The following is a 72,089-nucleotide window of genomic DNA, read 5'->3' on the forward strand; positions in this document are numbered from 1 at the left end:
GGTCTTTTCTAGCCGTGAATTTGGGGATGTCACAGTTGGTATCAGAGCATTACTTTTTGCGAACTAGGAATTTGTAGGATTTCTAGACTTAAAATTAGAATGCTAAGTGAAGATTGTGGGATCAATGTTTGTTATATTCTAGACACAAGCACTAGTTTATTTTAGGAAAGATGCCTAAAATGCTTTTATGTGATAAATGCTATATGGTTGCCATATATGAAATTATTTGTTCGGATCTACGGTTTGTTGCCAACCGGATCTGGAAAACTTATGTGTTTAGGATTCTAAGCGTATGACTATGGTGTTAGAACTAGCATGTAAACGTTTCGGAGTGATAGCAATGATTTAAATATCTATCGTGAATGAGGATCTAAATTCACCTTATTCGTTGTATAGATCAGGAATGGCAAGAACAAGAAGCGAAGTTGGAAACGTGAACGAAAATAGGAATCAACCGCCTGTGATTGAACAAGTAGTTGTTGCAACAGCAGCACCTGAGCCAATGACAATGGCTGGCGTACAATTGATGATTCAAACAATGTCGGATCGTCAGATGGAAGAAACTACTAGACGTCTGCTTCGGCAGAATCGTGAAGAACTGTCAATTCAAGTTGAAGAGCCCGAAATGAATGGAGGGAAGTCAGAAGGAGGAAACTTCAGTGGGATTATTGGTCAAGCTGACCCACCGATTGTTAGGCAGAATAACCAGGATGGAGGAAATGATGGAAGAGGATGCAAGTACAAGGATTTCATGGCATCCAAACCACCATGTCTATCTGGAAGCCCGACGCCGGTAGAAGTTATAAACTGGATCTTCGAAATGGAGACAATGTTTGAAAGTTGTGAATGCAGCAACAAACAGAAGACCGCTCTCTCAGTTCCTCTGTTAAAATCTAGAGTACTTAGTTGGTGGAAACTTCATGTTGATTCAATGCCCAAGGGAGAATCAAGTAAGATGTCTTGGGAAGACTATGTTGTGTAACTGAAATTGCAATACTGCTCAGAGCAGGACCTTCTGTAAATCAGTAATGAGTTTCATAATCTGAAGAAGGGAGGGATGAGCATTACTAAATACGCTACAAGTTTTACAAAGAAGATGAAGCTTATTCAATATCTAGTTCCAACCGAACTCTCCAAGGTCAACAAGTTTTCTCGTGGATTACCAACGGACTTTGGTCCAATGGTTAAGCAAACAACAACTTTGAAAGCCGCCATCTGGGCTGCCGAAAATATTGAGAGACCTAGACCAGAGAGAAGGGTCTGGAGAGGTCAGAGGTGGGTGAGAAAAGGAAGTTCGATGGACTTAAGTTAACACATCCCTAAACCCAAAACTTGAATGCATTAGGCTTAGAACACTCAAACAGACCCTAAACAATGCTAATAGATAGAAGAAATGAGTCTGACTCTTGATTGATTGGCTAGATTTACAAGACAAAATTTTTGGGTTGTCACATCATCCCCCCGTTAGATGGAATTTCGTCCTGAAATTAGCTTTCTTAGCAATACTCCTGAGGTTGAGCTCCTCTGATTAGCAAGATACCCACTTGTAGACCTGGGCAAATTTGCCCTAATGTCCATGATAGGATTCATACTTGGTCCATCTATCATTACCTCGTGTATACTAGTCGTATATAATTAAGATTAGTAAGACGGTCGGATGTGCGACTCTGCCCCAGGTCCACAACCAAACAAGGAACATGAGATAGGGCGGAAACACACATACTAAGTTTGCATAATCATAATTATATACTCCTCTCACTTATACACTTAATAATGATAGGTGGGCTGTATTCTCCCTTAGCCTTTGTGCTTGAACTTGATCTGTTGGACGAGTGGTAGTTCGGGAAGGTCTGCTGAGTATACGGTGGCAAGGTTTTGGAGGGAAAAGTACTCCTCACATGAGTACTTTGGATTTTAGAAGACAAGAGACAATACTGAGGTCTAGGTCGGGCTGTCGTTACGTGTGACATCCCTAAAATCTCGGCCAGAAAAGACCGATATCATTTATGCTTTTTAAAACATTTTCAGAGTAAATCCATTTGATTTTTTTTAAAAGAGATGCGGAATTTGTTCCCAAAAACAAAACATGATAAGATAGATATTTATCAAAACATTTCATATAGAAATATGATTTCATTTCATAACCAAAAGTCGGGATGTCATGTTCCGATACAGATCACAAAGCATAAACGATAACATTACAAGTCGTTCAACAAATATATACATATACAGACTTGTAAACAAAAATAACTTGATGATTCGCCCATCTTAAGCTCTTGCGCCACTTCCTGTAATACAATTAAATTGAGTGGGTCAGGCTTGGGAGCCTGGTGAGCATATAGGGTTTTCAAACCCACAATAATTATATTTAATTTTCAACATTTAACAATAAACCCGATTACCCATTCCCGTTATCCTCACCTTACGTTCCTAAAAATAACGTCTATTATAAGGAACTTATTTCAGGATTTTCATCGGGACGGACATTACTGCAGAGGGGCTTCCTCAACAATAAGTGTCCTAAAGGCAACCATGTGGGGGATAGAGTACACCAGTGAACACGTCGTTCACAACACCTACAGGTAATGAGCCTGCTAGTGTTCCACAGGACAGTCTAGAATAGTCCGTGGTCGTCATCCATACTCTGCTGAATGACTAGAATAACACCAATAACACCGAGGCCTCTCATCTGTTTATTTCACACCAATTATCTACCCGTGTTCTACCCAACATATTAGTAGATAAAAATATACATTTTTATACATTGTTTAAGAACCTATATAGCATGCTCTAATCAATACATATTCCACATAACAGATGAGGCATACACACATAACACGTATTTCATAGAGAATATACATTCACACATATAACCACAAAATATATACACGTAGCACGTATTTTATATTAAATACTTCATAATATTGCGTTGGAGAGAAAATAACTACACACTCACATCCCGTATTCTTAAATACGTTTAAAAATTACTTGTATAATATCGCGTATTGAAAAGGGACTATACACTCACTTGATCAGAAGATGATCCGACAGTACTACGGCTTATAGAAGTAGCGTCTCTCCGTAGATCTGGAAGATCGTCACAAAAACAGGCTCCTCGCGGGCAGGGCTTCGGCTCGGGAATAACGCTCTTCGGGATTCTCGGGGCTTCGGATCTCGCTTCGGGGCTCGGGAATATTACCGGGGCTTCGGGGTATAATCGGCACGCAAATCGAGGCAAAAGATGAGAGAAGACGAAGAATTTGTAAAAGAAAACTCGGCTGCTTCGGACCTCCTTTTATAGGTACTGAACCCACGCACGTACGTGGGGCGTACGAGGCTACGCGGGTCGTACGCCTCGGTGGTCGTCAGCGCTTACGTCATCGGTCCATCTACGTCATTGCATACGACTCACTACTCCGTAGAACTCAAGTGCCCTACGTTGTACGCGGGGCGTACAGCAGTACGCGCTGCGTACTTCGGATAGACCGCCTCGCTTCTCTTCGGATAATATCGGGGTTAAATTAAAATAAATATTAAATATTTATTAAAACTTCAAAAATTCATATCTCCTTCATACGAACTCCGTTTCCGACGTTCTTTATATCCACGCGAAGGTGAGACTACGCTCTACAACTTTCGTTTAGACTCCGTCGGCTAATTTTGACTTTTATTTTTATTATTTATTTTTAGAAGGTCGGGACAGAAAAACTTCGTTATAAATTCATAACTTCTTTGTCTATTCATAACTTCTTTGTCTGACGTCCGTTCTCGCCTAACTTTTCATCGTTTCGCTACTAACAACGAGATCTTCGATTCTCATTTAGATTGTTTCGGCTAAAAACCGCTCGATCTCAAATCGAGTATTTGGGCTGCATACCGCTAAGTCGAAACTTAGAAAAATCATAACTTCCTCATACGAAGTCATATTTGGGCGTTCCTTTTATGCACGCTCTCGGTTTAACGAAATCTACGACTTTCGTTTAGATCGCTAAGGCTAAATATCGCTCTATCTTAAATTCATATTTTTACGTCACTCGACGTCGTGCCGGTTCTGTCGCGAAACTTCGACAGGTCATAACTTCTTAGTTATAACTCGGATTTTGGCATTCCTTATATCTCCGGAATCCTTGTTTCAACCACTACAACTTTATGCAAAGATATCGGGCTTATCTCACACTTTAATTTTGACGCTTATTTTATTCTTAATTCATTAAATTATAATAAGTAAGAAAATAAACACATAAATCACATAATTCACATAATTCACAAATAATACATTTTTATTATTTCAAATTGGGGTTACAAAGGTTAACCTAGACTATTACATTGCAAAAAATGGCAATCCCAGAAACACGGGCGTTACAATTCTCTCCACCTTAGAATGATTCCGTCCCCGGAATCACACACCAGCAAACAAATGCCGATAGCGACTCATCATGTCACTCTCCGTCTCCCAAGTGAGATTCGGCCCATTCGTGTGTTTCCATTGGACAAGCACTAACTCAACCATCTTACGTCGCAATTTCTTAGTCTTTCGGTCAACGATTGTCTCCGGTTCCTCAATCAACCTTTTGTTCTCATCGATCCTCAACTCCGAAAGTGGAATTAGGTCGGGAACTTCTCCCGTGAACTTCCTCAAGTAACACACATGAAAAATGTTATGAATTCCATTCAGTTCTTCTGGTAGTTCGAGTTTGTAAGCTTGGTTCCCAATCCTCTGAAGAACTTTAAACGGTCCAATAAACCTTGGACTTAACTTTCCCCTTTTACCAAATCTTATCAGTCCCTTCCACGGCGAGACTTTAAGTAAAACCGAATCTCCAACTTCAAAAGTCATCGGCCTTTGCTTTTTGTCAGCATAACTCTTTTGACGATCCTGAGCTGCTAACATTCTTTCCCTAATAATTTTCAACTTTTCAGCCGTTTGATGGACTATCTCCGGTCCCATAAACTGCTTTTCCCCAGCCTCAAGCCAACAAGACGGCGTACGACACTTCTGTCCATACAATGCTTGATAAGGTGCCATCTTTATGCTCGAGTGAAAACTATTATTATAGGAAAATTCTACCAAAGGTAAATGTTCATCCCAATTACCTAGGAATTCCAAGGTACACGCTCTCAACATATCTTCAAGTGTTTGTATTGTCCGTTCGCTCTGACCATGAGTCTGCGGATGGTAAGCTGTACTTAAACATAACTTGGTACCCAATTCCTCTTGTAGACTTTTCCAAAATCGCGAGGTGAAACGACTATCACGATCCGACACAATTGTTAAAGGAACACCGTGAAGCCTCACAATTTCCTTCATGTAAGAATTCGCAAGCTTTTCCATAGACCATTTCTCCTTTGCTGCTATGAAATGCGCACTCTTAGTGAATCGATCGACAACCACCCAAATCATGTCGTGACCACTTTTTGTTCTGGGCAGTTTAGTGACAAAATCCATAGCAATGTCTTCCCACTTACCCATAGGCACAGGTAATGGTTCTAAACTCCCGTATGGTTTCTGATGTTGTGCCTTGACTCTTGCACAAGTCACACACTCGGCCACATACTTTTCAATGTCGAGCTTCATCGTCGGCCACCAATAATAAGGTTTCAGGTCCCTATACATTTTTGTGCTACCGGGATGAATCGAGTACATGGTTTTGTGAGCTTCTTCCATCAGAAGATCTCTGACTCCTCCTATCTTAGGTATCCAAATCCGATCTTGGAACACCTTCAGTCCGTGACTGTTTACACCGAACACCAACGTTTTGCCCAAACGTTCCTCCTTTCGGTCATTTTTCTCAGAAGCTTCGCTTTGAGCTTTCTTGATACTTTCCAAAATAGTCGAGACAACTTCAATTCTCAACGCTCTTGGCCTTTTCTTTTCAAGATTGACCTTCCGACTGAGAGCATCAGCAACAACATTGGCTTTACCGGGGTGGTAAAGTATCTCACAGTCGTAGTCCTTAAGTAATTCCAGCCAGCGTCGTTGCCTCATATTCAATTCTTTCTGACTAAAGAGATATTGGAGACTCTTATGATCAGTGAAAAGTTTGCACTTCGTGCCATAGAGGTAATGCCTCCATATTTTCAGTGCGAAAACTACCGCTACCAACTCCAAATCATGAGTCGGGTAGTTCTTTTCATGCTCTTTCAGCTGTCGAGACGCATATGCGATCACCTTCTCCCTTTGGGTCAAAACGCAACCCAATCCAACCCCAGACGCATCGCTATAAACAGCGAAGTCTTCAACCCCATCGGGTAGAGAAAGTATCGGTGCCTCGCATAGTTTCTTCTTTAGTCTCTCGAATGCTTCTTTATGCTTATCACTCCAAGCATAAGTAGCTCCTTTGTGGGTCAAAGCTGTTAATGGACTAGCGATCGAAGAAAAGCCTTGGATAAACCTTTGGTAATATCCGACTAATCCCAAAAAGCTTCGGATCTCCGTGGGACTTTTCGGTTGTTCCCACTTCATCACAGCTTCGATCTTCGCTGGATCAACCATTATCCCTTCTTGGTTGACCACGTGACCCAAGAATTGGACTTCACGAATCCAGAAATCACATTTGGAGAACTTCGCATACAACTTCTCCTTCTTCAAGACTTCCAAAACTTCTCGCAAGTGTCTGCCATGCTCCTCTTGGCTTTTCGAATAAATCAGAATGTCATCAATGAACACTATCACAGATTTATCATGGAACGGATTACAAACTCTGTTCATTAAATCCATGAATGCTGCTGGAGCATTGGTTAGTCCAAACGACATAACCAAGAACTCATAGTGTCCATATCGCGTTCTGAATGCAGTCTTCTCTATATCCTGCTCTCTTACTTTTAACTGATGATATCCTGACCTCAGGTCGATCTTTGAAAAATAACTGGAACCTTGTAGTTGATCGAATAAGTCATCAATCCTTGGCAATGGATATCTATTATTTATTGTTGCCTTATTCAGCTCTCGGTAATCAATGCACATCCTCATGCTTCCATCTTTCTTCTTTACGAATAACACCGGAGCTCCCCAGGGTGATGAACTAGGTCTAATGAAACCTTTGTCCAATAACTCCTGAAGTTGCATCATTAGCTCCTTCATCTCCGTCGGTGCTAATCGATAGGGTGCTTTTGCAATTGGCGTTGTTCCGGGCAACAAGTCAATACGAAATTCCACTTGTCGATCGGGCGGTAATCCAGGAAGATCTTCGGGAAATACTTCCGGATAATCACACACAACAGGAATATTTTGCATCACCTTGTTTTCCTTCTTAGCGTCGATCACGAACGCTAAGTATGATGTACACCCCTTGGTCAAACATTTTCTGGCTTTCATTAGAGAAATGATTCCAGAGTTTACTCTGCGTTTATCTCCATACACCATAAACGATTCCTTCCCAGGCGGGTTCACTTTCACTATTTTCTTCTTGCATAAAATTTCGGCATCATTGGCGCTAAGCCAATCCATTCCCAAAACGATGTCGAAACCGTTAAGTTCGATAGGCAATAATTCCTCGTGGAACTTATTTCCATTCAGATCAATTAAGATGTTTTTCATACGATGGCTAACAGGTACAAACTTGCCACTAGCAACTTCGACTAATAAAGCATTATCTAGTCTATCAACAGGCAAAGCTAGTTTTCTACCAAATTCATGCGATATAAAGGAGTAGTTGGCTCCAGAATCAAATAAAATTTGGGCAGGCAATTTGTTAACGAGAAAGGTACCTGAAGCGACATCAGCTTCATCTTTAGCAGCTTCCAGTGTCATCTGGAATGCTCTCGCCTTTGGCTTTGGCGGAATGTTGGGTCTTGCTGCTTCCTTCTTTTTCGGACAATCCCTTGAGATGTGCCCCTCCTCACCACAACCATAACAAACATTCTTGGTGAAGGTGCAGTCATTGGCATAATGCCCTAGCTTTCCACATTTGAAGCATGTGGTTTCCCCGCCACACTTTCCATAATGCTTCTTCTTGCACTTGTCACACCATTTCGCTTCTACCTTTCCTCCACTTCCCCTCGAACTAGACTTCGAGAATTTACTTTTCTTGCTGGACCCTGAAAATCCATCGATTTTCCTTTTCTCGCCAACCTCTGACCTTTCCAGACCTTTTTCCCTGATCTGGGTCTCAACATTTCTAGCAGCCCAGATGGCGGCTTTCAATGTGGTTGCTTGCTTAACCATTGGACCATAGTCCGCTGGTAGTCCAAGGGCAAACTTGTTGACCTTAGAGAGTTCTGTAGGCACCAAATATGGGATAAACTTCATCTTTTCCGTGAAACTTGTAGCGTATTCAGTAACGCTCAATTTCCCTTTCTTCAAATTCTGAAACTCATTACTGATTTCCAGAAGGTCCTGCTCGGAGCAGTATTGCATTTTTAGTTGTTCCACAAAGTCTTCCCAAGACATTTTGCTTGCTTCTCCCTTGGGCATAGAGTCAGCTAACAGCTTCCACCAGCTCAACACGCCAAATTTTAGCAGAGGGATCGCAAGAGCGGTCTTCTGCCTGTTGCTGCATTCGCAACTTTCAAACATAGTCTCCATTTCGGAGACCCAGTCCATAACTTGCACCGGCGTCGGGCTTCCGGATAGGCATGGTGGTTTGGATGCCATGAAATCCTTATACTTGCACCCACGACCATCATTTCCTCCATACTGGTTATTGCGTCTAACCACTGGTTGTTCGTCTTGACCAATGATTCCACTAAAGTTTTCTCCTTCAGACTGCCCTCCATTCTCCTCGGGCTCTTCCGCTTGAATTGACGGTTCTTCACGATTCTGCCTAAGCAGGCGTCTTGTTTCTTCCATCTGACGATCCAACATCATTTGAATCATCATTTGTGCACCAGCCATTGTTATCGGCTCAGGTGCATCAGCTACGACAGGTACTTGTTGAATTACAGGCGGTTGATTCCTGTTTTCATCAGCATTTCCAACTCCGCTTCTTGTTCTCACCATTTTTGATCTACACAACGAATAATTTCACCTTATTACTCCAAACGATTACATGCTAGTTCTAATATCGTATACATACGCTTAGAATCCTAAACACATAAACCTTCAGATCCGGTTGGCAACAAACCGTAGATCCGAACAAACAATATCATATATGGCAACATATAACATTTAGCACATAAAAGCATTTTAGGCAACTTTTCTAAAATAAACTAGTGCTCGTGTCTAAAATTTATCAGACACACATCTCACAATCTCCTCTTAGCATACTAAGTTTAAGTCTAGAAATCCAACAAATTCCTAGTTCGCTTAAACTAATGCTCTGATACCAACTGTGACATCCCCAAAATCTCGGCCAGAAAAGACCGATATCATTTATGCTTTTTAAAACATTTTCAGAGTAAATCCATTTGATTTTTTTTAAAAGAGATGCGGAATTTGTTCCCAAAAACAAAACATGATAAGATAGATATTTATCAAAACATTTCATATAGAAATATGATTTCATTTCATAACCAAAAGTCGGGATGTCATGTTCCGATACAGATCACAAAGCATAAACGATAACATTACAAGTCGTTCAACAAATATATACATATACAGACTTGTAAACAAAAATAACTTGATGATTCGCCCATCTTAAGCTCTTGCGCCACTTCCTGTAATACAATTAAATTGAGTGGGTCAGGCTTGGGAGCCTGGTGAGCATATAGGGTTTTCAAACCCACAATAATTATATTTAATTTTCAACATTTAACAATAAACCCGATTACCCATTCCCGTTATCCTCACCTTACGTTCCTAAAAATAACGTCTATTATAAGGAACTTATTTCAGGATTTTCATCGGGACGGACATTACTGCAGAGGGGCTTCCTCAACAATAAGTGTCCTAAAGGCAACCATGTGGGGGATAGAGTACACCGGTGAACACGTCGTTCACAACACCTACAGGTAATGAGCCTGCTAGTGTTCCACAGGACAGTCTAGAATAGTCCGTGGTCGTCATCCATACTCTGCTGAATGACTAGAATAACACCAATAACACCGAGGCCTCTCATCTGTTTATTTCACACCAATTATCTACCCGTGTTCTACCCAACATATTAGTAGATAAAAATATACATTTTTATACATTGTTTAAGAACCTGTATAGCATGCTCTAATCAATACATATTCCACATAACAGATGAGGCATACACACATAACACGTATTTCATAGAGAATATACATTCACACATATAACCACAAAATATATACACGTAGCACGTATTTTATATTAAATACTTCATAATATTGCGTTGGAGAGAAAATAACTACACACTCACATCCCGTATTCTTAAATACGTTTAAAAATTACTTGTATAATATCGCGTATTGAAAAGGGACTATACACTCACTTGATCAGAAGATGATCCGACAGTACTACAACTTATAGAAGTAGCGTCTCTCCGTAGATCTGGAAGATCGTCACAAAAACCGGCTCCTCGCGGGCAGGGCTTCGGCTCGGGAATAACGCTCTTCGGGATTCTCGGGGCTTCGGATCTCGCTTCGGGGCTCGGGAATATTACCGGGGCTTCGGGGTATAATCGGCACGCAAATCGAGGCAAAAGATGAGAGAAGACGAAGAATTTGTAAAAGAAAACTCGGCTGCTTCGGACCTCCTTTTATAGGTACTGAACCCACGCACGTACGCGGGGCGTACACCTCGGTGGTCGTCAGCGCTTACGTCATCGGTCCATCTACGTCATTGCATACGACTCACTACTCCGTAGAACTCAAGTGCCCTACGCTGTACGCGGGGCGTACAGCAGTACGCGCTGCGTACTTCGGATAGACCGCCTCGCTTCTCTTCGGATAATATCAGGGTTAAATTAAAATAAATATTAAATATTTATTAAAACTTCAAAAATTCATATCTCCTTCATACGAACTCCGTTTTCGACGTTCTTTATATCCACGCGAAGGTGAGACTACGCTCTATAACTTTCGTTTAGACATCGTAGGCTAATTTTGACTTTTATTTTTATTATTTATTTTTAGAAGGCCGGGACAGAAAAACTTCGTTATAAATTCATAACTTCTTTGTCTATTCATAACTTCTTTGTCTGACGTCCGTTCTCGCCTAACTTTTCATCGTTTCGCTACTAACAACGAGATCTTCGATTCTCATTTAGATTGTTTCGGCTAAAAACCGCTCAATCTCAAATCGAGTATTTGGGCTGCATACCGCTAAGTCGAAACTTAGAAAAATCATAACTTCCTCATACGAAGTCAGATTTGGGCGTTCCTTTTATGCACGCTCTCGGTTTAACGAAATCTACGACTTTCGTTTAGATCGCTAAGGCTAAGTATCGCTCTATCTTAAATTCATATTTTTACGTCACTCGACGTCGTGCCGGTTCTGTCGCGAAACTTCGACAGGTCATAACTTCTTAGTTATAACTCGGATTTTGGCATTCCTTATATCTCCGGAATCCTTGTTTCAACCACTACAACTTTATGCAAAGATATCGGGCTTATCTCACACTTTAATTTTGACGCTTATTTTATTCTTAATTCATTAAATTATAATAATTAAGAAAATAAACACATAAATCACATAATTCACATAATTCACAAATAATACATTTTTATTATTTCAAATTGGGGTTACAAAGGTTAACCTAGACTATTACATTGCAAAAAATGGCAATCCCAGAAACACGGGCGTTACAATTCTCTCCACCTTAGAATGATTCCGTCCCCGGAATCACACACCAGCAAACAAATGCCGATAGCGACTCATCATGTCACTCTCCGTCTCCCAAGTGAGATTCGGCCCATTCGTGTGTTTCCATTGGACAAGCACTAACTCAACCATCTTACGTCGCAATTTCTTAGTCTTTCGGTCAACGATTGTCTCCGGTTCCTCAATCAACCTTTTGTTCTCATCGATCCTCAACTCCGAAAGTGGAATTAGGTCGGGAACTTCTCCCGTGAACTTCCTCAAGTAACACACATGAAAAATGTTATGAATTCCATTCAGTTCTTCTGGTAGTTCGAGTTTGTAAGCTTGGTTCCCAATCCTCTGAAGAACTTTAAACGGTCCAATAAACCTTGGACTTAACTTTCCCCTTTTACCAAATCTTATCAGTCCCTTCCACGGCGAGACTTTAAGTAAAACCGAATCTCCAACTTCAAAAGTCATCGGTCTTTGCTTTTTGTCAGCATAACTCTTTTGACGATCCTGAGCTGCTAACATTCTTTCCCTAATAATTTTCAACTTTTCAGCCGTTTGATGGACTATCTCCGGTCCCGTAATACATTCTGTGAAGACTTTCCAGTGCTTTCAGTTTTCTCCTTGATATTACCACTGCCACAAATCGTACCGCGATGAGCGAGTACTAACAGTGAAAGTGCTTTGATAACTGGTGTCGATACATTTTATTATGCTCCTCCTCGGTACCTCTATGATCGCTTGGAATATACAAGTTATGTATAATTAAGATGAATAAGACGATCGACTAAGTGACTCTGCCCCAAATCCACAACCAAACAAGGAACAGGAAGTAGAGCGGAATGACTCACTCTAATTCTGCAAAATCTTAGCTATGCACAACCCTGAGGTATATACTAAGCCATCATAGCTCCCATGTACGGATCTTTTAGTTCTCTTATGAATGTTGTGACTTGATCAGACGAGTAAGTTATTATAATTACTTTTAATATCCCCAGTTTTAACCTTATATTAAATATAATTTAAAATTATAAAGTAATTGTTTTATTTCGAAGACGTATTGCTGGTCTCTGGGGACTCTGGGGTAGTTTCTCCTGCGGTGATCATCAGAATTCGTCCATCTGTGCCTGAGTTCTTTGTCATCGGGAAGTCCCTCTTGTAGTGCCCTGTCTCTCCACAACCATAGCAGACCTGGTTTATTTATACTTTGGGGACTTGGGAGATCGGTGTTGTCGGTGCCTTGCAGAACCGGGCAGTGTGCCCCTTCCTGTGGCAATTCAGGCAATGCATTTCCCGACATACTCCGGTGTGGTGGTAATTACACTTTCCTTACTTTGGGAGAGTTCCAGCATATCAACTGGCAAGTGCTGGAATAGCAGATGTTGTTATGGCGTATGCAATCACCATTTGTTGCTCTTGCTAGGTTTCCTGGGTTGTTCGCTCCTTCCTCTTTTTCCCCGACTTTCGTTTATAGTCTCCTCCCGTCGATGGCTCGGGAACAAGGACCGCTACACCATGGAGGACTCCATGGTTAATGAGTCGTTAGGTCATGCGTTTGGTGCTATCGAAGGTTGTTGGTTTAGAAGACAGTACATCCCCTTGAATCGGGGTAGATAAACCCCATAGTTCTTGTTCCAGCTTTTGAACTTCGCCTCTTGGGCAGTATTCTTCCAACATCATCTCTTTCAGGTTCTCCCAACCTATCGCGTTAGCCACTGATAGGGTCAATGACTTAACATGGCTAGTCCACCATGTTAGGGCTCTGTCGGAGAAGGTGCAGGCAACAAACTTCACTTTTCTCCCTTCTGGGCACAGATAGATTTCGAAGACCAGATCTGTTTTCTCGAACCATCGCATCAGATCGATGACTCCTCCATTTCCTTTAAAGGATTTAGGCTTTCAGTTCATAAAGTCTTTGTACGAACACTCATGTAGGTGTCCGTGGGTAGCTCTGGGGTTGGTTAAGTGGGTACCGCTACCAGTTCCACTGGTACCACTTTCGTGGATGCGAGTTAGTGCAGCTGTTACTGCGGCTGTTACCGCTGCTTGGAGTGCAGCAGGGTCGAATTGTGGTGGTGGATTCTCTGTTGTGGTATCGACTACGTGCCTTATTGGTCTACTGTGAGGCATCTTTTGCTATAAAGAATACAAAGATGAAATGGAAATAAGTCTATAGCAGAGGTTTCAAGCCGAAAGCTGAAAGACTAAGTTACTCTAGTTCTGAATGCATTTGGTTCTGACTTTCATAGGGTTCTAGAAACAATTCATAAAAAGGAGTCTATATAAAATAAACTTTATGAATCATAAGTGGCTATCCTTGAATGAATTTCTGTGAATTGAATAACTGATATTGGCTGCATGAAAATAAATAATTCTAACATATAGTGTGAGTAGTGTAATCACTAGCTCACGAATTCAATTAAGGTAATTATTTATTAGTGTGACGCATAAGACGTTTTAGTTTCTTTGGCTGATTACTTCTTGGAAATCTATTTTTGAATCTCTTCTTGTTTCTCCTTGACTCCTCTACTGACTGCTATGATGGAGTGGTTACATCTATCAGGTTTTGTCATACGAGAATGGAAGTGTCTAAAGAATCTATGAGATTTAAGTGTAACATTATGGGGCAACCCTTACCGCGTCCTCCTATAATTGAACAATGCAAACAAGTCGTATATAATTTAAGATTAAATAGACCTTCGAATAAGTGATCCTACTCCAAAACCACAACCAAACAAGGAACAGGCAGTGAAGCATAGATCACAAATTCTAAGTCTATAAAATCTCAACTATATAAGACCTTGGAAGTATACACTCCGGAATCATAGACCTACCATAAGGGTCTTTTAAATTCTCACATAAGTTATTTATAGCGCCTAAAATACTCCTATAGTATTTTAATGTAATGAACTTGGTATGTTTTAAACTTGTTATCTTGTAGTATCATAAAAAACTCCCATAGTATTTTAACTTTTTGTTCTGATGTAGAAATCTCTTGAATAGTGTTAGGTAAGTTTTAAGACTGTTGCAACACCACATCACTCCCAAACACATGTCGGTCATTTCTCAAATGAATATAGTTGATCAGGCTATATTGATCTCAGATATGATTACATAACTATCCGTCTTTGAGCGCAGTGTTCAACATTTAAATACTTCTGTTTTATTCTTCTTGTGATACTTGTTCTAGTATCTATATATGTATAAGCATGTATGTATACTTTTATAAAATTTTGTTATCTTCTTAAAATATATGACTATTCAGAGCACTTAGGCCCCATTGTATTTATAGTTGTATATATTATATATGTTGATATACTTAGTTCACTATAAACAATGCTCGGATACCAATATGTCACACCCCCAAACCGGAACAGCGGAAATGTTTGGGGGCAGAGGACGTCATATTTAGTATCACAAAACATGTATCATAGTAATCATAGTAACAAACAACCATTGTATTAATATTGAAGTGTTTACAAAGTAGTGATTCGCAAAAGATTGATTCCAAAGTAGTTTCTTGAGAATACAAGTTATTTTGAAAGAGTAGATCAACATTTAATCTGGTGAGTTAATAAGTATTTTACTGGTGTAACGTATGTTGTAAGTTCTTTTTAGAAAAGTTCGCATGTGATGAAAGATAAGTAAAAACGACTCTACAATTCCTTCTATGAGTACTAAATGGATACAAGTTATATACAATCCAGATCAAACAGACAATCGGTTGTGTGAATCTGCCCTAAGCCCACAACCAAACAAGGAATAGGGAATGAGGCGGAAGTCATACATCCCATTGTTTGTTAGATCTTCACTGTATATATAACCCTGGTGTATTCATTTAGTACTTATGGAGTTAAATGTAATAGTTCCTTTATTTGATGAAAACATTCTTTAAGAAAAACTAGGGGTGTAAGTGAGCTGAGCTACTCGTGAGCTACCCGGGATCAACTCGTTAAAAGCTCGACTCGAGATCGAATTAATTGAGCCTGAGCCGAGCTCGAGCCTAAATATGAGGCTCGTTTAATAAACGAGCTCGATCCGAGCTTCAATTAATGGGCTTGCGAGCCTAAACTGTCACACCCCAAAACCAAGAACGGCGGAAACGTTCTGGGGCGGAGGACGTCATGTAAAGTATCACAACAATGCAAAGTAGTAAACAAGCAACAACATCATCCATTGCATTAATAGTACAATTTTAAGTACAAGTGTGTTCTTTCATAGAATAAAACAAAATAATGAATAATCAAAATAAAAGACAAGTCTTGACTGCTCCGTCTTCACAAAACTTGGTCATCGTACCTGTCTACTGGTGACCTGAGAATACAAGTTATTTTCAAAGCGAGAATCAGCATAAAGTTGGTGAATTCATAAGTATTTTAGTGTCATTGATTTGTAAAAACTTGTAATTAAAGACTTGTAATTGTTTTGAGGAAAAGTTTGTATAAGTATGAAAACCCTAGAAAATCCCATATTTCCTACTAGTATAAAAAGTAGTCTTCTACCAAGACTCGACTGTTTTAAAGGTTTGAACCTCTACATAAGTGAAGGTTTTTCCCTTGTACAACTATTACTATTCAAATCTAGTCTACCTCATCGATTATGTGAATATGACACAAAATAAAGGTAATAAGAAAAAGAATATAATTATTGAAATCGTATCCTTTTTGCACTAGGATATTCACGGCGTGGCAACTCGCTGAATAGTACAACCATAGACACCCGTCGATGTACATTTTTCCACTGTAGCTAACAGCCGGGTGTGGAATGGTAAGTCCCGTAACGTATGTAATAGTATCTAAGTAATAGTATCTATGAAATAGTATCTATGTAACAGTATCTCTGTAATAGTATCTATGTAATAGTATTTAATAACATCTCTTCATATTATATGTAATAGTATCTCTTCATATAGTATGTAATAGTATCTCTTCATATAGTATGTAATAGTATCTCTTCATATAATACGTAATGTATTAGTATAGACTCATGAATGAACTGACTCTTGTTTGATTTCCTTGTACTTGGAATAGTAAGTAGTATCTCCTAACTATACCTATTATAGTTACTAGTAATGTACGTGTATAACCGAAAGTATGCCTTTGCTACCCAAAGGTACTGAATTGACTGATAGAACTTTTATGACTATATATGTGTACATAATGTATAACTAATATTTAGACGACATTCAGACAATTAACCGATACCCTAAGGCCGCATCCAAACAAGGAAAAGGAATTAAAGCGAGCTAGTAGTCCTAAGTCCTTTAAACATTACTTATATAACTATACATATATAGGCATGCATTTGACAATATAAAAGTAAAAAAGAAGTTTTGTAAAATGTAACGCCCGTAAATCAGGGCTAGTCAATTGAGAGATAATAGGGGTCGAAAATGACTTTTCGACAAAAGATTATTTAGAATAAATAATATTAACCAAGATTTAGAATATGTCTCAAGGGTTCCGTACATATAAAGAACGTCAAAATCCGAGTTATAACGAAGAAGTTATGGCCTGTCGAAGTTTTACGGCAAAACCGGCACGACACGGCGCGACGTAAATAGTGAAGTTATGATAGAAGACTTTTTGGACTTGGTGATATAAAAAAAGTCGTAGAATATGTTAACTTGAGAGCGTCCATAAAAAGAATGCCCAAATCTGACTACGTATGAGGAGTTATGATTTTTCTAAGATTTGGCTTAATAGTGCACGACCCGAAACTCAAATTTTAGTTCGAGCGGTTTTTGGCCTACGCGACCTAAATGAGAGTTGAAGATCTCATTAATAGGAACTCAAAGGTAAAAATATAGACGAAAACAGAGTCCCTATGAAGGAGTTACGAATTCTTCGCGGTCATTTAACAGTCTAATCTCCTCCTACTGTTAAATTTATGATCGGTCGAGAATTGGCCGACGGAGTCAAAATGAAAGTTGTAGATATTATTTATACCTACACATGGATATAAAGAACGTCAAAAACGGAGATCGTATGCGAAATATATGGACGAAGCTTAGTCTCTACTCTTCGAGCGCGGCGAATTCGATACAGTTTTGTAAATATGAGATAGAATGAGAATTAGCCAAAAGTGTCTAAATGAAAGTTGTAGTACTCATAAATACCAACACGTGGATATAAATAACGTTGAAAACGAAGCTCGTATGCAAAAGATATGGACGAAGCTTAGTCCCTACTTTTCGAGCGCGGCGAATTCGAATACAGTTTTGTAAATCTGAGATACAATAAGAATTAGCCGACATGTTCTAAATGAAAGTTGTAGTACTTGTAAATACCAACGCGTGGATATAAATAACGTAGAAAACGGAGCTCGTACACGGAAGATACGGACGAAGCTTGGAGGCTACTTTACTATAAAATTCCTATAAATAAGAGATGAACTCTTCATAATTTCTTCACACCATATGCCTTTCTTTCTCTCTCTAACTTCTCTATAACCTCCCTAAACCCCTCCCAAGTCTAGGGAACCTCCCTAGCATGAGAAGAAAGCCCCGGAGTGCCCGGCGGCCCCGAGAAGAAAAGCTTTCGGCTCGGAAACGCTACTCCAGCGAAGCCCGGTTTTTTTAATAAAAAACCCACTGTAAGTGAGCTATGCCAATACTATAATTAATATAGCTTTTATTTAATTATAGTAACATTATTAGGACCTTAAAATAATTATTTGGGCTATTATTATGAGTTATATTGAGTGTTATTTAACGCTTATATAATAGTAATAATAGCTAGACTATTAATTAGTCGCGGTTACCGCCAGAGTTTATCGCCGTAAACTCCATCTCATGGAGTTTATGGCATTACTTTTGATGTTAGGACTTTAGTGGAGGTTTTCTAACACTTGATCCTTAAGTGTAGTCGACTCGGAATACTAATACGGACTTTAAATTGGGCTAAAAGATGGCGGAAATGAATTTGATTTTCAAATGAAGTTATAGACTGCTGAAATTATATATATGAAATATTCGGGTCCTCATAGGTTTTGTCGAGGAAAATTGTTTTGAGATAACGAAGCGTTCTCTGAGTTCGAAATCACCACCTAATCAAGTGAGTGCATAGTCCCTTTCATGAACATGATTTTAATACAAGTATTGATTGAAATATTAATTATATGTTTATGTGCGAGTTAATTGATGTTGCCTGAAATACGTGTTAAAGAACATACCTGATTATACATCATGATTTAGGATAAAGAGTAAACCTAAATTAATTATGAGGTATATTGGGTAGTATTTTCTTACGAGTACGAGTGAGTTATACTCAGGGAATAGAACTTTAGTATATGTCATTAATCCGGGAGCATGGATTAGACATAGTCATTGTCCCTAGTCCGAGAGTATGGATTGGACATAGCCAACTGTCATTAATCCGGGAGTATGGATTAAGACATAGTCAATTGTCCTTAGTTCAGGAGTATGGATTAAGACATAGCCAGTCGTCCTCAGTCTGGGAGTATAGATAGGACATAGTCATTCGTCGTTAATCCGGGAGAATGGATTTACACATATATACTTGTCCCTAATCCGATAGTATGGAATGGGCACAATTATTAATCCGAGAGTAGGGGTTAAGTAAGAGGTAAAATTTAAGGTCCGAGAGTATGGATAGTCTCGTTGTAAGGATTAACGGGGTGGGGTAAGAGTTGCGTGTATATATATATATATATATATATATATATATATATATATATATATATATATATATATATATATATATGAAATTGTATATTTTGTGAGTTCTAAATTATATATATGATATAACATTGTGGGATTGAAATCCCTATGTACTCACCAGGTTTCCCAACCTGACCCACTCCAGTTTATTTCTAAACGTTTGATTACGGTATTAGAACTGGCATATAACTTTTCGTTGTGACAAGGAGATCTATACGTCTATCGTAAATAAGATCTTTCCTATCTTAAAATTCTCGCCTCGGTACACCGAACGTCTGCTTGGGTGTACAAAAAGTCATGGTGAGGACAGACTAGGAAATATCCAAGGAAGATGACAACCTGAGCCTAAGAATGTGATGGGTCATGCATCGGTCATTGCGCCTACACCCAAACCTATCTCAATGGCAGAAGTTTAGGAAGTGATGTGAACCATGATAGACTGAGAAAATAGAGGAAATGAGATGGCTTATGATAGTGAATGATACCTATCGAAAGATATCATAAGAGGGGTATCTTGCCTTTAGGATACGTCTGATAAAATAGCAGTACGTCTAGAGAAGTACGGTACATCTGAATGTACACATTTGATTGGCGGGATGATAGAATGATAGGTGTAATTCCTAAAGTTTTCCTATCATCTGGGATTTCCATCACCAACTGAGTTGAAGCAGAATTGACGATTGAAGATTGTTAGGTGCATTTCATGCATTCATTTTGTAGTTTTAGTTCATAAAAGTGCATTGCATTTAGGTTTAAACTCATGCATTTTGCATATTTTTCGGGATTTTTCATAATGCAATTCCATTCACACACTTTTATGATATTTTAGGGACTTTTGAAGGTTGGATCTTGATGTAGGAAGTTAAAAAGAGTTGGAGACAAAGTTTCAGAAGTTTTGGAACATTGAAGAGAGAGATAATGAAGAAATAAAGAATTTGGCTTCACAGGAATTTACACGGGCCGTGTAAATGATAGCTTATAGTTTACACGGGCTGTGTAAATGCATATGCAAGAACATTCTACGTTTCTTGTTTACACGGTCGTGTAAATGGCACCCTTTAATTTACATGGGCCGTGTAAACGTCTCGACAATTTTTAAAGTAGTTTTACTCCCATTTAATTTAGAGAATCAGTTGGGTCAGAAGTTAAGTCGTATTTTGGGTAGAGAGAAAGCGATTTTCAAAGCTTTTGGAAGTAGATTAACACTTGGAAACACTTTAATTTCCTTTTTGTAAGTCAATTTGAAGTTTAAACTTGTTTGATTTGTAGTTTAACCTAGACATGTGTGGTTGATTTCATTATCATTTCCGAATCTGAATTCTTAAGTATGTGTTGTTAGGTTGTAACTTGAACTTGATTTGTGTTTAACATCTAGTAATCTTTGATTTGATCTTAATCATGTGTTTGGTTTATTCTCTTTTTTCACTTGATCATTGAATTAGGGTTTTTATCAATCTAGTTAATCAAATTGTAAAATTCGTATATGTTTTATGATTTGATGTTAGTAAGATGCACTTAATTGATTGTAATTGAATCATACTAAGTGTAATCAAAGATGAAATGTTCATAATCCCAAGCTTATGAGGAATATTGAATATTGTTGGTAATTGTTGCAAGAACTTAAAGTCATTTAATGATTTAATGAAAGAGCTTATTTGAATTAAATCAATTAAATGAAGTTTTATTTGAAGAACATGTTTTGAATAAAACAATTTTTGTCAACTTAGATATTAGAGTTTATTAGTATCTAAATCACCAACCTAGATAGAACATAATCATATTCATTTTGCATCTTTCAATATAATACATGTATAAGAATCGGAATCGGAAATGTATTTCTTTTACTAAATTCTGTTAACAATCTTGTTTATTTATGAAGTTTAAATCTAGTTCAAACACAATCCCCCATTTTAATATTATTTGTATTATGTGAAAATATGGCAAGAAAAGAAGTCCTGTACTCCTGTGGACCGACCATGTATCTTTAGTACAAGAAATAGCAGTGACTTGAATTTTATTAATATTCTTTATCCCATTATTTGTTGGTTTGACAACCAAACAAATTGGCGCCGTTGCCGGGGATACGGTAGTACTAATTGTTTATGCCAAGATCTTTTCACACAGGTACACCTTTACCAGTTGATTTGGAGATAGAGAAATATGCTAAACAAAGAAGGAAGCAAGCCATACTTTTAAAGAAACAACAACAATCCGGAGCTTCTTCATCAAATCCATCAACCCCATCTTCACCTTTACCCGAATCTGAAACCATTATCCCTACTCCTACCATGGGAGACAACCATGACCAAAATCCTCCACCACCACCACCTGAACAAACCTTTAGATAATGGGCCACTAAAGATGTCACCCAACAACCTTTGTGCATAAATTACCCTACAACAATCAACTTTGGACTCAAGTCTGGACTCATCCATTTGTTACCCTCATTCCGTGGTCTTGAGAATGAAGACCCACATAAATTCCTTAAGGAATTTCATGTTGTTTGTGTGGTTATAAAGCTTACATGAAGTCACAGAAGATCAAATCAAGTTAAGGGCATTCCCCTTTTCTTTACAAGATTCAACTAAGGAGTGGTTGTATGACTTACCACCGGAGTCAGTCACAACATGGAATGAACTTGCATAGATGTTTCTGGATAAATATTTTCCAAAAATGAGAGCTTCAGCTTTACGGAGAGAGATAATTGGTATCAAGCAACAAAAAAGAGAAGCCTTGCATACTTATTGGGAACGGTTTAAGAAATTGTGCTCAAGATGTCCACAACATGGGATTACCAAATATCAGTTGTTGCAGTATTTTTGTGAAGGAATGTCATCTTGGGATAGGAGATTACTCGATGCATCAAGTGGTGGATCTATAGCTGATAAGACTCCAACATAAATTAGAGTTCTTATCAAGAACATGGAAGAAGAGTCCAAGCATACAGACCAAGAAGAAGAATGGTACAGTGATGTACCAAGAGGAGTGAAAGAAATTTCTACCCCAAAAATTGAAAGTCAACTTTCTGAGTTGACTAAAGTAGTGATGATGCTTGCAAAGGACAAGGGTGTGCAACCACCAACAGTTAGACCTTGTGGTATTTGTACACAAGTTGGACATCCCACTGATATGTGCCCCATGTTACAAGAAGATGTAGAGCCAGTTCAAGCTATGGGATTTTCAAGTCAACAACAAGGAAACTTCCAACCAAGAAGCAATCCAAATTGGCATCAACTTAATGCCAATTTTCAGCCAAGACCACCACCTTATCAACCGAGACCCCCATTTCAAAATCAAATGCATCACCAACAAAGTTATCAACCACATTTCCAGCCAACTCAACCTCCTCATCAATCTCAATTCCAACCTCAAAACATGCATCAAGGAAGTAGTTCAAGTGGATCAGGAATGTCTTTGGAAGACATTGTTAAGAGTTTAGCCACAAGTACTCAAACATTTCAAAATGAGACCAAGGCGAGCATTAAGACTTTAGAGCAACAAATGACTCAACTTGCCACTTCTGTGAGTAAATTGGAGTCACAAGGCAAACTACCCGCACAAACTGAGAAGAATCCAAAACATAGTGCATGTGCCATCACTTTGAGGAATGGCAAAGAATATGAAGGTCCTAAAATGATTGAAGAAGAAGAAGAGATGGAGCTAGAGAAAGAAGAAGAAAAGTCAAAAACACCCTCAAAGCAAGTTCCTATTGAAGCAAAATTCACTCCTCCTCCATTTCCTTCAATATTAAGCAAGTCAAAGCGTGAAAGGGAAGACAATGAAATCATGGAGATGTCCAGGAAGGTTGAGGTAAATATTCCTCGTATTGATGCCATCAAGCAAGTCCCAAGATATGCTAAATTCCTTAAGGAATTATGCACATCTAAGAAAATACTGAAAGGGAATGAAACTGTCAAAGTGGGTGAAAATGTGTCAGCAGTGTTACAGAAAAGACTACCTCAAAAATGTAAGGATCCAAGTGTTTTCACGGTTCCTTGCAAGTTAGGTAATCTTCATGTTCCACGGGCTATGCTAGACCTTGGAGCTTCTATCAATGTTTTGCCATATTCCATTTTTAAAAATTTAAATATTGGCACATTGAAGAAGACCGGGGTAATCATTCAATTGGCTGATAGATCTTTAGTACATCCCAAAGGTGTGCTAGAAGATGTATTAGTCCAAGTGAATGAATTAGTGTTTCCAGCAGATTTTTATGTCCTTGACATGGATGATGATGACTCACTAAATTTGAGTTCAATTCTCCTAGGAAGACCCTTTTTGAAAATAGTCAGGACAAAAATTGATGTTTATGATGGTACATAATCCATGGAGTTTGATGTAGAGGTGATAAATTTCAATATCTATGATTCTATGAGATATCCAAGTGATATTTCATCTTTGAATTTTGTGTATGTCATCGAACCATTGACAGAGGAGTGTTTTGATTTGTCTAATCTTGATGTGTTAGCTCTTATTTTAGACAGGAATCTTAAAAAGGAAAGAGTGGAAAAACTTGCTAATCAATTTACAATTGATCAAGAGATTATGGAGGCGGTGTCTTGCATGGATGAGAAGAAGAAAATGAGGTTTGATGTTCCAAAGCTGAAAATACCAATGTCTAATGAGAAACTTGTTCCTTCTATTGTGAAGGCACCAGAATTGGAGCTCAAAACTTTACCCGATCATCTCAAGTACGCATATCTTGGAGACAAAGAAACTTTGCCAGTGATCATCTCCACCAAGTTGTCAATAAAAGAAGAAGAAGAGCTTGTCACCACTTTGAAGGAGTATAAGGAAGCCATTGGGTGGACTATAGCCGACATCAAAGGGCTAAGTCCTTCACTTTGCATGCACAAAATCCTTATGGAAGAAGATTACAAGCCTTCCCGAGAAGCTCAAAGGCGTTTGAATCCTCCAATGATGGAGGTTGTGAAAAAGGAGATTTTGAAGTTGTTGAATGCAGGGATGATCTACCCTATATCAGATAGCAAGTGGGTAAGTCCGGTCCAAGTTGTGCCTAAGAAGACAGGTATTACCTTTACAAAGTATGACCAAGGTGAGTTAGTCCCCACCCGTGTGCAAAACGGGTGGAGAGTTTGCATTGATTATAGAAGACTGAATTCCTCAAACCAGAAAGACCATTTCCCACTTCTCTTCATTGATCAAATGTTGGAAAGGTTAGCAGGAAAAACACATTATTGTTTCTTGGGTGGGTATTCCAGTTTCCATCAAATACCCGTTGCACCCGAGCACCAAGAAAAAACTACTTTCACATGTCCCTTCGGAACATTTGCATATAGGAGAATGCCTTTTGGACTTTGCAATGCTCCAACCACTTTTCAAAGGTGCATGGTAAGTATTTTTTCAGAATTTGTTGAGGAAATCATTGAAGTTTTTATGGATGACTTCACAGTTTATGGTAATTCTTTTCATGAGTGTTTGGGTAATTTGAAAAAGATTTTGCAAAGATGTACTGAGACCAATCTTGTTTTGAATTATGAAAAGTGTCACTTTATGGTTGACAAAGGTCTCATACTAGGTCATATTGTGTCTTCTAAGGGTCTAGAAGTGGACAAAGCAAAAATAGATGTCATAAAATCTTCACCTTATCCCACTTGTGTTCATGAGGTACGCTCATTTCTTGGTCATGCAGGATTTTATAGAAGGTTTATCAAAGATTTTTCCAAGATATCTCGTCCTATGTGTGAGCTCCTACAAAAAGATGCAGAATTCGAATTTTCCAAAGAGTGCAAGCAAGCTTTTGATCAGTTGAAAGAGTTGTTGATAACAACACCAATACTTCAATCACCGGATTGGAGTTTGCCTTTTGAAATCATGTGTGATGCCAGCAATCATGCAGTTGGTGCAGTGTTAGGGCAAAGAAAAGATCGTGTTCCCAACACTACAAGAAATATACCCTTTAATGACGCGCAAACAATGACACTCGCTGATTTACGATACGCTTTTTCTGTGTGTCCTAAAAATATTGTTAGTTTTTAGAAATATGAAGGGTAGTGGACGTGCATTTTTGCGTACCCTGAAATTGGTGTCCAATAGAAAAAATTTACAAACACGGAGGGCACCTATGTTAAACGGGTATCGTGTAAGAATGTCGTTTTATATTTTTTTTGGGTGAAATGCGCCTCCATCCTTTAATAAAAGGTGGGAAATGAAATCCCAAAAAATTCAAAACCCCACTTGTTCTCCAATCATCTCCCTTTCATCTTTTTGATGTTGATGTTATCAAAGTGATGCATCTCCTCCTTCTGATGTAAAATCCTCTATCGAAGAAACCCTATTAGCACTGTGCAGTTATGAATCTTTCTCCCTTTCAGATTTTTGGTGCTCTGCAACCATGATACCAACTACAAACAACAATGAGCCCTAGATCATATTCAATACTCATCCATCCCCTATTCACCACTTGCTACCAGCTATTAGCATTTTTACGGACTCCAAGCTCTAAATTAGGGTTTACTTTGGCGGTAATTTCAACTTTTCTTACACCAGCATCCCAACTCTTCGGTCCTAAATCCCCCGCTGCTACTCCGCCTCTTTTCTTCGGGATCTACTGCTCTTCGAAGCTCGACTCCACTTCACTCTTCATAACTCAATCACCCTTCCAAAATATCAATTCTCACATACGTCTCTCCTTTCCTTCTAAACGAACTTACACTCTTATAGTCGCCATGGACGGTACAGGGAAGGTATATAAACATGTTTTTTTTTTCATTTTAGATATTTTTTATGTACTATCAGATCTATTGGTTGATATATCACAAACTTACTTTGTCTGCTTATAACACGATTTTGTATGGTTGTTTCCTTGAACAAGAATCAGTTACTGATACACACAAGTTGCTCGACATAATGTCTCTGTTAGGTGTTCACCCCGATGAGACCACTTTTGGCTATCTTGTCTATCTATATGCAACAAAAGAACTCGAGCACAAGATGATTGAACTACAAGACTTGGTATCTAGGTTCAATTTGCCCAATAAATCCATTTTTATTAGTAATCTGCTCAGGACGTTATATGAATCTTTCTGGACAAAAACATCATTATAATATATCAACATCATTTGTAACCTCACTTTTTTCACAAGACAAACTTTTTTGACTCTAAAAGTATTGGAGATTTGACTAGTCGGTTAGGATCAGATTGTCACGGGAAACTATAACTAGATTGGATGAGAGTACTTCTTACTGTTGGTGGTGGGAACTGGGAAGTTCCATCCCTAGCATCAATGTCTGATTCTGCGATTCTTAATGCATTTGTTTGTATTGTTTATAATTATTAATCCTGCTCTTTACACTTGCTGACTCTTATGAACTACCAATTTTGACATTACGTAAATTTTAAGAACAGACCATGAATATGTGCCTTATGTATTGTATACGATTGTGATGTTTTTATTCATGATTTGTTTATGAATGTAGGGTGTGATCGAATGTTCTTCAGCGAGATAATGAAAGAAGATTTTGATATAATGGGGTGTATTAGCTCTAGAGTCAGACATCTTGGCCAACTTAATTGCAAAACTCGTATGCTAAGACAGTTACTACACTTGTTTCAATGTTTCAAAAATGATCAACAAGCACTTGTACTAGAAGGGCAGATGTTAATCAAATATGTTATCATGAATGCTATAGCTCTTAGGAAAATTCTTAAGAAATACGACAAAGTAAGCAAATATCCTATTCTTTCTTTAGATTGCTGTTTTTTCTTTTCTTTTTGGATTGACGTGTTGCGATTATGATTTATGTTTGTTTTTCAGGTGCACAACTCTGTAAGTGGCGTGAACTTTAGGTCTAAGCTTCAGGCTGAACACTTGGAGATCTTACAATCACCATGGTTGATTGAACTGGTGGCTTTTTATATGAATTTCAGTGAATCAAATGAAAATATCTGCTATGAGCTTTGTAGTTATTTCTCTTGTGATCTCAGCGTTATAATTTCAAAACTTGTATTGAAATTGGTGCTTCCAGATTATGTAGTTCTGGAATACAGTCTAACTTGTGCTCTATGCTTGGTATGACTGACTATATATCGAAATTATGAAAAGTTCATAGCTTAAGATTACATAAATTGTAAAACGCTTTTACTCTTGATCCTCAGCTACTGTTTTTCATCCATACGCGTTGAGCCGTGGACATATCTTTTGCATGATGTGTGCTTGTTCATCAGGATTTGTTTTGATGTTTAAAGGGGTGAAATCTGCAAGCCAAAGATGAAGTATTTGGTAATGCAGGACGCATAACTGAACTAGATTTACTTCTAAAACAAAGGTAAACAAGCAGCATATTTTATTGCAATAAACTCTTGACATATTTACATTTTAAATGAATCTTACTGAGCATTAATGTGGCATTTGTAGGTTTAGAAAAGAATGGGAGGAAAGACTTACTGAACATTGATGTGGCCGAGGGTAATTATGTCAATGCAATAGATGGTTTGAATAATAATAATAATAATTATACCTGAAGTAGGGTGACTGCGATTGTGTAAATTTGAGTTCCGTTTTAAGTTTTAAAATTTTAAATAACAATAATACCTGAAGTAGGGTGACTGCGATTTTATACTGAGCACTAATTGTGGCTTGTGCCTTTACATCAGCTCCACGAGAATTGTCATTTGCTAATGCAAGAAAAGCTTCATCAAAACAAGATAACACATCTGGTAGTTGATTATGTTCAAGATGCACTAGCCCAATATTGAAACAAATTGAAGCACCAGCCCCACGTGGAACCTATTATTTATCAAAACAATTTTAATAATGCATATTCTTTTTCATTTAGTTACATTTTTGGTCCTTCAATCTACCTCATTTTTGCAATTCACGTCCCCAAAAGGTTTTTATTGCATTTTTCATCCTTATTTGACTATTTTTTTAGTCCCTAAGTACAACAGATTTTTGCAACTTTGTTCCCCAAAACAACATATTTTACTTAGAAACCAAAAGGACCAAAATTGTAAGAGACAAAAGTTCGGGACCGAAACTGTAATCTACTTATTTTATATGATAAAAAATTTTAAAAAGAAAAACTTATCCACCTGTCCAAGTCGCACAGATGTTGGAAGAGGAGGCTCAGAAGGTTTCACTACATTAACAACTCCCAGACCTTCAAGGGAGCTTAAATCAAGTGGTTGGGTCAACGTCGGAGCGTTGACCACCGCCTGAAGTGGCGACATGGCAACAGGTGGAGGAGCCATGGATTGTGGCGGCACACCGCCATCCAGAAGTCCAAACGACTCTATAGAAACCGAAACATTCACAGGCACTTGAGGAATTTCACTAGCGGGACCCACCGATGGCTCCCTTGAGGATTCTGATCATATTGCGAAAGATAAGTGCCAGGTGGCGGCAATGCAGCCGCCACCTGTAACGATGGAATAGTATTTTGAAAAAAATCCTCTGGAATTGGCCGCAGTCCCACCGCCGCTCCGGTTGCCACTTCCGGACCACCCGCCGGAGACATTCACAGTCTGTTCGTGAGGTACATTTAAACTGCACAAGTGCACCACTCTATGGAGGAAGTGACGACCTACTTTCTGATGCCCCTTCATTTGACCTACCAGTTACATCAGATGTGAGTTTCTTTACAATTCTTGCCTTTTTCTCTTTTCCTTTCTGCTAGATATTAAGTGAATGTATATATTGCTAAAACACTACATCAAATCCTTTGCTTCAGTTTGATGGATTTCAGAAGAATTCTATCCAAATGGTAAAACCAGCAAAGGGAACAACAACTATGGCTTTTATTTTTAAGGAAGGTGTGATGGTTGCTGCAGATTCCCGAGCTAGCATGGGAGGCTATATATGTATGCATTTCTCCTTCTAAATTATAATATATCTTTACTTGATTAATAATTAATTATGAATCGAAAGCAACATGATTTGAAAGCATTAAATAGTCTTCAAAAACACTCGTTTAATTTTGTTTTTTGTTTTTTTTTTGCAGCATCTCAATCTGTGAAAAAAAATCATTGAAATTAATTTGTATATGTTGGGCACAATGGCTGGAGGAGCTGCAGATTGTTAAAAATGGGAGTTTTATCGTCAAGATGTCCAGTACATTGTTAAAAATGGGAAAGCTCTTATAATAAACGAGGTATTAAAAACATCGTATTTTTATTTTAGGAGAAAAAACTAGTTATATTGCTGTAAATTAATGTTCATTTGAAGTTGACGGGGAGAGTGGAAGAAAAAAGACGATGGTCAGAGGGGATTCACCTGGCTGTGGAGGCAAAAGAAGGGTTACCAATCCAGGTATATATTGCGATTGCCTGCCACATCATCATTCTTTTTGACAACTCTTGTTTAAAGCTATTACCTTGTATTCCTCTTGGGCTTTGCAGGCTGATTCAGTTGTAGTGGCACAAATCACATACCAATCAATGTTTAAGCTTTATCCAAAGCTTTCACGGATGACAGGAACTGCAAAAACTGAAGTAAGTATTCACTTTCTATATGGGCTAAAAATATAACAAGTAACAATAACTACTTGTTTTCATCTATTTGTGTGTTATAGCATCCTACTTTCATTGCTTTCTACCATACTAGCATACTCTTTAAAAAAGATATCTTTCATAAGGCACTGTACTTTGAAAACTATACCACTTATGGTTATAGCTGTATACTTTCATTTTTTTTTCTTTTTAGGATGTTGTACTTTAAAAATTCTATCAAATTATAGCCGTGAAAAGTGCTGTTCATTTTGAAAGACATTGCTATTATTGTTTAGATTTTTCAAATCCATTGTTGTAATATGAAAAGGATGATAGTAGGATTCTATTGTAAACAGATATATGAAAGTACGTTGTTATTTATTTCATTTGTCCTCGAATTACATATTGTTCTCGAGCTGAATCAACTACAGGATATCTTTCTCGACTTATGATGCATTGTCAATATTTACAGGAAAAGGAGTTCTTGAAAATGTTCCAGATGCCTGTTATTGAAGTTCCCACAAATATGGCAAATATTCGTCATGATTTACCTATCCAAGCTTTTGCAGTAAGAAATTATTATTCTGTTCAATAACCATTCTACCCTTTTATCATCTTTAACAGTGCTTCTAATTGTTTTGCAAATAGATTGCTCGTGGTAAATGGGAATATGTTCGTGTAGAAGTTGAAAGCATGTTCAGAGTTGGTCGTCCTGTTTTAGTGGGGACCACTAGGTACTACTACTTCAATGAAATTCATTCTTCACTTGTGATTTTGTAGTATTCATTCTGCATCTTTATGCATGCAACCAAGTGTGAAGATATTTTCTTATCTTTATTTATTTATTTATTGGTGCAGTGTCGAGAACTCAGAATATCTGTCTGCTTTGCTGAGGGCTAGCAAGATTCCCCACAATGTCCTCAATGCACGACCAAAGGTTTGTTGTCTACTTTTTGTAGGATTTATCAATGAAAATAGATAGGATTTTGGGTTAACCATGTATGTAACATGGCGACTTGATTATTGTTTTCAGTATAATGTCTTGATACGAAAAAAAAACTGAGAGTAGGATGCTGGTAATTAGAAATAGGTAGCTATTCTTTCATTTGGCCCTAACGTTAATGTGAATGGTATATGGTTTTGGGTAAATAACGCAGCTAAATACGTGGGCAAAAGTGAGAACAAGAGTTGGACATATGAGAAGGCAAAAGGCTTGTGGAAGAACAGTCAGAGATGTACCCTCTTGGTCCTTGCATTGCAATTGCCTATTTATCGGTTCTAAAGGACTGTGAGATTCATTGCTTTCATGAAGGATTGGAAGTCAAACGACTTGGTGGTCTCCATGTCATTAGGACATCTTTGCATGAGTCCCGAAGATAGAAGTTTTTGAGGATGTTGTTGATGAAAAAGATAGAAGTTCTTTAGGATGCTGCTAATGAAGTTTATGCAGAGAAGGAAAAAGATAGAAGTTGTTGGCACATAGTAAGCTAGATAATGCAATTGTATATAAATGAGTTCATTTTTTTATAACATTTACTCACTATTGGAATAATTATTTGTATTTGACATATTAGTGAAATGAATTATCTTTGTTATTTATGGTATTTTATTTATTATTATGAGATTTCTAATGTATTATTTAATATGAAAAATTAGTAAATCTATAAATAATATTTTTTTTAAACATTTAAAATTATGATACGCAAAAATGTGTGTCATCTTTATTTATGACATGGCCTTTCTTGACAGAGGCTTCCTTGATACGCATTGCGTGTCATAAACACGCGCGTCGTAAGGTTACGACACGCAAATGCGTGTCGTCTTCCTTTATGACAGGGCCTTCCTTGATACGCATTGCGTGTCATAACCGCGCGTCGTAAATGCGCATCATAAATGCGCGTCGTCTCTCTTTATGACAGGGCCTTCCTTGACGCGCATTTGCGCGTCGTCTGAGCGTTTTACGACGCGCAATGAGCGTCGTAAAAGGCCTTTTTTCTAGTAGTGCAATGTCATTTACTATGCCTCAAAAACACTTGATTGTGCACAAGCCAACTACTCAACAATTGAAAAAGAATTGCTATTTATTGTCTTTGCTTTAGACAAATTTCATCAATATCTGTTAGGTTCTAAAGTCATTGTTTATTCTGATCATGCAACTATTAGGTATCTACTTGCAAAGAAGGATTCGAAGCCTAGACTCATTCGATGGGTATTACTCTTGCAAGAGTTTGACATTGAAATCAAAGACAAGAGCGGAAAGTCAAACCTTGTAGCTGATCATCTTAGTAGGATTGTTTCTCCTGATGACTCAACTCCCATTCATGATGCATTTCCCAATGAGAACCTATTTTCAGCAAAAGTTGCCCCTTGGTATGCCGATATGGTGAACTACATTGTCACAAATCAATTTCCACCAGATTTGACTCGATGGCAAAAAGACAAGATCAAGAAAGAAGCCAAGAGGTATGTTTGGGATGAGCCATATTTGTGGAAATATTGTGTTGACCAAATGATTAGTGGATGTGTGGATCAATATGAGGTACCTTCGATCTTAACATTTTGTCACTCTTATGCTTGTGGAGGACATTTTGGTCCTCAAAGAACTGCAAGAAAAGTTTTAGAGAGTGAATTTTACTGGCCAAGTATTTTCCATGATTCTTATGTCTTTTGTTTAAGCTGTGATAAATGTCAACGGATGGGCTCTTTAATCTCAAAGAATCAAATGCCCCTAAATCCCATTTTAGTTTGTGAAAATTTTGATGTTTGGGGCATTAATTTTATGGGACCTTTTTCATCATCTTCGGGTTTTACTTATATACTTTTGGCTGTAGACTATGTTTCCAAGTGGGTGGAAGCAAAGGCTACCCGTACTAACGATTCAAAAGTTGTGATAGATTTCTTGAAGGCTAACATTTTTTCAAGATTTGGTGTTCCAAAGGCCTTAATCAGTGATCGTGGTACACATTTTTGCAATTGTATGCTCGGGAGTGTTTTGAAGAAATATGGTGTCACTCATAAAGTTTCCACAACATACCACCCACAAACAAATAGACAAACCGAGGTGAGCAATCGACAAATCAAGGGCATTTTGGAGAAAACTGAGAATACAACAAGGAAAGATTGGAGTACACGCCTTGATGATGCTTTGTGGGCATACCGCATTGCATATAAAACTCCAATTGGAATGTCTCCATACCGTATTGTTTTTGGAGAGCTGTGTCGATTACCTGTTGAGTTGGAACATAGGGCCTATTGGGTGATCAAGCAGTTCAACATGGATTTAAGTGAATCGGGAAAGAAGAGGAAGCTGGACATACAAGAACTTGAGGAAATCCGCAATGAAGCATATGAGAATGAGGTTCTTTATAAGGAAAAAACCAAAGCATTCCATGACAAGATGATTACACGCAAGGTATTTCACAAAGTTCAAAAGGTACTACTTTACCATTCGTGTTTTAAATTGATTCCTGGCAAATTAAGGTCCCGTTGGGTGGGACCATTTGTTTTCACTAATGTTTTTGAGCATGGTGCAATAGAAATCACAAGTGAGAAAACCGGGAAGATTTTTAAGGTAAATGGTCACCGTTTGAAGCCTTATTATGAAGGATTTCAAGTCAAGAATGAATAGATGAAGGAAGTAATGGATCCAAAGTATCAAGATTGACAAATAGTTGGGGTCCAAGTCGAGCCAACGACATTAAAAATGGGCGGCTAACCGGGAGGCAACTCGGGGGTATTTTTGTCATTTCTTATATTTTCATTGTATTTTCTTTGTTTTCAAACTTCCAAGTTGTTTTTCATGCTAAAAGAGGGTAAAAAATCATTTTCCGGGCAGTAGAGGTTTAGCGGGTTGCAAATTCACAAAGTGAAAAAATCAAAAAAAATTGGCCTTTACAGGAATTTACACGGTCGTGTAAACGTATGCCTATAATTTACACGGGCCGTGTAAACGACCAAATAAGCTGATTTTAGGATCTTCATTTACACGGCCGTGTAAACTCTGCCCTTTAGTAGAGTCTAGGGAAATTTTTATGATTATTTGGACACACTCGTATGTGTTAAATTGTTTTGTGATTTTAGGACTTGGGGACTGCGAGACAATACTTAGGACGAGTATGAGTAGGTGTGAAAGGTAGTAGATGCATATACTACCGGAAGCACAGGACTCACGCTTGGATCAGAGAAAGTCATAAGGTTACCAAGAAGCCAATAATCGATTCCGTTTTATTCAAGCATGTCGTTACCATCGTTTCGGTAATGACTAAGAAGATTGTTGTTATTCCGACCCTAGTGGTCATATCAAATTGAGTCCAACTACGATGAGTATGATATGTGGTTTAGAGAACCAAGTTCGATGTAACATATGACTTAAACAAGAAGATTGAAATGAAAGCTAATCAAGGCGATCAGTAGAAGTATCGCGATGATTGTTAAAGAAGTTGGTAGCTAGAAATGCTACATGTTGAAATATGATTGTATCACATTAGAACATGAAGGAAGGTATAGTCTGTTTCGGAATTTGACTCTAAGAGACCTGAGTCTGAGCGTTGCAACATACGATGAGAGATCATTAGAACGTGACATATCGGCCTATTGTAGTAATCAAATATACTTATCTTAAGTTTGTTAAGAAGAAGAAGGAGTCTCCATTAAGGATCGAGACCGTGACTTAAAGGTCATAATTTGGAGTCTAACGTGAGATAGGGAGCAAGTGCAAGATCAAGCATCGCCTGCAGTCAAGGAGTCCAAGAGTTAGAAACATGTTCGAAACAACATAGAAGTTACGGTTATTACTTAGGATGAAGAGATAACGTATGGAGTCATCATGTGAGCCATGTTTCATTGATGATTTCGGGATGTAATCATCCTAAGTGGGAGATAATTGTAACGCCCGTAGATCCAGGCTAGTCAATTGAGAGATAATAGGGGTCGAAAATGACTTTTCGAAAAAAGATTATTTAGATTAAATAATATTAACCAAGAAGTATAATATGTTTCAAGGGGTTCCGTACATATAAAGAACGTCAAAATCCGAGTTATAACGAAGAAGTTATGGCCCGTCGAAGTTTTACGGCAAAACCGACACGACACGACACAACGTAAATAGTAAAGTTACGATAGAAGAATTTTTGGCCTTGGTGATCTAAACAAAAGTCGTATAATATGTTAATCTGAGAGCGTCCATAAAAAGAATGCCCAAATTTGACTTCGTATGAGGAAGTTATGATTTTTCTAAGATTTGGCTTAGTAGAGCATGGCCCGAAACTCGAATTTTAGTTCGATTGGTTTTTAGCCTACGCGACCTAAATGAGAGTTGAAGATCTCATTAATAGGAACTCAAAGGTAAAAATATAGACGAAAATAGAGTCCATATGAAGGAGTTACGAATTCTTCGCGGTCATTTAAGAGTCTAATCTCCTCCTACTGTTAAATTTATGATCGGTCTAGAACTGGCTGACGGAGTCAAAATGAAAGTTGTAGATATTATTTTTACCTACGCATGGATATAAAGAATCTTGAAAACGGAGATCGTATGCGAAAGATATGGACGAAGCTTAGTCTCTACTTTTCGAGCGCGGCGAATTCGAATACAGTTTTGTAAATCTGAGATACAATAAGAATTAGCCGACAGGTTCTAAATGAAAGTTGTAGTACTGGTAAATACCAACGCGTGGATATAAATAAAGTAGAAAACCGAGCTTGTACGCGGAAGATACGGACGAAGCTTGGAGGCTACTTTACTATAAAATTCTTATAAATAAGAGATGAACTCTTCATAATTTCTTCACACCATAAGCATTTCTTTCTCTCTCTAACTTCTCTCTAACCTCCCTAAACCCCTCCCAAGTCTAGGGAACCTCCCTAGCACGACAAGAAAGCCCCGAAGTGCCCGACGGCCCCGAGAAGAAAAGCTTTCGGCTCGAAAATCCTGGTCCAGCGAAACCCGGTTTTTTTAATAAAAAACTCGCTATAAGTGAGCTACGCCTATACTATATTTAATATAGCTTTTATTTAATTATAATAACATTATTAGGACCTTAAAATAATTATTTGGGCTATTATTATAAGATATATTGAGCGTTATTTAACGCTTATATAATAGTAATAATTGATGGGTTTTTGGGCATAAGACATCCTATGTGCTCATACAAACCCTAAAGCTTAGATCTAGGTTTCTCTATTGTACATACTTTGATTCCAAGACTATAAACCCTAATTCTAGCATATGGAAATCAGAATTCACATGTAAATATGTTTAAGAACATACCTTCATTGTTATATAGCAATAACAATCCCAAATCTCCTTGTATTGACTTTGGAAGCTGAGAGTCACAAGTGTCACTCTTCTAATGGCTTACAAACACCATAAGCAAGTGGAGAAGGTATAAAGAGAGAGGAGAGAGGTAGGAATTCTTCCTTAGGACTTCTAGGGAAGGCATACCCGAATTCATGACCCTTAGGGGGTTTATATAGGTGTAAAGATTAAGGTTTTAGTCCTTATCCTTATCTAGTTGCTTGTCCACCAAGCAACCATAAGATAAGTCTTAGAAACCCTTATCCTAGTCGAATTCTAAGGCCTTTACACCTCTAATTCGTTCACCATATATATAAGATAATTCTTACCTTATTTTGTAACTATCACATAGTTACAATTCAGCCCCTCTAGTTTAATTAATTACACTTTATCACAAAATTAATTCTTAATTAATTATTGACCAATATTAATTAAACAAATATGATTTCTCCTTTAATATATATTATTCTTATAACATATTAATAAATCATAATAACCTCTCTCTCTTTATTTATTTCTCCAATCAAGTTGCTTTAGTGAAGGCAACCCAAAAGGACCATGCACCATCGGGTCAAGTACATACCAAAATAGTGTTGGGTTTTGAGCAATCTAACACTTCCTAAGTGTGCATGCAACCCTAATAAACCTTGGATTTATGTTTGTCTAAATACATGCAAAATAATAATTTTTCCAAGATTCATAACCTATCTAACATGGCATGGGGTACTCTTAAACATAAAAGTATTAGATAAGATTACATACCTTTTTGATGATGAGTTTGAATCCTAAGGAGTTTGAGGGCCAAGCACCAATAATGTGAATGCCTCAAATGGAATCACAAATCACCACAAACTCTTGGAAAACTTTGAGAGAATGTATACACACCATAAAATCGGCCACACACAAAGTCTCACACAACTAGTGCCACTAGTGGCTATTTCATGCAACATAAGCATGCTTATATAGTGTACATGATTAGGGTGAAACCCTAATAACCCATGACCTTTCCTTTTCCAAGGATCCATGGGTTAAAAGCTCCATGGATCATCCATGGACTTCCATATAAGCCTAGCCCATTAACAAATGAGTATTAGCCCACACTATATAAAACCAATAGCCCACAATCTAATTAGTCTTCCTTTTAATCTCTAAATTAATTCATAATTAATTTAAGACTAAGACTAATTAAATAACTTAACTTCATATTAATATATTAAAACTTACAATATATTAATAAACATATGTGTATAACTCTCATAAAATTATCCATAAATAGTTTGGATGAAATGCAACCCAAATGGACCATGCCGGGTCGGGTGAAGTATATACCAAATAAGTTATGGACTTAGACACCTTATCCAACAAATAGTTATGGACTTAGACACTAATCCAACAGTCTCCCACTTGGATAAGTCTAATAACTATTCAGCGTATGACTTCGGATCCTGATCTGCAATCGTAGCTTTCCAAAGCCGCTGTCAACTCTGATCCTACAAGATACGCGTGTCCTTAGATAAGGGATCATATACACCTCCATTCTAGATATCATATGAGATATGATTTCAAATCATTCTATTTGTACTATATCTCAATTCCTGATTTATGACGACAGACCAATTGAACAAATCAAATTAGCCCTAGCCCAGCCGAGCATTTACGTTTGTCATCACTAAACCATCGAGGGGCCCAAAAGATATCGCTTTTATCCTACTTTGAATAAAAGGAACGGATAAACTTTGATACAATGCTTGCTTGCACTCACTCACCGAATCACACACAACAATATGTTTTATAACACCAAGTTACTAGTGCGTTTACATATTATCAATGTGCAACCGATTCGCAAGATACAACTCACACATCTCAATTTCAAGAATATAAGATGTTATCGTCTCACTAATCACTCATGATACAATTCCATGGAGTGATCCAAGTGAGCGTGGGTTTAATCCAATGCTTAAATCATATTCGTAAGCACTCATGAACGTTGCAGCAAACATTTGCTTATGTCTAATACTCTTTTAGACAATCCACACACCAATTCACGACAGTCTTCATTCATATCTACTTCCAACATATGAATGACTGTGGCCCTGTTCGAATAATTCGATTATTCTTAATAAATTCAATTATTCTGGAAGTCAAAACATGCAAAGTGAAACACAAGAATAATACTAATCCCATATGGCCTCAAACCTTTGAGTATAAATAAAACGCCTTTTATTTATCACCATATTGATTACTCATTATTTGTCGTTTCGGTTAATCAACTTCTTACTTGAATTACTACACTTGTCCCATGCTCCTACCATGCACACAATGTTAACCTATGGTTCTTACTTTTGTGAAATAGACAAATTGAACACATTTCCAATCATTCTTATTTTACAACTCCAAATCTTTTTCCATAAGTGTAAGAATCTCAATTCTTGCTACTTATATAATATGCTAGATTCTAACATTCTATGAAACTATCCTTTCATAATATCACTGCACCAAAGTCACAAAGACTATTGTCAATGATATTACAAAGTCCTCTATCGGAGATTGTTACAAGACAATTCCTTAGATATGATGTCTCTCACTCAAAGTACATTCCTTTGAACATCCTTTCGCATAATAGTTTCTAATCTAGACATAGATTTTCAATATTTACTTCCTAGTATGGACACGCTTCCATATTTTCCATATGACAACTCATTTTTAATAGAATCTCATCTATTCATAATAATGTCGATATGGTCCATCCAATATGAAACATTTCCATATTTTCCAATACCATACTTCCAACTACTCACAAGCAACCAATCCTCGTCGAACTTTGGATTGTCCTTTGATAGTTGTTTAATTATTTTAGTCAAAACCGATTCTAGACCCTTTTCCCTTTAAATGCGCTAGACATTTGGAAAATTTTAGAATGGTCAAACATTAAAGCATTTGCAATCGATCCTATACCCGAAGCGTATGGGACACGACGCATAATGTTTTATTTGCTATGTTCTCAAAATTCGAATTGTGAAGAGGAAAGTCGTAATCATAATCGAAATTTTAAGAACACACTATGTACCCTTGACTAAGTTTATTAACATTTCTCAACCTAATCCTTTAGATTTGAAATGAAGCATAATATTCTCTCCCTTAATTATAGCAAAACAACCTTTCAACTCTTACAACTTTGCAAAGTATGACTCTTGTTTTCTATAATTAATATTGCCAACTTTGCAAAACGTGCCTTAATAATCATACAATCATAACATTTATGCTCCCACTATCATGATGATTATTATAAAAACATAACACTTATGCTCCCACTAGCTTCGACATGTATTCATAAGCATCTTAACTTTCAGAAAAACAATGCTTATTGAATTTCTTAAGTTCATGTTTCTAATACTTAGTGCTTTGATAATCTTTTATCAAGGCTTCTTGAACTTATACACCTTTGCCTTCGATAGTTCATGTGTGTGTCTAAACATTTAAGACTAATTGCCAAACCTCACAATTCAAATTATGGAAAGGGATACCGTAACCATGATCGAATTCGAGAATGCAATTCTACAATCTATCTTTTTTTAAAATCCTTCTTAGTGAAAGCATTTCCTCACAATCATTTTCATGAAGGAGGAAATCTTATGACACTTAGATTTAAAGCGGTGTATTTGTTCCTATCCATGTGAATTTGTTAAAACCAAAGTTTACGACAAATTCAAACTCATATGGATCGAACATTCTTAATCTTGATTTCTTGCCTTATGGTAGCACAGTTGCCCACCATGTCTTCCAAGTAGTTAAGCAGCTCACCCTTTCCTATCAATGTACCTTTCATTGATTAAGGTGCTTTGCCTTTTATGCGTTCAAAATGAGAACTCATAGAACTCACATGCATAATTAACTCGATTGGATTGGCACAGAATCAAAAATGATGTCATCACGATAGGTTGTAAACCTTGACTCGTGTGCTAGTGATGATCGATAAGGTTTATTTGATTTGTTCTTGAAACCTTTCAAGACCATTAAGACTCCCACTGACTCCTTGACATATGCGAGTCTCTTGTCAAAACATTTCTTGACAAACAAATATTCAAGAGTTAGTGTAGTTTTTATCAAAAACACTTCATAAATTGGTCCTAGTCGGTCTTTGTCTTATTCAAGACATCACAACTTTCCACATTTGATGAATGTTGTAAACCTTCTTAGTACTTTTCACTCATTGTCACAATCTTAACTCTAAGACTTGTTTTGGAACAAAGTATGATTGACTTTTGATTTGACCATTTCTTCAATCTTTGATTCCTCTTCTTGGACATACAATTGTACCAAGACTCACTTAGAGGGTCAATTGAGATATGGTTCTTAATCATTAAGACCTATCATAAAGCATAAAAGGTACTCTCCCTTCTTCTTAGAATGGAGAAACTTTTATCTTTCTGCCTACTTGATTCTTCTTATTCGTTCTGCTGTTGATTTAAACCTTTTCAATCAATTCAGAATTACACTTAATCTTATAAGTATAATCATATTTACTAAGCTTTTAGTAAATCATGACGAATATCTTTATTACTCTTATGGTGAACTTGATCAACACACAACTTTGTGTACTCGATCTCCTAGTCCTTCACTTGACACTTTGTCAATGAATTTGTCTAATTTCCAAATATGAAATTTCTCATTCATCGTGCAACCAAGTTGTTTGATTCCAAATTATTGAAATTTGGGCGATGAGAAACTCTCCCTATTTGGTAATTCTCGACTTTCCATAAATAACATAATAAGAACCAAATCCATTATTGCTAATAATAGAAACATTTTAACATCAATTTTTCATACACGCCATTATAAGGATAAATAAATAAAATTTAAAATCAAAATTTATTTTATTGCGGAAAAATTTGTCCTTACAATGCAACTCATTGAAAAACTTATGCTAATACATCTTTCTTAGCAATCTAATTCTAACTCTAAGTAGTAGCTCAAGAATCTAATCTTCGAGAAACGCGATCGAAATCCATTCCTTCACGGTTAGATTCTACTCACTTCTTCCCTTAAGCATCCTTTCTTTTCTTCAATCCATCAATTGTAATCTCATCACATTATGTATTAAGAATCTAGAATAGAAGCTTAAAAGAGTTAGTCAATGGATTTTACCTAAATTAGAGCCATACGTTTCGACTCTCCCATCTCTTAGATCTCTTAGGTAAATAGGGCAGCTTCGTCTCCAATGCCCCTTCTCTTGGCAATAAAAGCAAATTAACTCTTTTGGAACAGGACATGGAACTACTTCAGACATCGCCTTTCTCTTATGATCAAAATTTTCGATCATAGCATGTCTTTCATTGCCATTGTCTATATCCATATAGGTCCTGAAGGCAGATTCACCAATCAACTTTGCTTTTCTATTGCGCCAAACCATTGCTGATTCAGCAGCAATAAGCATATATGTGAGATCTATAAGGGTCACGTTGCGGTTCATCATACAGTACTCTCTTACGAACTCACTATATGAGTTGGGAAGTGACTGAAGAACCCAATCAACAGCCATTTCCTCACAGACAACGGATACGAATATTCTTAACCTATCAATGTGTGACTTCATCCCTAGGACGTGTGCACACACGGACTTTCCTTCTTTATGTTTACTTGCCAAAAGGGCTTGAGTGATCTTGAACTTTTCAAGCCTTTGAACTTGTGGGTTAGGGAGAATAATAGGAGGAGGAGGAGGAGGAAGTGAAGCATGAATTCTTGTTCCTCGATCGAATCGTGGAATACCATCTTCATGTGGAACGCTTTTTCCACGGGATTTGAGAAGACCATAGTTGTCGAACTTTGACATCTACAAAACGGGAGAAAAACGAATTCAAGTTAGTTGATAGATTGAGTCCTTAGTAAATCACCCAAATGAAATACTAAGGCTAGGACCCAACACAATATTCTACAACTCGGGAGAGGGATGCCGTAACCCTAATTGCAGAATATTTGAAGGTAAGTGAATGACGATTCACTAATTTCCACCATGAAAAACGAAAAAGAAATTTAAGTTTTAAATCTATGAAAACTCCTAGATCCTTTGAGATACATTAAACTTTAAATGGCATGTTTATATCTCGATATGCCCCTCTCGTTTGTGACTGGAATGCCGAGGATCACAAAGGGGTGTGAATATGATGGGTTTTGGTCATAAGACATCCTATGTGCTCATACAAACCCTAAAGCTTGGATCTAGGTTTCTCTATTGTACATACTTTGATTCCAAGACTATATACCTTAATTCTAGCATATGGAAATCAGAATTCACATGTAATTATGTTTAAGAACATACCTTGATTGTTATGTAGCAATAACAATCCCAAATCTCCTTGAATTGACTATGGAAGGCTGAGAGTCACAAGTGTCACTCCTCTAATGGCTTACAAACACCATAAGCAAGTGGAGAAGGTATAAAGAGAGAGGAGAGAGGTAGGAATTCGTCCTTAGATGCTCTAGGGATCAAGTACACGAATTCTTGAGCCTTGGGGTCTTTATATAGGTGTAAAGATTAGGGTTTTAGTCCTTATCCTTATCTAGTTGTTTGTCCACCAAGCAACCATAAGATAACTCTTAGAAACCCTTATCCTAGTCGAATTCTAAGGCCTTTACACCTCAAATTCGTTCACCATATAAATAAGATAATCCTTACCTTATTTTGTAACTATCCCATAATTACAATTCAGCCCCTCTAGTTTAATTAATTACATTTGATCACAAAATTAATTCTTAATTAATTATTGACCAATATTAATTAAACAAATATGATTTCTCCTTTAATATATTATTCTTATAACATATTAATAAATCATAATAACCTCTCTCTCTTTATTTATTTCTCCAATCAAGTTGCTTTGGTGAAGGCAACCCAAAAGGACTATGCACCATCGGGTCAAGTACATACCAAAATAGTTATGGACTTAGACACTAATCCAACAGAATAACCATGCAAACTTACATGGTGCCCTCACATGTTACAGTCACCTATTCGTTGTGCCGGTAAACCACACACGTTCCACCGAACTATGACAAACATTGAGTCACCCTTTGCTACCTTTGCTTAGAACCATTTAGTGTGTCGGTTAACCACACACGCTCCACTAACGTCTTAGCAAGGGCACAAAGTGTAATTTCATGGAATTGCATCAATTCACTTTTGCCTAAGTAACTAAGATTGGGAATTTTATGAAAACATTTAGTTACTTTAATAATTCATTATACTTATAATGGAAGGTTTTGTCCTATCATACCCGTTCGGCTAACGACCCTCCACTAGTCAAGAGTGCGGTGGGTAAGAGTGGATACCCATTCAATCGTCATTTTATAGGCAATTTCCTTAAACACCGCTTATAGACCAGCTTCGTGAATGAGGCCTACTAACGGTAAGACTGACTTTTACTCATACATATATATAATGTTAGACTTTTAATGTTATATATATAGTATAGGGTGTATTTTATACTTTTAAAATACTATGTGGTTAAATTTAACAATTATACTTTTAATTCAATTAAATTTTAAACCAAAAACTTTTATGGATTTATTAAACCTCTTTTAATTATACACCTTAATTAATTAATAAAACCATAAGGGTGTGATTTGAACCTTTTCAAAACTACTTAGAGGTTTTAGAATTTAACATTCCTAATTAAACTTTTAATCAACTTTTAAACTCCAAAACTTGAGGGCAAGTTTTGAAACATTTCAAACCATAAGGGTTTAGAATTTAAATATGCATCAAAATTAAACTATTTAATCAAAATTTAAATTCCAAAACTTGAGGGCAAGTTTTGAAACCTTTTTCAAAACATTAGCGTTTCAACTATTTAAATTTGAAAACAACAAAACTTTTGGGGTTCAAATTTAAACTATAAAACCTAAAGGGCCAAATATGAAACTTTTCACAACAACAAGGATCAAATAACAAATAATTCAAATTAACATTTAATCACATAATTATCCATATTTGATGATTTTTTGCAAAATAATTTATCAATTTACTTAAAATAATTAATCAATTATCTTATAAGGAAACAATTATCTTATTAATTGATAAATATCTTCAATTAGATTAAAAATATAGTCAAATATATCATATAATCGGATTAAAATTAATCTAACATGATAAGGCAATTATCCCAATGCAAAAACAACAAGAAATCCCGTGATAAGCACTATCTGACGCACCGACTCGCCGAGTCACCCTCTGGAACTCGCCGAGTAGGGCTGAATCGCCGAGTCCAAGAGTGACTCGCCGAGTCAGGTCGAACAGTGAGACCAAAACACGATTTTCAGTTACATCAAGCATCAATACAATAGAAACCAATCATGGCTCTGATACCACTGATGGGTTTTGGTCATAAGACATCCTATGTGCTCATACAAACCCTAAAGCTTGGATCTAGGTTTCTCTATTGTACATACTTTGATTCCAAGACTATATACCTTAATTCTAGCATATGGAAATCAGAATTCACATGTAATTATGTTTAAGAACATACCTTGATTGTTATGTAGCAATAACAATCCCAAATCTCCTTGAATTGACTATGGAAGGCTGAGAGTCACAAGTGTCACTCCTCTAATGGCTTACAAACACCATAAGCAAGTGGAGAAGGTATAAAGAGAGAGGAGAGAGGTAGGAATTCGTCCTTAGATGCTCTAGGGATCAAGTACACGAATTCTTGAGCCTTGGGGTCTTTATATAGGTGTAAAGATTAGGGTTTTAGTCCTTATCCTTATCTAGTTGTTTGTCCACCAAGCAACCATAAGATAACTCTTAGAAACCCTTATCCTAGTCGAATTCTAAGGCCTTTACACCTCAAATTCGTTCACCATATAAATAAGATAATCCTTACCTTATTTTGTAACTATCCCATAATTACAATTCAGCCCCTCTAGTTTAATTAATTACATTTGATCACAAAATTAATTCTTAATTAATTATTGACCAATATTAATTAAACAAATATGATTTCTCCTTTAATATATTATTCTTATAACATATTAATAAATCATAATAACCTCTCTCTTTTTATTTATTTCTCCAATCAAGTTGCGTTGGTGAAGGCAACCCAAAAGGACCATGCACCATCGGGTCAAGTACATACCAAAATAGTATTGAAAACATAGTTTATATACATCAACGTATAATCAAAAGTAAAGACGAGACTCCTATATGCTCCGTCTTCTCCAAAAGTGATCGAAGTACCTGTCTAACGTTGAGCTGAGAATACAAGCAATTTTAGAAATATCAGCATAAAGCTGGTGAGTTCATAAGCGGTTGAGTTCTGGTAAAAGAAAATGTTCCTTTGATTTCATGAAAAGTTGTTATCCAAGAAAATCCCATATTTTTTTATATAAGAAGTTTGGTTATCCAACTGTAAAACAGCCTGTTTATGAAAAGTTAAGTTATCCCAGGAAAAACTCATATTTTCCTTAAAAGTCAATGGTTGGTTATCGATCCGGAAATGAAGTGTACAAGTATCTACCCTACAAGTATCGTTAGGTGCAGTTTCCTTGAAAGTTCGGTTATTCTCGATGAGGTACATTAGTTTTAAAACACACATAAAACTAATAAGTAGGTAGTGAACTAATTCCTAAGGGTATTCCTGACACCCTCTAGTAATCAAAACAGTTATTACTTTGAGGTTAGTTCACTAGGTTCATTATTACTGAAAGTAAATCTCAATTATCTAAGTTGCGAGTTCTATAACCATACAATAAACTAGATATGGCTCGTAACGAGGCCAATATCATTTTATGACTTTGTCACCCGTAGACCTGTCGGTCCCACTATAGCTAGCAGCAAGGTATGGGGTAGTCAGCCCCATATAGATCTATACACACATGTCACGTTCTCCCTCCAGGAGATTCTGGTTACAGGGTCGGTCCTCCACTCGCGTATCTCTGTGGAGTGTTACCGAGGGCGTGTCTCCAATCTTAAGAATAACGAATTTACAAGTAATAGTATGGGAAATCCCGTTTTATGATTGGCATGAATCCTTTGTAAATTATAAAATATAACATTTTATGATGAGATTCACAAGTTTCGTTGTTTTAGTATTGAAAAACTAACTCTACAAGTTAATTTCTTAATCGGTTGGTAAATCGGTTTTATGTGTTAAAAGCATGTTGAACATGTCAGTATTTCATATGAAATAATAAGTTTTGAGTACAAGTTCTCTTGTACTTTTGCTTGTATTCCCCCTAAAAACATGAAAAACTCGGAAAAAGGTGTAGGGGTATGAACTCACCTGACGAGGGTGTGCCAGGTAGGACGCTAGGTGTCAATTTAGGACTTGAACACACGCGAGGACCCTATGTAACATGAAGTGATACATAATTGTATATAATTAGTTATTTAATAACTAATTATACAAGTAAAGGCATACTAATGCACAAAACACTTTACCACACGTGCTAGAAGTACCAAGGGTTTCATATAAAGAGAGCATTACCTCACATTGGAGTTTACTCTTCAAATGGATGACCTTAGGGGTGTTTACGGCCCAAAGACCACTTCCCCATGAGTTTACGGTCGTAAACTCATGGTAGTGGTGTTCTTGGTTGCTTAAAGATCTTATATCACTCAGGGAAATAAGTTAGACTTCATTCTAAGGTATAGGAAGTGACTAGGGATCCAAATGGACCTTTGGGGGAGTTCACGGCTGTAAACATAGAGTTTACGGCCGTTAACTATTATAATGCATTATAAGTATACTTCTTCATTTATACAAGCCATAGGGGAAAGTTAGGGCACCATATGACCCCTTTAAGGAGTTTACGGCCAAAGGACCAATTCCTTGGGGGTTTACGGCCGTAAACTCTATGAGGACTCGTTTTCTTTGATGTTTAAGGTCCCTACTTCGATGGTGGTTGATTCTATGTTGATTTCTAGGCATAAGGAAGGAAGAAAGGGCAACTTTGCACCCTTAAAGGGAGTTTACGGCCCAAGTACATTCATTGGCCGTAGACTGTCACACCCCAAAACCGGAATGGCCAAAACCTTCGGGGGCGGAGAACGTCATGTCAAGTATCACGAGATATGTATATGGTAAGCAAGTAATGAACAACCATTTCATTTAGAAAGAAAGTGATTACAATGCGTGTGTTCACAAAACATAGAAGTCATAAACAAATAACAAAACAAGACTTGAAGCTATAATGCTCCATCTTCTAAATCCCCAGCACGAGCACCTGTCTAATAGTCTCCTGAGAATACAAGTTATTTGAAAGAGTTGATCAACAATTAAGATGGTGAGCTCATAAGTTTTTAGTGATATGAGTAAGCTGTAAAATGTGGAAATTGTATATGTAAAAGTGATGTAAGCCGTAAGTTCTATTTTGAAAAGTTCGCCTGTTCCTCTAGAAAATCCTATATTTCCTACTTGAATGAAAGTTAAGTAAAATGACACTACAATCCTTTCTATGCGTACTAAGAGGGTACAAGTTATATATACTCAGAGTAAACAAACAATCGATTATGCGCATCTGCCCTAAGCTCACAACCCAACGGGGAACAGAAAGTAAGGTGGATAGCACACATTCAATTGGTTGTTAGATCGTTGTCATATATAACCCTGGTGTATTCACTTGTTACTCATGGAGTTATTTGTAATGGTTCCTTTATATCTAACGAAAAGTTCTTTAAGAAAACCTATATTTCTTATAGTAAATCCCATATTTTCTTATATAAGAAGTTTGGTTATCTAACTGTAAAACAGCCTGTTTATGAAAAGTTAAGTTATCCCAGGAAAAACCCATATTTTCCTTAAAAGTCAATGGTTGGTTATCGATCCGGAAATGAAGTGTACAAGTATCTACCCTACTTGTATCGTTAGGTGCAGTTTCCTTGAAAGTTTGGTTATTCTCGATGAGGTACATTAGTTTTAAGACACACATAAAACTAATAAGTAGGTAGTGAACTAATTCCTAAGGGTATTCCTGACACCCTCTAGTAATCAAAACAGTTATTACTTTGAGGTTAGTTCACTAGGTTCATTATTACTGAAAGTAAATCTCCATTATCTAAGTTGCGAGTTCTATAACCATACAATAAACTAGATATGGCTCGTAACGGGGCCAATATCATTTTATGACTTTGTCACCCGTAGACCTGTCGGTCCCACTGTAGCTAGCAGCAAGGTATGGGGTAGTCAGTCCCGTATAGATCTATACACACAAGTCACGTTCTCCCTCCAGGAGATTCTGGTTACAGGGTCGGTCCTCCACTCGCGTATCTCTGTGGAGTGTTACCGAGGGCGTGTCTCCAATCTTAAGAATAACGAATTTACAAGTAATAGTATGGGAAATCCCGTTTTATGATTGGCATGAATCCTTTGTAAATTATAAAATATAACATTTTATGATGAGATTCACAAGTTTCGTTGTTTTAGTTTTGAAAAACTAATTCTACAAGTTAATTTCTTAATCGGTTGGTAAATGGGTTTTATGTGTTAAAAGCATGTTGAACATGTCAGTATTTCATATGAAATAATAAGTTTTGGGTACAATTTCCCTTGTACTTTTGCTTGTATTCCCCCCTGAAAACATGAAAAACTCGGAAAAAGGTGTAGGGGTATGAACTCACATGAGGGTGTGCCAGGTAGGACGCTAGGTGTCAATTTAGGACTTGAACACACGCGAGGACCCCATGTAACATGAAGTGATACATAATTGTATCTAATTAGTTATTTAATAACTAATTATACAAGTAAAGGCATACTAATGCACAAAACACTTTACCACACGTGCTAGAAGTACCAAGGGTTTCATATAAAGAGAGCATGACCTCACATTGGAGTTTACTCTTCAAATGGATGACCTTAGGGGTGTTTACAGACCAAAGACCACTTCCCCATGAGTTTACGGCCGTAAACTTATGGTAGTGGTGTTCTTGGTTGCTTAAAGATCTTATATCACTCATGGAAATAAGTTAGACTCCATTCTAAGGTATAGGAAGTGACTAGGGCTCCAAATAGACCTTTGGGGGAGTTCACGGTTGTAAACATAGAGTTTACGGCCGTAAATTCATATTTGACCCTTCATTTCATGTTTTGGTGGTTCTAGGTTAAGCATACATGTTTCTAGTCATTTATACAAGCCATATGGGAAAGTTAGGGCACCATATGACCCCTTTAGGGAGTTTACGGCAAAAGGAACAATTCCTTGGGGGTTTACGGGCGTAAACTCTATGAGGACTCGTTTTGTTTGATTTTTAAGGTCCCTACTTCAATGGTAGTTGATTCTATGTAGAGTTCTAGGCATAAGGAAGGAAGAAAGGGCAACTTTGCACCCTTAAAGGGACTTTACGGCCCAAGAACATTCATTGGCCATAAACTCTCATTCATCCTTGATTCAAGGTGTTTTCCAAGTCCAAAACATGTTAATCCTAGTGTACAATGAGTTAGGATAGGAATACTTACAATCTAGGAGCTTGAAATGGATGATTCTTGATCAAACTCGAGTTTGAAGAGAGAGGATAGAGAAAGAGAGAGAGAGAGAGAGAGACTTCTAAGAGTGGAAAAGAATGAAATGGAGGACCACTCACTCCTTATATAGGGTGAGTTTACTGCCCAAGTGAGTTTACCACCCGAGTTTACCACCGTAAACTCCATGTTTACGGCCGTAAATTCCATCTCATGGAGTTTATGGCATTATTTTTGATGTTAGGACTTTAGTGGCGGTTTTCTAACACTTGATCCTTAAGTGTAGTTGGCTCGGAATACTAATACGGACTTTAAATTGGGCTAAAAGATGGCGAAAATGAATTTGATTTTCAAACGAAGTTATAGACTGCTGAAATTATATATATGAAATATTCGGGTTGTCACAGGTTTTGTCGAGGAAAATTGTTTTGAGATAACGAAGCGCTGTCTGAGTTCGAAATCACCACCTAATCAAGTGAGTGCATAGTCCCTTTCATGAACATGATTTTAATACAAGTATTGATTGAAGTATTAATTATATGTTTATGTGCGAGTTAATTGATGTTGCCTGAAATACGTGTTGAAGAATATACCTGATTATACATGATGATTTAGGATAAAGAGTAAACCTAAATTAATTATGAGGAATATTGGGTTGTATTTTCTTACGAGTACGAGTGAGTTATACTTAGAGAATAGAACTTTAGTATATGTCATTAATCCGGGAGCATGGATTAGACATAGTCAATGTCCTAGTCCGAGAGTATGGATTGGACATAGCCAACTGTCATTAATCCGGGAGTATGGATTACGACATAGTCAATTGTCCTTAGTTCGGGAGTATGGATTAAGACATAGCCAGTCGTCCTCAGTCCGGGAGTATGGATAGGACATAGTCATTCGTCGTTAATCCGGGAGAATGGATTTACACATAGATACTTGTCCCTAATCCGAGAGTATGGAATGGGCACAATTATTAATCCGAGAGCATGAATTAGATCCGAGAGTATGGATAGTCTCGTTGTAAGGATTAACAAGGTAGGGGTAAGATTTGCGTGTATATATATATATATATATATGGTGAAATTGTATATTTTGTGAGTTCTAAATTATATATATATATATATATATATATATATATATATATATATATATATATATATATATATATGATATAACATTGTGGGATTGAAATCCCTATGTACTCACCAGGTTTCCCAACCTGACCCATTCCAGCTGATTTGTATCACAGGTGTCTATATGAAGTTACATTACACTGAGAAATTAAGGAGATGTAAATCACTAGTGATAATGAATGTAAGTTTTGTTTATGCTTATGTTTATGTATTGACGATGACATCTCAATGTTTTAAAATAAATAAAAAATACATTTCTTCGAAAATGCTTTGATAATGTATTTATCATGTTTTTCTTGGAACAAATTCCGAAATGTTTTTATTAAAAAAGGGTACTCTGATTTTTATAAAGCATCAACAAAATCGGTCTTTTTTGGCCGTGAAAATGGGGATGTCACATAAAACCTTTGAAAAGTTTAATAAATAAGAATTGATGACTTGATGTCAGGTTATAAAATGATTTGAAAACAGTTTGTTTGATAAGAACAGTTTAAAGTATAAGAAATCATTTGTTTGAAATACAATTATAACAATGTTTAAAAGGAAAGGTACAGTATGTAAGACAGTTTGATAAAGACTTTAATATGTAAAACGTTTTGAGAAATCATTTTGAAGTAGTATTGATATTTGCATATTTAACCTTATATTAAGTATAGATTTTTATCATTTATTAGCTAATCTATTGCATATCATGGACAAAAGATACTTAAAAGTGTTTGAATTATGTTTTCAATCCAAAAGCAAAGCTCGAGAGTAAAAGGAAGCAGGAGAAGCGGTTGGGAGCTCGGGAGTTGAACAAAGAAGAAAAATGCCAAAAACACAAGGTACTCAGCGAGTCGGGTCGAATCTATAAAAACAACTTTTCAGATCGACAAACGAATTCTGGAACCCTTGGGGAGAAGCAAGCTGCGAATTAGAGTCAGAAGAGATCTGGAGAATGAAGATACAACCCTAAACCTAATCCCGAAGCAGATTTGAGGAAAATTTTCATCATTCTTACTTCAATCTATTGTTTTTCATCATGTTTGGACTTTTAGATTTCGTTTTTGTGCTGTCAATCACCTCAATCATGAGCTAAAACCTTTAAACTTCTGTTTGGGGAGACAATATTGAGACTATGGTTTGATTTATGGTAGGATTGATTTAATATTGGTGATTTTGTTGATTCTAGCTTGTTAAAGAACCTTATGTGTGAATGATAACTATTTTTCTGTTCATAGGAAGATAATTAAGTTGCATGAACATCTCTTAATTGTTACCTCATATAATTTACGTGACCACTTTATTATATGACTAGGATTAGCGAATGTGAAACTAGAATTAATAAGAAAAATATGTAAATTCATGTGTAAGCTTGTGTGATGACCATCAACAAGAGGTTAACTAAAGGACCACATTAGTTAACCATTACAAGTCTAAATTAACCCGAATAAATAACCTAGTGAATTGAATTAAATTAGACAACTGGCCACTATTTGAGTTAGTTTGTTCTCTAAGGATTAGTGCAGCGAACGTGAATCTAATCACTTGAATCGGTAGCCAATAGAAGAATTAATTCATTGCACTATTACCATAATATCAACCATAGGATCAATTGAGTTGAACTAAACAGAAGTTCCCTTCGTTATTGAATTTAGTTGAATCTTTGCTTATCTAGTTTTTAGTTAATTAGTCTAAGTATTAGTTGGTAAGTTTCTAGCCTTGTAAAACTAGAGAAAACCCCTTTTTATTACTTAATTTCCGATAAAATTAGTTTTTAGTTTTAATTCTCCATTCCCTGTGTTCGATACCCTACTTATTTAGCTTTACCACAATTGATAGGTCCACTGCCTTTGTGTGTTTATTTTATAATTAAAAGTAGGATTAAAACTAGTTGAGTCACACACACATGAAGTTTTTGACGTTGTTGCCGGGGAACAGTTCTAAATTAACACTACTTTCTATTTTTATCGATCCTTTGTGTGAGATTTGTCTTACACAAAGTTAATTATTAGGTAATTTAGTAATTAGGATCGGTTTTGATAAATTTCTATTTTAATTAGGAATTTTTCTGTTTTTGCCTTGTACTCGCCGAGTGCATACGAGTCAACTCGGCGAGTCCATCGCTGTTCACAGTTTTAGTTTTTATTTTATTTTTGTTCTTTTTACGCGTTTTTTTTTCTTGTTTGTTGTTGTTTCATGACCCGAGGATCTGATACACCTTTGGTCCCTCCACTCGAAGACCCGGAGTCCGCCCTAAGGAAGAACAAAGGAAAATCCGTTGGAGAATCCATTTCTTCAAAGAACACGTCGTTGAAGAATCTAAAGTCCGTTTTCAGCAAGAAGAAGAGCAGCAAATCAGGAGCATCCAACACCTCTTTAGCCATCGACGACTCGATCAAAGAGGACACCGAGTACAAAACTGAAGGAGAAGAAGATCTCACTTTCGGGCACGAATCCGACTTCGACGACGAATTAGTTATTCCCATGGACAACATCGATGAAGTCCCCAGGGGGGAATGGAAGAAGAAGATGCGTGACGATACCGGCCTGGGACTTGTGCAACCCGCAATTCCCGCTACTGCTACTTTCGAACTAAAGGGCCACATACTCGCTCAACTAAAGGAGATTTCCTTCTACGGAAAAGATCACGAAGATGCCTATAAACACTTGGATGAAGTCAATGATGTAGCTGATTACTTCAATGTTCCAAATGTGCCTCGTGAGACCCAGCTACTTCGTATGCTTCCAGTCACATTCAAGGGTGCTGGAAAAGTTTGGCTCATCTCTCCCTCCCGGGTCCATCACCACATGGGCTAAGATGAAAGAAGAATTCATTGACCATTTTTGCCCACCTTCTAAAATAGCCAAGTTGAAGAAGGCCATTGCTAACTTTGAACAACAACCCGGAGAATCCCATTATGAGGCGTGGGAGAGGTATAGAAGTTTACTAAAAAATTTCCCACACCATGAACTTAACAGCCAACAAGAAGTCTCCATCTTCTATGATGGGGTTAATGTTACAACAAGGCAATTACATGACTCGCAAGGCCCGATCACAAAGAAGGCACCCCCAGTGATCAAAGAATTGATTGAAGAGTTCTCTAAACATTCTAGAGAATACCATAACCCACAAAATGAAGTAAGGGGTAGTAAACACGGTTAACGATGGCATGCCGGCAATGATGGCTAAACTGGACAGTTTAGATAGGAGAATGACAAAGATGGATCAAACAATCTATGCTATCCGGGTTGGATGTGAAAATTGTAGGGGACCTCACCTAACTAAAGATTGTGACTTGGATGAGAATGGAAACAAAAAGGCGCAAGTTTTCTATTCAAGCGGCGACAGGTACGATGAAACTTGGTGGAAACCCAAGAAGGAATGGCTCCCGTACGAAGAATACAAAAAGGCAAAGGAAGAGAAATACAAGCAAAAAGAGAGGGGTTTCTATCAAAAGGAAGAACCAGTTGTGGAAAAAAGAGCCGAATTAGAAGAGATGTTCACGAGATTTATAGTCGTGTCCGAGAAGAGACACAATGATCATGATGCTGCAATACAAGAGACCAGAGCAATACTTAGGAATCAACAAACATCTATTCTCAACATTGAAAAATAGCTAGGGCAACTTGCACATCAAGTGAACGAGAGAAGACCGGGTGAACTTCCAAGTAAAACCGAGAATAATCCGAGAATGGAGAATGTGAACGCTATAACCTCTAGTTTTGGGGAAATTTTCACTCCTCTAACCCCTGCACAAAAGGTCTCAACTAAGGTGCATGCAGAAAAGACAGAAGAGTCGAGTTCAGCTAAACCCGACACGACTCGCTGAGTCCCACTAATGGACTCGACGAGTCCATGGTCTGATGACAAAACTGTTGTTTCCTTAAAGCCTTACAGGCCACCTTTGCCATTTCCAATTCGATCCATACTTGATGAAAAGGTTAAAGCGTACAGAACTTTCATGGAACATGTTAAATCCCTTCAAGTCAACATCCCATTTGCTGAAACGATGCTTCAAACACCTAAATATTTAAACTTGCTTAAGGGTCTCTTTGCTGCTAGAAAAGCTATGGCTGAAGTCATGGAATTAGTATTAAATGAACTACCAGAAAAGAAGGGTGATCCGGGAAGCATCTCAATTCCTTGTCAATAAGGAAATATACTTGCTACTCAAGCATTGACCGATTCGGGTGCAAATATTAACCTAATGCCTTTTTCTTTCTTTAAGAAGTTGAATTTACCGGAGCCAAAGTCTATTAATATGAAGATCCATCTAGCGGATAAGACAATCATTCGTCCAAGAGGTTTTTGTGAAGATCTTCTCATAAAGGTTGACAAATTCGTATTCCCCGTGGACTTTGTAGTGCTTGACATGGAAGAAGACCCCAAAATTCCAATTATTTTGGGGAGACCATTTTTGAATACCGCATGTACATTGATAGATGTATGCGAGTCCACATTAACATTGAGGGTAGCAGATGAATCAGCAGTGTTTAAGGCAATACCAGAGATTAAGCAACAAGAAACAAGAAAAGAAGAAGTTTCCTCTATTGATTTGGATGATGAATTGCTACAAAAAGAAATTGCACTCTTACAACAAGAAGTTCCAAAAAAAAATTATACTATCTTCTGGGGAAAATTTTGATGCTGAAAAAGACTTGGAAGAGTTAGAGAAGTTTTTGGAGGGAACTGATCCAGAAGAATCAATGGAATATGTGGAATACGCATCGACTCGCCGAGTCGAGTCGACAGACTCGACGAGTCCAGTCGAAAAGTTTAGAAGTATGGGTAACCTTGACCTGCTATTTACAAGTTCTTTCCCTATTCTTGACATGAAGATTTTTCCAGATCCTTTGGAAGGTCCTGTAGAAAAAGGCAAAATTGTTAAAAATTATTGTAACTTCCAATATGCTCAAGTAGCTTACCTTGACACGGTGATACAAAGAGATGAAGAAATGTGTGACATCCCCAAAATCTCGGCCAGAAAAGACCGATTTTCATTTATGCTTTTAAAATAATTTCAGAATAAATCCTTTTGATTTGAAAGAGTTGCGGAATTTGTTCCCAAAAACAAAACTTGATAAAACAATGTTTACCAAAGCATTTCATAAAAGAAATGTATTTTCATTATATAATCAAAACTCGGGGTGTCATGTTCCGATACAGACCAATAAGCATAAACATTAACATTACAAGTTATTCAACAAATATATACATATACAGACTTGTAAACAAAACAACTTGATGGTTCATCCATCTTATGCCCTCGCGCCACTTCCTATAATACAAATAAAACTGAGTGGGTCAGGCTTGGGAGCCTGGTGAGCATATAGGGTTTTCAACCCACAATAAATAATCATATTTAATTTTCACCAACCAACAATAACCCAATTACCCATTCCCGTTATTCTCACTTTATGTCCCTAAGACAACTAACGTAAGGGACCTAGTCTAAGAATATTTCATCGGGGCGACAACACATGCTTCGGGGGTACCTCAGCAATATAAGTCAAATAAGGCAACCATGAGGGGGATGGAGTACAGCGAATGAACACCCAAGTTCATTAACACCTACAGGTGGCGAACCTGCTAATGTTCCACAAGACTGTCTAGAAAAGTCCGTGGTCGTCATCTAAACTCCGCTAGATGACTAATCAAACAACAACGAGGCCTCTCATCTGTTTATTACACACCAACTATCTACCCATGTTCTACCCAACATATTAGTAGATAAAAATATACATTTTATACATAGTTTAAAACCTGTATAGCATGCTTTAATCAACACATATTTCACAGAACAGATGAGACACACACACACATAACACGTATTTCGTAGACAATAACTCATATCTATGAGATAGAAGAAGGTAACTACACAATCACACATATAAACAACAATATACTTAATACACTCAAACCATACTTGTATTATTATCGTGTTTATGAAAGGTAGTATACACTCACTTGATCAGAAGATGATCGGACATCACTACGACTTGCAGAAGTAGTAATCCTCTGCAGATCTGGAAGATCTCTACAAAAATCGAACTTCTCGCGGGCAGAGCTTCGGCTCGGGAACCACACTTCTCGGGATCTTCGGGATCTCGGGACTTGCTACGGGGCTCGAGAATAATACCGGGGCTTCGGGGTATTTCTGGCACGCAAATCGATGCAAAACGGGAGAGAGAAGAGAGAAAAATAGCAAAGGAGTCGGCTGCCCTCGCATCCTATTTATAGGAGGCTGGAGCCTCGGAGTACGCGGGGCGTACTGGTCCAAAATCGTCACTGCTTACGTATCCGAAGTGCTCGAGTACGAGTGTCGACATACCTCGATGTACGCGGGGCGTACACTAGTACGCGGGGCGTACTTCGGATGAGTCCGATGACTCATCTTCGGATATTACCGGGATTTAATAATTAAATGTAATTATTAATTATTTAATAAACTTCGAAAATTCATATCTTCTTCATACGAACTCCGTTTTTGACGTTCTTTATATCCACGCGAAGGTGAGACTACGCTCTACAACTTTCGTTTAGACTCCGTCGGCTAATTTTAACTTTATTTTTATTATTTATTTTTAATAGGCCGGGACAGAAAAACTTCGTTATAAATTCATAACTTCTTCGTTTGACGTCCGTTCTCGCCTAAATTTTCATCGCTTCGATACCAACAACGAGATCTTCGATTCTCGTTTAGATTGCTTCGGCTAAAAACTGCTCGATCTCAAATCGAGTATTTCAGGCTGCATACCGCTAAGCCGAAACTTCGATAAATCATAACTTCCTCATACGAAGTCAGATTTGGGCGTTCTATATATATTCGGAAACCTCGTTTCAACTACTACAACATTATCCAAAGATATCAAGTTTATTTTACACTTAATTTTTTACGCTTATTTTTATTCTTAATTAATCAAACCATATAATTAAGCAATTAAGCACAAAACACATAATACTCAAATAATACACTCTTATTATTTCAAAACGGGTTACAAAGGTTAACCTAGACTATTACATTGCTAAAAATTGAAAGCCCGAAAACACAGGCGTTACAATTCTCTCCACCTTAGAATGATTCCGTCCCCGGAATCACACATCAACAACCAAATGCGGATAGCGACTCAACATGTGACTCTCCGTCTCCCAGGTGAGATTCGGCCCATTCGTGTGTTTCCATCGGACAACCACTAACCCAACCATTTCGCATCGCAACTTCTTAGTCTTTCGGTCAACAATTGCCTCTAGTTCTTCAATCAACCTTTTGTTCTCATCAATTCTCAATTCAGAAATTGGAATTATATCGGGAACTTCTCCCATGAACTTCCTCAAATAACACACATGAAAAGTGTTGTGAATTCCATTCAGTTCATCGGGTAATTCGAGCTTGTAAGTTTGGTTCCCAATCCTCTGAAGAACTTTAAACAGTCCAACAAACCTTGGACTCAACTTTCCCCTTTTACCAAATCTTATAAGTCCCTTCCACGGCGAGACTTTAAGCAAAACCGAATCTCCAACCTCAAAAGTCATCGGTCTTCGCTTCTTGTCAGCATAGCTCTTTTGACGATCTTGAGCTGCTAACATTCTTTCCCTAATAATTTTCAACTTTTCAGCAGTTTGATGAACCATCTCCGGTCCCATAAACTGTTTTTCCCCAGCCTCAAGCCAACAAGACGGCGTACGACACTTTTGTCCATACAAAGCTTGATAAGGTGCCATCTTAATGCTCGAGTGAAAACTATTATTATAGGGAAATTCTACCAATGGTAAATGTTCATCCCAATTACCTAGGAATTCCAAGGTACATGCTCTCAGCATATCTTCAAGTGTTTGTATCGTTCTTTCACTCTGACCATCAGTCTGCGGATGGTAAGCTGTACTTAAACATAACTTGGTACCCATTTCCTCTTGTAGACTTTTCCAAAACCTTGAGGTGAAACGGCTATCACGATCCGATACAATCGTTAACGGAACACCGTGAAGCCTCACAATTTCCTTCACATAAGAATTCGCAAGCTTTTCCATAGACCATTTCTCCTTGGCTGCTATGAAATGCGCACTCTTAGTGAATCGATCAACGACCACCCAAATCATGTCGTGACCATTCTTTGTTCTGGGCAGTTTAGTGACAAAATCCATAGCAATGTCTTCCCACTTACCCATAGGCATAGGCAATGGTTATAAAATCCCGTACGGTTTCTGATGTTGTGTCTTTACTCTCGCACAAGTCACACACTCAGCCACATACTTTGCAACATCAAGCTTCATCGTCAGCCACCAGTAGTAGGGTTTCAGGTACCTATACATTTTAGTGCTACCGGGATGAATCGAGTACATGGTCTTGTGAGCTTCTTCCATCAGAAGATCTCTGACTCCTCCTGCCTTAGGTATCCAAATCCGATCTTGGAACACCTTCAGTCCATGACTGTTTACACCGAACACCAATGTTTTGCCCAAACGTTCCCCCTTTCGGTCATTCATTTCAGAAGCTTCCTCTTGAGCTTTCTTTATACTTTCCATAATGGTCAAGACAACTTCAATTCTCAACGCTCTTGGCCTTTTCCTTTCAAGATTGACTTTCCGACTGAGAGCATCAACAACAACATTAGCTTTATCGGGGTGGTAAAGTATCTCGCAGTCGTAGTCTTTAAGTAATTCTAGCCAGCATCGTTGTCTCATATTCAATTCCTTCTGATTAAAGAGATATTGGAGACTCTTATGATCAGTAAAAATTTTGCACTTCGTGCCATAGAGGTAATGCCTCCATATTTTCAGAGCGAAAACTACCGCTGCCAACTCCAAATCATGAGTCGGGTAATTCTTTTCATGCTCCTTCAGCTGTCGAGACGCATATGCTATCACCTTTTCTCTTTGGGTCAAAACACAACCCAATCCAACACCAGACGCATCACTATAAACAGCGAAGTCTTCAACTCCATCGGGTAGAGAAAGTATCGGTGCCTCGCATAGCTTCTTCTTTAGCTTCTCGAATGCTTCTTTATGCTTATCACTCCAAGCATAAGTAGCTCCTTTGTGGGTCAAAGCTGTCAACGGAGTAGCGATCGAAGAAAAGCCTTGGATAAACCTTCGGTAATATCCGGCTAATCCTAAAAAGCTTCGAATCTCCGTGGAACTTTTCGGTTGTTCCCACTTCATCACAGCTTCAATCTTTGCTGGATCAACCATTATCCCTTCTTGGTTGACCACGTGACCCAAGAATTGGACTTCACGAATCCAAAAATCACATTTGGAGAACCTAGCATACAACTTCTCCTTCTTCAAGACTTCTAACACTTTTCGAGTAAATCAGAATGTCGTCTATGAACACTATCACGGATTTATCAAGGAAAGGATTACAAACCCTATTCATTAAATCCATGAATGCTGCTGGAGCATTGGTTAGTCCAAACGACATAACCAAGAACTCGTAGTGTCCATATCTAGTTCTGAATGCAGTCTTCTCGATATCTTGCTCTCTTACTTTTAGCTGATGATATCCTGACCTTAGATCGATCTTCGAGAAATAGCTCGAACCTTGCAATTGATCAAAGAGGTCATCAATCCTCGGCAACGGATATCTATTCTTTATTGTTGCCTTGTTCAGCTCTTTGTAATCGATGCACATTCTCATACTTCCATCTTTCTTCTTCACGAATAACACCGGAGCTCCCCAGGGTGATGAACTAGGTCTAATGAAACCTCTGTCCAATAACTCCTGAAGTTGCATCATCAGCTCCTTCATCTCCGCCGGTGCTAATCGATAAGGTGCTTTTGCAATTGGCGTGGTTCCTGGCCACAAGTCAATACGGAATTCCACTTGTCGATCAGGCGGTAATCCTGGAAGATCTTCGGGAAATACTTCCGGATAATCACACACCACTGGAATACTCTGCATCACCTTCTTTTCCTTCTTAGCATCAATCACGAATGCTAAGTATGATGTACATCCCTTGGTCAAACACTTTCTGGCTTTCATTAGGGAAATGATTCCAGAATTCAATCGCCGTTTGTCCCCATACACCATAAACGAATCTTTCCCAGGCGGGTTTACTTTAACTATCTTCTTCTTGCATAAAATTTCGGCATCATTGGCGCTAAGCCAATCCATTCCCAACACGATGTCGAAACCATTAAGTTCGATAGGCAATAATTCCTCGTGAAACTTATTCCCATTAAGGTCGATTAAGATGTTTTTCATATGATGGCTAACAGGTACAAACTTGCCACTAGCAACTTCGACTAATAAAGCATTATCTAGTCTATCAATAGGCAAAGCTAGCTTTCTACCAAACTCATGCGAAATAAAGGAGTAGTTGGCTCCAGAATCAAACAAAATTTGAGCAGGTAATTCGTTTACGAAAAAGGTACCTGAAGCGACATCAGCTTCATCTTTCGCGGCCTCAAGTGTCATCTGGAAGGCTCTCGCCTTCGGCTTTGGTGGAATGTTGGGCCTAGCTGCCTCCTTTTTCTTCGGACAGTCTTTCAAAACACATCCTTTTGTTGTTCGGACATTCATTGGCAAAATGTCCAACCTTTCCACACTTGTAGCAGGTTACATCCTCGCTACATTTCCCAAAGTGCTTTTTCTTACACTTATCACACCACTTCGCTTCACCTCCTTTTCCTCCAAACTTTTTCGAATCAGATTTCGAAAATTTTCCTTTCTTACCGGAACCAGATGTTCCCTCAAACTTTCTTTTCTCACCAACCTCAACCTTTTCGGTGGTTCTCCCCTTAATCATGTTCTCAACAGACTTGGCAGCCCAAATAGCTGCCTCTAGAGTATGTGCCTGACGTACTGGCACCTCGTACTCCCATGGGAGTCCCTTCGCATACCGGTCCACCTTTGTCAGCTCGTCTGGGACGATACGCAAGGCAAACTCCATCTTATCGGTGAAGTTATTGGTGTATTCATCAACTGACATGTTGCCTTTCGTCAATGTCAGAAACTTGTTCTCTAGTTCCAACAGATTTTGAGCCGAGCAGAACTTGCGCTTGAACTGCACCAAGAACTCTGCCCATGACAATTGCAGTAGCTCATTAGGGCTTAACGTCTTCCCTAGAGTGTTCCACCAACGAACGGCTCCACCTCGGAACTGACGCACTACATAGATAGTCTGCAACTTACCTCTGCAGCCACAAGTCATGAAGGCTAACTCCATTTCGGAGATCCAATCCATAACCCCAATCGGATCCTCTTTTCCATTGAAGGTCGATGGTTTGCAAGTTAAAAAGTCCTTGTACTTGCATCCCATTCCATCATTCCTTCCATCATGGTTGTCTTTCCTAACTATCGGTGGGTTGGCTTGACCAACAGACCCACTGAAGTTTCCACCTTCCGAGTGCCCTTCATTTAATTCAGGCTCTTCCACACGAATTGACAGTTCTTCACGATTCTGTTGAAGCAACCATCTAGTTTCATCCATCTGACGATCCAACATCGTTTGAATCATCATTTGCACACCAGCCATGGTTATTGGCTCAGGTGCTGCTGCTACGACAGGTATTTGTTCAATCACTGGTGGTTGATTCCTGTTTTCATCAGCATTTCCAACTCCACTTCTTGTTCTCACCATTTTTGATCTACACACCGAATAAGGTGAAATTAGATCCTCAATCACGATAGATATTCAAATAAACCTTATCACTCCGAAACGTTTACATGCTAGTTCTAATATCGTAGACGTACGCTTAGAATCCTACACACATAAGGCTTCTAGATCCGGTCGGCAACAGACCATAGATCCAAACAAATAATATCATATATGGCAACATATAACATTTACCACATAAAAGCATTTTAGGCAACTTTCCTAAAATAAACTAGTGCTCGTGTCTAAAACATAAAAGACACACATCTCAAAATTTCACTTAGCATTCTAAGTTTAAGTCTAGAAATCCTATAAATTCCTAGTTCGCTTAAACTAATGCTCTTATACCAACTGTGACATCCCCAAAATCTCGGCCAGAAAAGACCGATTTTCATTTATGCTTTTAAAATAATTTAAGAGTAAATCCTTTTGATTTGAAAGAGTTGTGGAATTTGTTCCCAAAAACAAAACATGATAAAACAATGTTTACCAAAGCATTTCATAAAAGAAATGTATTTTCATTATATAATCAAAACTCGGGGTGTCATGTTCCGATACAGACCAATAAGCATAAACATTAACATTACAAGTCATTCAACAAATATATACATATACAGACTTGTAAACAAAACAACTTGATGGTTCATCCATCTTATGCCCTCGCGCCACTTACTATAATACAAATAAAACTGAGTGGGTCAGGCTTGGGAGCCTGGTGAGCATATAGGGTTTTCAACCCACAATAAATAATCATATTTAATTTTCACCAACCAACAATAACCCAATTACCCATTCCCGTTATTCTCACTTTATGTCCCTAAGACAACTAACGTAAGGGACCTAGTCTAAGAATATTTCATCGGGGCGACAACACATGCTTCGGGGGTACCTCAGCAATATAAGTCAAATAAGGCAACCATGAGGGGGATGGAGTACAGCGAATGAACACCCAAGTTCATTAACACCTACAGGTGGCGAACCTGCTAATGTTCCACAAGACTGTCTAGAAAAGTCCGTGGTCGTCATCTAAACTCCGCTAGATGACTAATCAAACAACAACGAGGCCTCTCATCTGTTTATTACACACCAACTATCTACCCATGTTCTACCCAACATATTAGTAGATAAAAATATACATTTTATACATAGTTTAAAACCTGTATAGCATGCTTTAATCAACACATATTTCACAGAACAGATGAGACACACACACACATAACACGTATTTCGTAGACAATAACTCATATCTATGAGATAGAAGAAGGTAACTACACAATCACACATATAAACAACAATATACTTAATACACTCAAACCATACTTGTATTATTATCGTGTTTATGAAAGGTAGTATACACTCACTTGATCAGAAGATGATCGGACATCACTACGACTTGCAGAAGTAGTAATCCTCTGCAGATCTGGAAGATCTCTACAAAAATCGAACTTCTCGCGGGCAGAGCTTCGGCTCGGGAACCACACTTCTCGGGATCTTCGGGATCTCGGGACTTGCTACGGGGCTCGAGAATAATACCGGGGCTTCGGGGTATTTCTGGCACGCAAATCGATGCAAAACGGGAGAGAGAAGAGAGAAAAATAGCAAAGGAGTCGGCTGCCCTCGCATCCTATTTATAGGAGGCTGGAGCCTCGGAGTACGCGGGGCGTACTGGTCCGAAATCGTCACTGCTTACGTATCCGAAGTGCTCGAGTGCGAGTGTCGACATACCTCGGTGTACGCGGGGCGTACTTCGGATGAGTCTGATGACTCGTCTTCGGATATTACCGGGATTTAATAATTAAATGTAATTATTAATTATTTAATAAACTTCGAAAATTCATATCTTCTTCATACGAACTCCGTTTTCGACGTTCTTTATATCCACGCGAAGGTGAGACTACGCTCTACAACTTTCATTTAGACTCCGTTGGCTAATTTTAACTTTATTTTTATTATTTATTTTTAATAGGCCGAGACAGAAAAACTTCGTTATAAATTCATAACTTCTTCGTTTGACGTCCGTTCTCGCCTAACTTTTCATCGCTTCGATACCAACAACGAGATCTTCGATTTTCGTTTAGATTGCTTCGGCTAAAAACCGCTCGATCTCAAATCGAGTATTTCAGGCTGCATACCGCTAAGCCGAAACTTCGATAAATCATAACTTCCTCATACGAAGTCAGATTTGGGCGTTCTATATATATTCGGAAACCTCGTTTCAACTACTACAACATTATCCAAAGATATCAAGTTTATTTTACACTTAATTTTTTACGCTTATTTTTATTCTTAATTAATCAAACCACATAATTAAGCAATTAAGCACAAAACACATAATACTCAAATAATACACTCTTATTATTTCAAAACGGGTTACAAAGGTTAACCTAGACTATTAGATTGCTAAAAATGGCAAGCCCGGAAACACAGGTGTTACAAAATGCGACTTGATAAGGAGGCAAGCTTGGGAGAAGATGAGAATGCAAAGGCTAGGAATGATGATACTAATAACTCATCCAATGAGACACATATGGCTAATCGAGAAATCAAGTTAGTCAAACCTCAAGCCCGAGTCTTTTCCAATTATGAAGTAATTACGTTTAAAGAAAAAGAAGTACGAAAGATGGGGCCAAAGAATGGGGTGAAGAAAAAGAAGGTTGGGAAACGGAACACGCATGCAATAGAAGAAGATGCCACAAGGAAAAAGAAAGAAGAATTGAGACGGGCATATAAGAGGAAGATACACACCTAGAAGATGGGGCCAAATAATAGGGTGAAGAAAAAGAAGGTTGGGAAATGGAACACGCATGCAATTGAAGAAGATGCCACAATGAAAAAGAAAGAAGAATTGAGACGGGCATATAAGAGGAAGATACACACCTATAAGACAAAGTATAAACCGCAAAAGATTAAGCATGCATTCCCGATGCAGGAAAGCGAAGAAACGTAGAGCGGGAAAGAGTCCAGCTAACGACTCCTTAAAAAGAAGCGCTTAGCGGGAGGCAACCCATCACTAGAGTTTGATTTATTTTACCTTTTATTTAGTATTAGTTTTTTGTTTTTAGGATCTTTTTCTGTTTTCATCTTCTAAATCATCAAACATGATTGCTTGAGGGTACACATGGTCTGAGTGTGAGGTGGATTGAACATTATTTTATGAATAGATGACAAAATGATGTAATTTTTGAAATGTTTTCAAGTGACTCGGCGAGTTGGTACCCTAACTCGTCGAGTCTATTCAGAATCCAGATAAGTTTCATTTCGCGACTAGACTCGTCGAGTCTGACCTTGACTCGACGAGTCGACTTTAATTACTGAAAAAATAATAATTATGTTTTTACATTTGGTAAAACTAGGATTTTTACCCTAATTTGAACATATCTCATCCATACTCGCCGTGTGCCTCTTCTTGTTCTCTCTCAAGCACTCATCAAGTTCTTCCAATTTTCTTCAAATTTCTTAAATTTCATCAAGCAAGGGACCATGTTTTCACGGGTTTAGAGCTCACGAGGAAGGCAAGAAGATTTCCCTTGGTTGAACTTTCCACGAATCGAGTCCCAGTCCACGATGACTAGGTGGAAGAAGAAACTTGCAGATATCTGGAAAAAGGAGATTTGTGTTCCCAATGCGATTGACTAGAAATGGCTACAGAACGTCCGTTACGAAGAGGAGTTGGCACCATACCTTGTTAAGGAATTTACTCATAATGGGGTGTCAATCACGTGCGATGGTTGGAGTCGTTTGTTTTGTATCCGGGAGCCGGTCTATCGAGAATTGTGCTTGGAATTTTTCTCCACAATACATTTCCGAGGTGGGGATGATTATTATAGCCCCGAGAACATCACTTTTTGTCTTGGGGTGAGGTTCGCAAATGTTCTATGGTTGAATTAGCTTGGAGGTTGGGAATTTATGACCAAAACTTGACTCACACGGCTGCATTTGGTACTTTTTTGGAGCATTGTCATAAGGTATTCCCGGATGGTGTCACAAGCACAAATTGGTGGAACACCATTGCCAACAAAGTTTACACTCCCAAATCCGCTCAAGAGGGAAGCATACGATCACCCACTCACCGCCTTATTCACCACCTTATTTCCAACACTATAAATCAACGAAAGGATGATGACAAGGTTTCTAACCTTGATGTCTTTTATCTTTAGAGCATCATTACACCCAACACTTTTTGCAACATACCATGGTGCTTGTCTTCATACTTGGCTGAAGGGGCGTTCAAGGACCGAAAAACCTCAAAAATTAACGGGGGTATATTCGTGACACGTTTAGCTCACTCTTATGGATTGATGACTCATGGTGCTTGGAATTTCATGACGATGATTCCGACCCCTCCTTTTAATCCTATTCTTTTTTGGAGGGCGAGAATTATTGAGGATTATGGCGGGGGACATTATGCTATTCCCAATGACGATCCGGTGATTGGGCCCTAGGCACCGGGACGGAGGGTTCGATTAAGACGTGAGCAGGAAGTGGAAGAGGGACCGCCAGTGATTCTGGTGGACAATGACGAAGTACCAATGGATTGGTACAATGTCGAGATGAGGCGGGTACAAGACCAAATGGCGAGGGGTATAAATTTTAGAAACGAATCCCACATTCGGCTTTTTGATCATTTTCATATTCCACACATTGATGGGGGTAACTTCCCTACATTCCATCTTGGGACGAGGTCATTACCGCAAGGCAATGAGGAGCCGGTGGGAGCGGGGTTGTGCATGGAGGTGATGAGGAAGAGGATGGTGATTAGTTTCTTTTTATTTGTGTTTTGTTGAACAATTTGTTTTTATTTTTTTTGGTGTGTTTTGAATTCTTAATTAGGACTTAAACTTATGTGCTTGATGTTCTATTTGCCTTGGTTTCTTTCAGAATTTGGGTTAGGAAATGCTTGCATAAGGAGTCTAGAGAATGTGAGAAAAACATGGAAACAAGTCAAGAAAGGTCGACGTATTGAGTCTAAGTGTCGAGTCCGGTCCTAAAGGGTTTATGAGTGAATGGTTACTGAAGCAATGGGAAATTTTTGAAGTCCACTAAAAGCTGGATTCAAGATAGAGTTTATTAATTTTCCATCCAGCGATGACTCGCCGAGTGCAGTTGTCCTACTCGACGATTCACAGTATATTTTCATGACTTCATCATTATCGCGCTATGACTCGACGAGTCGTTTATATGACTCGACGAGTCATTCATTTATCTACCACAAGGGCTGCTGATTTGATGCTGTTAGCTACACAATTTGACCACTTTATCTTTGTAATCAATTCCTGAAGATTTTACAGTATCTTTCCTGCACATTTGGAGCTACCCACATGCGATTTGATGCCCAAGACATGGATGAGTTGTTCCCATGTCTAAAGTCGATTGAAGTAGCAGCTTAATAGAAGATGATCAGTCTAGCGACTGCTACCCCAGGGGAGTTTGTTCCAATTCCCTCTATATTTTATATTTTTATTTTTCTTTTCATGCATTACATGCATTGAGGACATTGCATAAATCAAGTGTGGGGTAGGGGGTTGGTTTCATCTTAGTAAATTTAGAATCCTAATGTCCTAATTTAGGTCAGCTTTAAAAATTTTAAACTTTTGCATGCCAAAAATGTTGCTTAGGACTTAACTTAGAAATTTTGGTAAAAGTAATTAGGATTCCATGTTAGAATTATGTTGATGATTGCATGAAGACCCAAATATTTAGTTGAGCCTATATACGTTCTAGTGCATTTGTGGCTTCCTTATTCCAGTGAAAAAAAAAGGGGGAATTACAAGAAGAGTTGTAAGAATTTTAGAGCAATCAAAGTGAAGATCAAAAGATCAAAATTCCGAAGATTTAAAAAGTTGAAGATACCAAAAATCAATCAAAAAAGGTGGTGAATTCAAAGAAATCAAAGATCAAATATCAAAGAACTAAAGAATTCCAAAAAGAGCTCCATGGTGGTATCATAAATTGTATTTTCTAGATTATCCATGCTTAGGTTGCTCAACCAAAAATACCTTGAGGATAGGAGGTTTTTCTGCGGATGGATTCGGAGGGATGCATAAAATGAGCATTGTTCGGGATAAGTGGGTGAATGTTTATGAGGATTGTAAGTATTTGGAATATTGGGGGGGGGGGGGGGGGGTTAGGAAATTTTTAGACACAAATGCACGCATTGTGGTTTTGGCGTAATGGATGGGTTCGATTGGAATTGTCTTATGTGATTCTAATATGCTAAAATTCAGTTTTGCTTGGGGGCAAGCAAAAGTCAAGTGTGGGGTATTTTGATATTTGCATATTCAGCCTTATATTAAGTATAGATTTTTATCATTTATTAGCTAATTTATTGCATATCATGGACAAAAGATACTTAAAAGTGTTTGAATTATGTTTTCAGTCCAAAAGCGAAGCTCGAGAGTAAAAGGAAGCAGGAGAAGCGGTTGGGAGCTCGGGAGTTGAATCTATAAAATTAACTTTTCAGATCGACAAAAGAATTATGGAACCCTTGGGGAGAAGCAAGCTGTGAATTCGAGTCAGAAGAGATCTAGAGAACGAAGATACAACCCTAAACCTAATCCCGAAGGAGATTTGAGGCAAATTTTCATCATTCTTACTTCAGTCTATTGTTTTTCATCATGTTTGGACTTTCAGATTTCGTTTTTGTGTTGTCAATCACCTCAATCATGAGCTAAAACCTTTAAACTTGTATTTGGGGAGACAATATTGAGACTATGGTTTGATTTATGGTAGGATTGATTTAATATTGGTGATTTTGTTGATTCTAGCTTGTTAAAGAACCTCATGTGTGAGTGATAACTATTTTTCTGTTAATAAGAAGATAATTAAGCTGCATGAACATCTCTTAATTGTTACCTCATATAATTTATGTGACCACTTTATTATATGACTAGGATTAGCGAATGTGAAACTAGAATTAATAAGAAAAATAGGTAAATTCATGTGTAAGCTTGTGTGATGACCATCAACAAGAGGTTAACTAAAGGACCAAATTAGTTAACCATTACAAGTCTAAATTAACCCGAATAAATAACCTAGTGAATTGAATTAAATTAGACAACTGGCCACTGTTTGAGTTAGTTTGTTCTTTAAGGATTAGTGCAGCGAACGTGAATCTAATCACTTGAATCGGTAGTCAATAGAAGAATTAATCCATTGCACTATTACCATAATATCAACCATAGGATCAACTGAGTTAAACTAAATAGAAGTTCCCTTCGTTATTGAATTTAGTTGAATCTTTGCTTATCTAGTTTTTAGTTAATTAGTCTAAGTATTAGTTGGTAAGTTTCTAGCCTTGTAAAACTAGAGAAAACCCCTTTTTATTACTTAATTTTAGATAAAAATTAGTTTTTAGTTATAATTCTACATTCCCTGTGTTCGATACCCTACTTATTTAGCTTTACCACAATTGATAGGTCCACTGTCTTTGTGTGTTTATTTTATAATTAAAAGTAGGATTAAAACTAGTTGAGTCACACACACATCAAGTATACTCAGTAAAAAAGTTAAAAGTGTAGTAAATCCATTTGTGTACTAGTTATTAATCACATGTGATTGATATAATAACTAGTATGATTCAACTTGTATTCCCCCCCCCCCCATAAAATCATTTAAAAACATTTAAAAGGTTAATTAAGGGGTATGAACTCACCTGTAGTGAGCGGTTTGGATGAACGGATAGTATAGGATGCTAAGTGTCAAGTGAAGACTTGAACACACACAAGGATCCTAGTTAACATATAATAACACATATATGTATCCAGTTATTCATTTAACAACTAATTAACCAAGTTAAGACATCCTAAGACATGTAAAACACTTGATTTAAGAGCTATATGTCCTACGGATTGCATCTAAGGGTTGTAGGACTTGGATTTTGGGTTTAGGGTCCAAAGGTAAGCTCTTTATGAGTTTACGGTTGTAAACCCATGAGTTTACGGCCCTAAATTCATGGTACTTCTACCATTTTGTGTTTTTAAGCCTATAAGTCATACAGAAGCATTTCTACTTCATGTCTAAGCCTTTGGAAGTGATTGTGGCATCATTTCACCCTTTTGTGGAGTTTACGGCCCATGGACCATTTCTCCATGTGCTTACGGCCGTAAACTCTAATGGTTCATGGTCTTTTTGATGTTTAAGGTACTAAGCCCATCAAGGATATGATCTATACTAGTATCCAAGGCTTGGTAAGGGACTAGGGTGCATTTTGCCCCACTTATAAGGGTTTACGGCCCAAGAACATGTCTTGGCCGAAAACACCTTTGATCTTGTGTTTCTTTGTGATTTCTAAGTGCAAACAAGTCCAAATCAAGTGTATAACAAGCTAGGATAAGTGTACTTACAATCTAGAAGCTTGATAGGGTGTTAAAAGTCCAAGAACACTAGTGTGTGTTCTTGGTGTTCTTGGTGAAACTAAGAACACCTGAAGATCTACACAAATGGAATGATTTCATGGATGAAATCATGTAAGATCACTAAATTAAGTAAGATATCAAATAATTAGGGCAAGAAACACTTACGAAGTTAAAGATCAAGAAGGAAATTTGGATGATACTTGAGAGGATTTGATGTTCTAGCTTTGAAATTGTGAGAAAAATGAGTAAAATGACTAAGTGTCATATTTATACTCTTTGGAGTTTACGGCCGTAAACTCCATGTTAAGGCTGTAAACTCCAAACTCTTGGATTTTTGATACCTTAGTTTTGCACGATAAACCCTAAGGAATCCTCTCTCCAGTTTTCTGTTACAGTACTAGGCTTTGGAACACTCAGACTGACTCTACACAGCTCAAAAGTTAGTAGAAACTGTTCTGACTTTTATTGAAGTGAATGGTTGTACAGAATAGAAATTTCGGGTTGTCACAACGTTCACCCGTTAGAAGGAATTTTGTCTCGAAATTAGAGTTTAGTTAAGGAAGTAGTTACGAATAACCAAGTAAAGAGATGAGGATAATTCAGTTTCGATTGATCCTCGCACTCCCAAGTGAATTTAGGTCCTCGCTTGGCGTTCCAGCGAACCTTCACTAATGGGGCACGGCTTTGCTTCGTCTTCTTGACCGCTCAGTCCATGGTCACTACGGTTCTTCCACAAAGTTGAGGCTCTTGTTGATCTCGTTCTCGTCGAGTGAGATTACAAGAGTCTCGTCGGACAGATACTTTTTCAAGTTCGAGACATGGAAGGTAGAATGTACGTTACTGAGTTCGCGGGGTAAGTTGAGTCGTGGATGCTTCTTTGCTCTTTCTTACTACGAAAGTAGATAAATAGGTCATTTACAAGGACAATGATGAACTGATCCAAGTAAGGACGACATACTCTATTTATTAAGTTCATGAATACTGCAGTGAATTTGTCTTATCCGAGGGGTATCACTACGGAATCGTAGCGTCCGCATCGAGTTTGGAAGATCGTCCTCGGGACATCCTTCTCTAACACTCGTAACCGGTGATATTCGGATCTCAGATCCATCTCCGAAAGATAAATCGTTCCTTGCGGCTGGTCAAATGATCCATCAATGCGAGCCAGAGGGTAATGATTTCTAATGGAGATCTTGTCGAGGTCTCCGTTAGTCGATGGACCAACGAAACAATTCGTCTTTCTTCTTGAAGAACAAGACCGGAGCTCTCTAGGGTGAGGATCTTAGTCTTTCAATTCCATTGTTGAGTAGTTCGTTAAGTTTGACCGGACAGTTCTTGCATCTCTGTAGGTGCTAGACTATAGGTCGATTTAGTTACAGGGGTAGCCTTTGATTGGATTCTAGATTTGTTCGCATGACAGCACGATCACTCGTAGTCTTGAACAGTCTCCGTCCTGAAGTTCATATTAGAAGTCATACATGGTTCATCAATC

At 37.8% G+C, this 72,089-nt stretch overlaps 1 protein-coding gene and 2 pseudogenes across 1 annotated transcript; all 3 read left to right on the plus strand.

Annotated features, from left to right (window-relative positions):
• Positions 1-22,256: 22,256 nt before the first annotated feature.
• Positions 22,257-23,657, plus strand: LOC111902183 (uncharacterized). Its single transcript, XM_023898041.1, has 2 exons — positions 22,257-22,959; positions 23,050-23,657. Exons 1-2 carry the CDS (start codon positions 22,257-22,259, stop codon positions 23,655-23,657), a joined length of 1,311 nt encoding a protein of 436 aa, XP_023753809.1.
• Positions 23,658-26,023: 2,366 nt separating this feature from the next.
• LOC111902184 (probable E3 ubiquitin-protein ligase BAH1-like 1) lies at positions 26,024-27,752 on the plus strand (annotated as a pseudogene).
• Positions 27,753-28,702: 950 nt separating this feature from the next.
• LOC111896320 (proteasome subunit beta type-5-B-like) lies at positions 28,703-29,457 on the plus strand (annotated as a pseudogene).
• Positions 29,458-72,089: the final 42,632 nt, after the last annotated feature.

This window comes from Lactuca sativa, chromosome 9 (assembly GCF_002870075.4).
Source record: "Lactuca sativa cultivar Salinas chromosome 9, Lsat_Salinas_v11, whole genome shotgun sequence".
In the NCBI taxonomy this organism is placed as follows: Eukaryota; Viridiplantae; Streptophyta; class Magnoliopsida; order Asterales; family Asteraceae; genus Lactuca; species Lactuca sativa.

Bases quoted from the DNA above. Each gene is read 5' to 3' on its own strand.
- LOC111902183 (XM_023898041.1), top strand. From the start codon at position 22,257: ATGGAAGAAGAGTCCAAGCATACAGACCAAGAAGAAGAATGGTACAGT. The intron at 22,960-23,049 runs GTCCTAAAATGA...TTCCTATTGAAG, and splicing joins GAATGGCAAAGAATATGAAG to CAAAATTCACTCCTCCTCCA.